We start from the raw sequence: 72,089 nt of genomic DNA, 5'->3' as shown, positions 1-72,089 counted from the left end.
GTTACAATTTTTTATTAATTAATAATAAATATAATTAATAATCCTAGCCTTTGGGGCCTGTTGTGTCATTTGATCAGATAGCCTACCCATAACTACCTACCAACGATCGCTCACGTGGCGGTTGCATTAGCGTCATCTCGTGGAGGCAAAAAGTCAGTTGATTGAAAACACACAGCACGAATAATTGTTAGTCCGCACCACCTGCCTTCGGTTTTCGACGTATTACACACTGTGGGATAAGAAGTAGAGTGCTTTATAATGACAAAGGTGGTAATTTCCCATACACGAAACTTATGTTCTATTCAGAGTTCAAAATGAGAAAAATAATCGAAATGTGTCCGATTTCGTATATCAAAAAGGAGCTTTTTCACTTCCAATCAGTGTGTCCGTCTATTCACAAACGTCCAATCTGTTCAAGAAACAATGAGAAACACGCACGATTAGTCTTGCAGCGTTCGTGTTTTTATTGTCAAATGGCATATATGAATATACGTATATTGTCATGTGTAAATAAAATAACAAAGAATAAATGGTCATTGCACAATAAATGTCAGTCATTTATTTTTCAAACGGTTGTTATGTAGTAAATATCAACCATGTAATAAATTATCCAATTCGAATATTTATAATTCTGAAACGGATCAAACAGCGGGTGGTGCGTAATTTAAAATAGTTATATGTCGGTGACTTAAAGTTGATCCATATGTACAGAAATGATGTGAAAGGGATTGGACGTATACGTTAACCTTGAAGTACACCACGGATCAGGTCGGACGCCTGATATACTATAGCACCTCGGGAATCGGTCTATATTCCCACTGATAATCAACTAAGAATATTGACTGAAATCATAAATATGTCCCATTATTTATTACTTTGTCCACTTTGCTTTTTGGCTATCCAAAAATTCATTCATTCAGATGTATATATGATTAATAAATGTTAAATGCTTTCAAACGATCGTTTCAACTCTATAAACTTAAGAGTCTTAATATCTTGATTTTGAAATTAACTTGTAAAATTATTTGTTTTACATACATTTTTGGCATGCGTGCAGTTACCGTAAACACATACATATTACACCTCTGCTGAATATAGATCTTACCGATATTTTCGGCCTTACTTATTTATGGACTTGCCCGCCATGTTCTGATAGGGGAATTTCACATGTAAGTAGACATGCAGACAAAGGGATCGTTCCCATAGGAAGTGCCCCCAATAACACACTGTAATATTCAAGCATTGTGTAAGATCCCTCAGATCAAATCAACCGATCATTCTGAAATTTCTTAAGAGGACAATTCATAAAGCACTACATCATTCCGGCTCGACAAATAATGAATAAATTTGCATTTAAATGGGGAATTAGCCGGGAGGTCGACGGGGCGTAGAAGATATTAGTCAGGTAATGGTCGGATAATACAGCGGGATCCCTAATGCTCGCTAACGACCTTTGGGTGATCAGAATGGGCAGGGGACCCCTAACGGATGAGAAGAGAACAATAAGCTGGGAAATTTGACCAATCACTCGATGAATTGGAGAAGACAATGGATTAAAACGATAATAACTCAAGCGAAAAAAGGCACAAAATTAGCCGTTCTGGAAACCCATTCTCATACACCAGAGTCGGTTTGCACGGATGTGTTGTCAAATGAGTCTACGCTGAGAAATTAACTATATATATATATATATAATTAACCCGATGACGGCCATGTATGTTTAAGTGGTGTGATTTTGGGGACAGGTGGAAATGACAAATTTAAAAAAAAAATAAATAAATGTATTAAAAGTGAAACGTCGCAGACGACATTTAACAATATATATATATATATATATATATATATATATATATATATATATATATATATATATATATATATATATATATATATATATATATATATAAATATATATATATATAACTTTTAATAACTTTTAATACATTTATTTTTTTTTTTTAATTTGTCATTTCCTCCTGTCGCCAAAATCACACCACTTAAACATACATGGCCGTCGTCGGGTTAATTTATGGGTTACTTTTTGACCATTGGTCTCTTGCAATTTATGGGTCATACGTCACCAGTTTGTCCACAAAACGTCATGACAAAGGCGGAAATGAGCATTAGTTGTACACACATGAGACCAGAATTCAGTTTGGCTGTGGACGTAAATAAAACAAACAAGCCAAACTTGAGGTGACATTTTGAAGTGGCGTTGACCATACTCAGTCATTGTAAAATGATTTAGTGGAATGACTGAGCCATCGACGGTCCAAAACCATGAGCGGGTTGCTTTTGTAGAAACGCTCGTGGCGTTATGTACAAACACAAATGTACATGTAGCCATAAACCATAGGGACATATGTCTTACTGTAGGCCTGTTCCGTGATATAACTTTGTGCGCTTAACACTGCGGGTGCCTTACGAAACTGTGCCCTCGGGGGTGAAATGCGTGCTAATCGGCGGGGTTAATGGTCAGAAGACGGCTTTCCGGCACACCAAAAACAATACTTTTACAGAAAACACACCAATAAGATGAAAAATATTAAATTACGTAAGAAGAGCCTCCAGTCCAAAATCAATATAACTGATATTTTGCTGGCACTCACTTATATCCCAGTCGATGAAGAAATCGATGAGAATGTTTGGGAAAACATCTGCATGCAGAGAATTTAAAAAAAGCCCAATATATCGTGACACTCTATCATTTTCAGTTTATATATATATATATATATATATATATATATATATATATATATATATATATATATATATATATATATATATATATATATATATATATATATATATATATATATATATATGTGTGTGTGTGTGTGTGTGTGTGTGTGTGTGTGTGTGTGTATATATATGTATGTATTGGGAAAAAAATAAAAAAACGCCTTCTTAACTTTCTACATTCTGTTATATTCCAATATTCCAAATGTTTCAAACTTCATGTTATTTTCAAGATATATATATATATATATATATATATATATATATATATATATATATATATATATATATATATATATATATATATATATATAGCCGAGCCTATCTTTAGGCTTTCAGGCACAGGATCTATCCAACAAATCCCCGGTTGTTTGACAGAAATTAATGTCTCAAAGGAATTCGAAAAAGAAACGATATCTCTTTTCTTCTTTGAGCTAATCCATAAAATGAGACACAAACAGATTGAAAAATGTGTTTTAAATGTATTTACAGACAGTTTGACTTAAATGCTGAAGGTTCTGTTTTCCCGCTTATTTTCCATGTATTATACTGTATTTGATTTGATTGATTTATGTTTAACATCACACTTGCTTACACGACAAAGGCGAGTATGCATGATAGGTCGGTTTACCCCTACATGGTTTACTCTTACATGGTTTACCCGACATGGTTTACTCTTACATGGTTTACTCTTACATGGTTTACTCTTACATGGTTTACTCCGACATGGTTTACTCTTACATGGTTTACTCCGACATGGTTTACTCTTACATCGTCTACATGTAGGAGTAAACCACCGTCCATATATAAGTACTTGACGACCTCCGCTTCACCATGAGTGACGCACAGATTCCTGACCATGTGATTGCCGTATTGGTGGAAGGTAACTGAATACCATATTGATGGAAGATAACTGAGTACCATATTGGTGGAAGGTAACTGAGTACCATATTGATGGAAGGTAACTGAGTACCATATTGGTGGAAGGTAACTGAGTGCAACATTGGTGGAAGGTAACTGAGTACCATACTGATGGAGGGTAACTGAGTGCAACATTGGTGGAAGGTAACTGAGTACCATATTGGTGGAGGGTAACTGAGTGCAACATTGGTGGAAGGTAACTGAGTACCATATTGGTGGAGGGTAACTGAGTACCACATTGGTGGAAGATAACTGAGTACCATATTGATGGAAGGTAACTGAGTACCATATTGGTGGAAGGTAACTGAGTGCAACATTGGCGGAAGGTAACTGAGTACCATATTGGTGGAAGGTAACTGAGTACCATATTGGTGGAAGGTAACTGAGTACCATATTGGTGGAAGGTAACTGAATACCATATTGATGGAAGATAACTGAGTACCATATTGGTGGAAGGTAACTGAGTACCATATTGATGGAAGGTGACTGGGTACCATATTGATGGAGGGTAACTGAGTGCAACATTGGTGGAAGGTAACTGAGTGCAACATTGGTGGAAGGTAACTGAGTGCAACATTGGTGGAAGGTAACTGAGTACCATATTAATGGAAGGTAACTGAGTACCATATTGGTGGAAGGTAACTGAGTGCAACACTGGTGGAAGGTAACTGAGTGCAACATTGGTGGAAGGTAACTGAGTACCATACTGATGGAGGGTAACTGAGTGCAACATTGGTGGAAGGTAACTGAGTACCATATTGGTGGAGGGTAACTGAGTGCAACATTGGTGGAAGGTAACTGAGTACCATATTGGTGGAGGGTAACTGAGTGCAACATTGGTGGAAGGTAACTGAGTACCATATTGGTGGAAGGTAACTGAGTACAACATTGGTGGAAGGTAACTCATCGTCAAAGAATTTAATGTAAGGCCACCTATACAGCCTTTAAAGCTTATTGTCCCCGTGCAAAGCTCTAGAAACTGCTCTATCAAGGCTGGGATTGAACAAGCGTTCCATGTGTCCTATATGGCGGCTGAAAGGCAAGCATCGTCAGTAATATAACTTAGTATACGATAATGTTATAAGCAGATCCGACAACACAATAACCTACATTCGATAGAAGGTTTAAAACTGATTGCTAAACACTGTTCTTTATAGCTATAACGCATGAAAGTTTCTTTATTTGTTCCGCTGCACTGAGGTCTCAGAAATTATCACCTACGATTATCAATGGCTTTAACCTATTATTTTCTTTCATTCTGTTATTTTACACTATATATATATATATATATATATATATATATATATATAGGCCTATATATATATATATATAGGCCTATATATATATATATATATATATATATATATATATATATATATATATATATATATATATATATATATATATATATATATATAATTAAACACATCCATATACCAGATGTACATATAGCTCACCATCTTCAGTTGATTCAGAATTTGAATTCAACCATGCATTCATCTTGTCGTTTTCTCATCTTCCTAATCACAGTTCAAATCTACTGTTTAGATTTTCCGGAGTTCCAGCCGATGAGTGATGAAAGACCGATCAACATAGATATCAGATAAAATGTCTTACTCAAAGACTGTCTAATATTTCTGACACCTGTCTCACTCATGTCATACAATTAGGTGAGCCTTTATGCATATAAACATAAATCATCGCTTCACTGTGGGACGCTCAGTTGTGTATGAGGCTATATGTTAACTTGTAACAAAACGCAAAAGGTCATTTGGACACTTCCGCTGAAACAGGTTGGAGTCTCGGGTCATTTATCACGATCGCGCATGCGTAACAGGCCACTGAGAGCCAAAAGCTTAACATGTTCCTTGCTGAGTGGTTCCCTTGAAGCTAAGTGACTAGTAGCAACCATTATCATCATAAATAAGCTTTTCAATGTCGCTGGTTTTGCTACCGTTATTCTTCCAAAAACAGCAAGGACATTTTTTTTTCTTTCATAGTTGTATTTGTCGCTTCAAAGGATTTGAGAAAAGTCCTTGAGAAAAAAGAAACGCTTCATTTAAACCTGAAGTAGGCTAATTAACCCAGCCCGAGGACCTCTCTACATACACGCAGCACGTGGAGGTGAGGCGAGGTGTAGTAGTTTTAATAAGGACACGTGTTGAAAACATTTCACGTGCAATATGCTCTTTAATTATGCAAGACATAGTCTTGTACTGTACAAGAGCCGGTGGTAGTTTTTGAAGCTCTACAAGAGGGCGGGAACGAGTTGGGGGCTGATTGGGGATCGCCCCAGACTCAGCTCGGGACTGGCGAGATCTGTTATCAACTCCCGGGACAGACTCCACTCTAACTTGCCACGATCGTCCCCGAGCCCCTCTCGTGTGTTAGCAAAACCAGAGAGGGCGGCGGTTAAGACAGGCGTTAGAGCGGAAAGCGACGTGAAACAGGGAGAAAATTAAATCACAGCAATTGTAGAGGGCAAATTGTCGCGTCTGGCAGCTTTTGGATCGGAAGCAGTTGTCCGCAATAAACCGGGGAAAATTAGCGTCAGAGCAGAGAGAAGGTGGCCTTGTCATGAAAGTTCGGGGCTAGCATCGATCAGCAAAGCCAAGGAAGACAATGCAGCTCAAGAAAACGGCCCTCTGTTGAGTTGCCAATAATCCATCTAATGCGGATACCGTGTGAAACACTACAAAAAAAAAAATGAAAACACAGCCGTCATATGTTATAGACAAATGCGTAAAACCAAGATCTGTTTTGTTTTAAATCGTGGCTTAGACCAAGGGATCTATTAGGTGATGTAATAAACAAGGTTCAGGTATCACAGGAGGTGGTTAATTTAGGGAATGAGCTAGCGTTTTAACAGGTGCGAACTGTTAACCTCAGTAGAGGTCAACCAGACGCCGGGCGGAGTGTCAACTGGTATTCCCCCATTGTTCGCTGACCTGATGGATCATGTGCATGCAGACTTTCCTTGGTTATTCCATCAATCTGAGATACGGGCTAAAATGCGATTTTCTTGTACGTATGCGCTACTATGTTTTTTGTTTGAATTAATTGTTATTTTATTGTGTTGAGAGCTTTAGAATATGTCCTTATACGAGGGCGGTCCGGGTCAGGGGTTACTTTAGTTTGGTCAAAAGGCTGATAACACTAAATTCTTTCAAAACAGTTTTGTTGAATTTATATATTGTTATCTTTACAAACACAATTGTTAAAATATGCATCATGATACATGGATGTTACCTTCATTCCGAGTGACAATTCACAGAGTTTACCGAGAATTATATTTACGGCACGTTCTTCCATGTAAGAATTTGCATGGAACAGCCAGCTGAATCAGGGGAATTCTCACAAAGCCCATCATTCTGTGACCAGAAATTATTTATTTATTTATTTGATTGGTGTTTTACGCCGTACTCAAGAATATTTCACTTACACGACGGCGGGAGGAAACCGGGCAAAGCCCGTGGGAAACCCACGACCATCCGCAGGTTGCTGCAAGACCTTCCCACGTACGGCCGGAGAGGAAGCCAGCAGGGACTTGAACTCACAGCGACCGCATTGGTGAGAGACTCCTGGGTCATTACGCTGCGCTAACGCGCTAACCGACTGAGCCACGGAGGCCCCGATGTGACCAGAAAGATAATATACGAAAAATATATTAGGATGACACTCGCGTTTCGACGGAGTCTTAAAAAAGATGTGACAGCACTGGTGGTAATGAAGTAGGGTCGCCATTCCGGTGCGACAGGTCAAATTCCCCAGCCTATATTAAGGGTGATTTGAAAGTTTGTCTGGAAGAAATCGACCCAGTGGATTATTTCTTAAACGCTCCATGGTGTGCCGTCGGCGGTGCGGGTTACGGAGGCCGCAGAGGAAGGAGCGAGGAACGGCACGGGTGATCAATACAGATTGAGAATCGCTAACATTCGGGATATTTAACACTGCTAAGAGCACGCCGATTCAATAATGGTCTACGATCGTAAAAGCTTGTTAATAAATGTGTACACGACACAAATAGTTATTCATCTTTCCTTGGCACTACCCACCCTATACACTAAGTCCATTAGCTGGTGCTCTGTTAGGAAATTGATTGAGTCGCACCATTCAAGTAGAGCCATGTTTAACTGGATCTGTAGAAACTCTGCTACACTTAGAAGCCGGAATCGACTTAGGACAATATCAATGACTTTCATATTTCACCAATTTTCGATTAAGACTTTATCTAACACAGTCTTGGATTACTTAACTAACACCACTTCCGGTTTGCCGGCACACTTCCGGTACAGAACGAATCAACGAACAAAACCAGCCTTGCTATATCAGTCCAAATACCATTTACACAGGAAAGCAGAAAATTCAAACCAAAACCCATAGAGCTGACATAATTTAATAATGCTCAATGTAATTTGAAAAAGTACAGATATCGGGACTATGTTGCAAGCCTGCTTGGTTTGTGCCCGCGCACGGGGACGTTTGAACTAGCCTCCAGCTTTTCATATGTAGACTACATAATATCACATACTCAAGTCTGACCTGTCATCTACATACGTCGATCACCGGTAATGTTTCACCGCGCGCTAGTAAAACTACGAGGCGGCCTACACATACATATTACAAAAGTGACGACAATGTTTCGGAATTTTACCAGTAAGTCACGTCGTCGAATGGGGAGCTTATCTGGACACCTCGTATGAAAAGGTTTAGGAAGAAATGTATCAGACATTTTGGGAATGTGAAGCCACATGGCCTAAGGATTATGTCGTTTTGGTTGTTACGTATATCGTTTATGTAGTACTATGTGAAAATGGCTCTCGACCACTGCACGTTAACTCATGCCAGTGTTGCGTAATGCCCCACAAAACAGGCCCCAAGCGGGTTACCGTTGTAACAGGTGCCTTGAAACGCAATATGTAGTGAAACTGTCCTTTACTTATTCAGTAAGTGCGCCAACACTGCGTGAAATGTACGACTCGTGATATCACTATAGACATGTGCAGGTAAGGCAAGGACTGTACCATGCACTACACTACATATAAGGCATTCCTCAATCACCTTGTCTTTCTATATAGCGTCATCAGGCTTCGTCGTCAGATTTAATCTAACAGTTAACTCCGAAGCGCTTAGACACATTAACCTTGTTGGGCCAAAGGTGTCCAATTATATAGTGCAAAAATCGATCACCTCCCACCCCACAATCAACAAGAACGCTGTAATCTGAACGTACCAATTAGGTGTGGAAAAACAACGGCCTATCAACTCTGATGCATAAAGCAATTGTGAGGGAGATTAACTGTGTAACAACGCACACCATCTTTGAAGTCGCCTCAAGTATTCACTGAAGCGCGTTCGATCAGGTTTCGGTGGTAACCTTGCTGCTTTTATCGATTTAGAAATTTCATAAAAACGCGGAGGAAAAGAAAAAAACGCGCCAAGCTCCTGTTAAGGCGAGGGTCTGGTTGGTGTTTTTCGCACCATGGCTATCAGATAACCTTAGACAAAGGCAATCAAACTAGTCACCACCTTCACTGTCCAGTGGTCGCCCGTTAAAAGGGTTCACATCGGAATGGTCGCCCTCTTAGACGTCTTGTGAGTTGAGGCATTACAGGGCGATGTCGCTATGTCTATTGTCCTTCTGTGCAAGTTCTCTCTCGGAATTGGGTTAAAATACAGAATTGGGCGATAAAGGAAGACTTGTCCAGAAAATACAGACGACTGATAAATTAGGATAACCATTAGTACTGGTGGGTAACGTGCTGTGCGGCCAATTGTCCAGTGCAGTGAGGGAACTGCTGGGTATGTCCAGACAGGCCCTCATAACGCACGGATAAATCTTAACAGCTCAGCTTTAATTGGTGAACCGCACGCGCTATCACTCCCTCTGGCTGACTCATCAAGCCATTGGCAATCAGCGGAAAGTAAACGTCAAAACTGTGAGATTATACTTCTGTCCATTACAATTTCTTTTGAGTCGACATCAACTGGCACTTAACGCCCAGTGCTTGTCACACCGAGGGTTTTTTGCAGGGAGCGACTGCGTTGTCAGCACACTGCTGTACCCAGCAATCCATTCAGATAACAATCCCCTGTTCTCACACCCTGAACTGCCCACCCTAATTGCTCCAACGACTTCCTTACATAACGCCAGTGTTAAATAGATAGCTTGACAGATCGACCCAAAGATGACAAGTGACAGACAAAAAAAATTTTTTTTCGTTTAAATAAAATTTGTATACAGCTCTGTGAAGGAAGTAGTAACAAAAAAACTGAAACACATTTTTCAGCAATTCTGTAGGTCCCAGTTTCACAAAGCAGCGTACATTTTATACGTCACTGTTAACGTCCCATTGTCCTATATGTGGTATATCGTACAAGTACGACATCTTTGAGAAAGTGGCTCCTGCTTCGTTTCAGCCAGGCAAACAACACACACCATAAAAGCAACTAATGGGGCAAAAGAATTTCTTGTGTCTTTCATGGTTTACATTGGGGCAATATTTACTTTGAAGAACACTGGCATTTCTTATGAATATCGATTCCTGCATTTATTAACTGGTGACATTTCGGTGTCGATCCTAACACCATTGCTATATAATATCTTTTTGTCACTTTATTTAACAAAGGTGCCAGTTAAGACATGCCTCTATTCTTCTATAGGAATCCAATTCCCAAACGCCTTTGACAGGAGCAATATCCATGAAGACTATATGTACATGTATTAGAGAAAAGGGTACACACTCTTGCTTTACCCCCCAAGGGTTAGCGATTGCCAATGGCTGGTGGACGCTGGAAAGATTTCTTTGGTAAACAGAGCTGAGTTACTTTCTGGGTGCGACCCCCTGACCAGGCAGACGGGGTCATACTATTCCAACATCAGTCACGCCAAAGGCAGCCGTCCGATCGTGACCAAGTGTCCAAGACTCAAGTCTCCAAACCAATTCAACAGCTTGCTAACAAGCTAATGCACAGTTCCAATGGATTCGACACTTCTGGCAAATTGATTGCTACTCTGTTTACTCAGTTGTACTTCAAAGAATCCATGGCAACGGGGCGTACAGAGCTGTGTGGTGTACAAACTCAGAGCTTTTTGTGGCTCATCCTGAACAGTGTGTATGTCCCCCGGGGGAAGACTGGGAGCTGAACACAAGACCAAGCACAAGACGGTGAAGACAGATCCAGTCAAGAAGTAAAGAGAAGAATGTGCTTCAGCAGAACCGACAGTCACGTCAGGTAGTAGTAGATGGACACCATCAGATCTCGACTTGTCCGACGCAGTGGCTCATTGCTTGGTAACCGGAAGCACTCAACCAGCTGAGCGAGTGATGGATTCAGCCAGCCATGAACTCCGGGCACATTACAACAGGGGCCAATCTGTAAGCATTCTGTGACAGTTCCACCAGAATGTTCATTTTATTTCAAAACTTAGTCCCTGTAAATGTTTTGACTGGTCTCTAGGCAACACGGTAAAGAATAACTTCATGAAATGAAGTTAAACCATATGAAACCAATGCTTTAAAATTGGAATTGCGTTTTTTTTTGTTTTTGTTTTTTCTTACACTTATTACAACCAAAACGTCCCTTCGAACACCAATTTCCTTCAAAACAGAAGCAGACCCCCACCCTCGCTTAAGGTTAACAATTCACCTGCATTGACCTTCCGCGCACGGAGTAACTAAGAATGGTATAATGGACATACCTGTGAGAGTGATTCACTTCCAGGCTATCACCAATGACTACAAACGCGTCTGAAGCAATGTAGAAACAGGCTCACTCTGTTACATATCATCTATTTATTTGATTGGTATTTGACGCTGTTCACATGAATTTTTCACTCATACAATAGGAGTCAATTTTAGGAAGCCATTGCTACAGGATTAAAGCAAGAGCCATCGCCAGGTAACAGTACATAAACATGATTATAGCCAATCAAGTCCGAGTATGTTGAAACCTCGTCAACAAAGTACACGCCTTTCCCTTCACGGTCACAGACAAACAAGATGTGTTTGCGTCCAGTTTGTAAATTTTAATCATAGGTTTTGAGCTGACTCAGTAAGGAAGCTGCTTTTCTTGCTTAGAAGTTGGACATTCCTTATGCATGGATTCTGCCTTTATCATATCGAAAAGCTGTGTGTACGATGATACTGCTAAAGAGCAACTATAATCAACGCCAACAAAGTTTATCTTCATTCCTTTGACATTACATAAAAACATTTATTTACTTCCATGGAATAAGATGACATCAGAATTGGACACATATACTTCAATGACAAAATGGCATGATAATCATTAAGACAGTAAACTCAGACAACAAACGTTAGGCTCAACAAATGATAGGTACATATACGTGCAGCTTATCAAAGTAATAACCAGGCGGTTTTCCACATGAGCTTCCACACCCTTTACCTTTAATTTTCTGACAAAGAACGCTTTTAAGAAATATACACACATTTTGAAAGTTATTTTTCTTTAAATATTCTGAACAACGAATCAATTGATCCTTTTGCTTCAATAAAAAAGAAGTTTTCCACAGATGTCATCAAAACTGATTGCATAAAGCATAGTATGCTGTGAATATGTTGAGTTTTCTCACACCAGACTAAGAATGTTGCTTGGAATCAGTCTTCACCTTTCGCAAAACAACTGGAGGTGAACAATGAACACTGGGCGGTCATCAAGAGTATGAGGTGAGCTTGGAGATGTCTTCAATTGTACTGGAAACTAAACCTGAAAGAAATGAAGACAAAACTAAATACATACATATATACATAAATGTTACTAAAATGTAACCAAGTGACAAACTGATGGAACAACAGCATCTCTACAACATGCACAAGTACTTGTTTTACTATTTTGATTGTTTGTTTATTTAGGTTTTAAAGTAGCCTTAATGATTACTTTGGTGATAGCATGTGAGCCTGCATTTCAGAATAGCTGGTTATGAATGTATGAAACCTTTATTTAAAGAGGGTAGCTCTGTCAAATTGAACAATTTGCTCTCCCCAGAGGCCCTCTATAACAATACATGAAGATTAAACAAGTACTAACAGTATATACAAGTCCATTTTTTTTTAAATATGAAAACTGTCAATAATACATCAGTACACTATATGCACAACGTCTCTGTATTTATTGTGCTGCCTGAGTGGAACACCAAGCTGATGACATCAGACATGACACTCAAGCCACTTGTAGTTGCTGACACAGGGTTAATCTGTAACTGGACTATTGCTTTATGCTGAGTGCAGAGGGAGGATATATCTTAAATGCCTATTTTAAAGTTCAACACCTGACTTTAATAACATGGGAATGAGCCCTGGTCTCTGGCTCCTACCTCTCAGTTAAAACCGTGTTATTAATATAATTAATAATTTAGGAATATATCATTTTGATGTTAGCCAAATGTAGAATAGGACCCATGTTCATAAATTCCTGATGTTCTCAAGACTGGGTTTATCCCCAGCAGTATTGTCATAAGCCCAGGTGTGCAGCCAGCCTGTGGATTGTATAGAGTAATACTGAGTACACCTGGTTAATTTTGCCTCTCCACTTCCTCCCAATCACCTTACACCCTGGGGAATCAGGCAAACAAGTGTTGCAGACAAACAACTGATTATGGTACAGGGAGGGAAGGAGTGGAGGGGGCTGGAGGTTGGAGAGAGCTGGGTGATGGTCTGAGAACTCTGATTATCTACAATTACAGGCATTGGTCGAGGCAGAAATAGCAGAGGAAACCTCGGCCTTTCTCAACCAATAATGATTCTTGGAAAGATCAACATGTTCCAGGTAGACTCCTAATGAATCCGGCGTCAGCCACATCAAAGGGGATTAGCAGTGGAGGCTGTAAATCTGACGATCATGCCCGGCAACTGGTAATTAGGGAACGTAATGGAATCAGACTGGAAATATCAGCACATGGGTATCAAGTGGAACTACAGTTTAACTACAAAGCCCGGAAAGAAATCAATAAGCGTAAAAGACGCAGGGTCTGCGGTTTTCTATGGCCTCTCAGGACCTCCAGTAAACCACCCACTCCAATATCACTTTCCGGAAGACCAGACAGAATAGACCATACCTGTAATTAAGGAACAGGTAACAGACAGCTGATGATTGCAGACCTTATCAAATTACGCTTACAGCGCGTTCCTGTTGTAAATACAATCCTCCAATCAAATGTATTTGGATTATTATTATTATTATTACTTGTTTTGTTTTTTTACCATTTCACGTATAAATAGGAAATGATTCTACGTGGACTGGTTCCAGACACCAATGGCCTCTTGTTTGACAACGAGGGATGAGTAGCAGTTATTACCCTCTAAGGGACTGATGAATCTCTGATTACACATTGCTGTTTTCGCTGTCATGTCGCATGGACTGCTTTACTATGGGACAGCGCCATGGCTCATGCACAAACCAAATTAATAACTTCATAAATGTTTCTCTGGCCAATTCCCTTGATGAGGCTAACAGTTTCTAACACACCCCAGTCCCCATGTTGGTGGACAGTGAGACTGACATGCCAACTCCCTACCTGAGGCATGCTGACAGTCGTAAAAAGGCACTTCACAAGCTCCCCTGACAGCATCCCATAACTTAATAGCCAGTAGACAAATGTCATCTGGACAGAAACAAAAGCCTGTTCCCATGGCAACTACCAGCAGACAAAATCGGGACAAAGAGGAGTTTTCCCCAAAATCTGAATTTGGAATGGTTCAATGTCTCTGAGCACATTCATTGCAAATCCGGAACACTGAATGACACCTAATGAAGTACTGGGAGAGAGCTCTCGTCTGATTAGATTAAGCGAGTGAATCGGCATGTGCCACTATTTAGACAAAAGCCGAGACATTAACAGACAGGGGACATAATCAAATCTAAGGCGTGTGCCCATAGTGTCATCCCGCACAGTCATCACCTATTTAGCTGGGAATATTGAGGCTGGCAGAAAACCAAAGAGCTTTTAGAGGAATGCCAAGATATAAAGCTTGGCACAGATGTCCCCCTAAATCTCCCATGCCTCAACGCAGGCCCGACAAAGGAATGAAATCAAATTTTTCGGCTGTTTATTAATTGAGTGGGCCATTGTCCCTGACTGGTGTCTGGGTAACAGCACATCAGTATGGGGATCACCCCGCGGATCACACGAGGGATGGCTAGGGGGCAGAGACTGTGATCTTGATACATACAGGCAGTTTCTGCTTCCAAGGCCACCCTACCCCACACCCCCAGGGATGGCCTGAGCTGAGGGATGCTCTGGAGGCAATGTACTTCCTCCGGTCCCATGTACTGCTGATGTCCCGTTGTTCAGCCCACGGCAGAGCGGTCAGCCTTATAGGAGCTGACAGCGATTAAATAAAGAGCCTATAGGAATAGAGTGTTATTGTAGTGCGTCATGCTCTGTCAATCCCCACCCCACCAAAAGACACCAGATGGAATTTCAGACCACAAAGAAGAAAAAAAAAATTGGGAGAAATTCTCCTCTTGACAATGTTTGGCTTGTCGGATGCAGGTCTTCTCCTCACATCAACTAATATTTGGGCAGACTCTCAAATATTCAATATGAAATTATATCTGAACCATATTGATTCAAGGTTAAGATGGGTCAACTGAGCAAAAATGGATTGGGAAGGCCTTCTTTTGTCCAGCAGTGAACCTCTACAGGAGAAAGTCAGAGGAATTCTGCTCCAGAAAACTAGTGATCATTAACATTATTCTGGGGGGCGGGCAGTGGGGGCTTATGGGGGGTGATGGGGAGTAATGAAATACAGCAGGAATCTTTGTCATTTGTCATTCTACTTTGCGGCATCAGATTTATATATATGTCTCAGAAAAAAAAAAAAGAAAACCAAAATCTTTTTCTTTTTGATTTCTTATAAAAAAAATGCACATATGCAAGTCCAGAAATCCAAAAGCTGAACTAAAAGTCAATGGTCACAATGTAAACAATGCAATGCTACATGTTCCTAATCTTATTCCTGCACTATTTTGGAGAACCTCAGAGAAATTCTATCGAGTTACTATCTTCAAATATATACATTCCAATCCAATATCACAGGAAAGATCAGACATACTGCATTTTACTGGTAAGTATAGCAACTGCAAGTGCAACTGTTGACAACCTATTAAAATGTTCAACACTTACCAGATTCATGATGCCTATATTACATTCAACTGTTGACAACCTATTAAAATGTTCAACACTTACCAGATTCATGATGCCTATATTACATTCAACTGTTGACAACGTATTAAAATGTTCAACACTTACCAGATTCATGATGCCTATATTACATTCAACTGTTGACAACCTATTAAAATGTTCAACACTTACCAGATTCATGATGCCTATATTACATTCACCCTTCATTTAACTAGTAATCTACTTTTTCAAAGAATGGAAATGTCCTCTGTCCATGGTATCACCATGTGCCACTCCAACCCAGATCACCTGACATGTACACACACATACACAATTTAGCTTAAGTGACTCCACGGTCTTCAGTCAACCCAGCAGGACAATCTGAAAAATCTGCTGTTTATAATAAAAAAATGACAAAGGTTCCATGAAGCTGCTTTTCAGGAATATGATCTCAGAAGCAAGCCTAGAAACACCATAAATCAAGTTTTAGCGTGGTTATTCAGCAGTTACGTAATCAGGGATTACAACTCTGCTCGACTGGCAAAGTGAGAGACTAATGCCCGCCAGCTTCCTGCCATGAAACCTAGTTTGATCCTGTTTCCATTTCCTAATGCCATCCGACAGTCTCTCCAAATCCTTCCTCCACTCACATTATTCAAATTTATTTTGACACATCGGTAATTCAGACTCAAAAGATTGACTTTTTTTTATTCCACATCTGGGGCCATTTTTTAATGAAATAACTGAAAGTGCCTTTGTCTTGTGCTGTTACTATAGATTTCCCAATGAACACTCAATTTTCTCCCCTGTCGTAGAAAATCAAGGAAAAAACGAAACTGGTCCACGAGGATTGTGAAGAAAATAACAATCAAAAGGCCCTAGGATTATACGAATGTGAACAGAAGACATTAATAGCCACGCTGAGAAGTTTTATGAATTACAAACGGCAGGGTGATAATGGCTGAATGTTGTGAAGATTCAATCACAAGTGTGCAGCCACAGTATTTCCTCCACAGTCTCAACCATATGCTCCCTCATTAAGAGGTATGAAACACTTGATAGCTTCTTAATAGGGAAACACATTTAAACATTTGACCTACATAATGCAAACTGTCAATCATTATTACACTAAATCAAACTAATCCCCCAAAAAATTTAAAAAATAATACATGTCATAATAATAAAACACAATAATAATATTAAAGCAGCTTTTATGTTTTACGTGCTACCAGAGATTAATTATTCATTCAGAAATATTATACCCAGGTAATCTCTCCTGGTAGCTCTTTTTTTTCTAACATTACACATATGCACATACCTGTTAGTCTTTAATCTTTTGAAGTATTATTTTCAGTGGAATTTATGCATACAATTATTATAAAAATGATGCTGAAATGATTTTATTTTGTCACTGAAGATGCAAATCATTTCTCCACACCCCACAGTTCTCCCAGAAAGTTTCAAACCACTGACTGCAGAGGTGGATGAAAAGTCCAAGAAGTAGGGTAATATGACTAGGTTGGTCTCAATGTGAGCTTGATAGGTGGATTGGCTAAATAGGCTGGCTCAGCATTTTCACTAAGAATTTATTTATTTGATTATTTGATTACTGTTCTACATTGTACTCAAGGATATTTCACTTATACGACGGTGGCCAGAATTATGGCGGGAGGAAACTGGGGAGAACCCAAGAGAAACCCATAATCATCCCCAAGTTGCTGACAGACCTTTTCTGTTAGGACAAAATGTTAACTGGAGTAAAAACTGTATCTTTAGTTTGAAATTATTTTAAATGTTAAAAAAAAAGAGTACAAACATTAAAACATAATTTATTTAAATGTTTAAAAAAAATCAAAGAAGATAATGAGACTATTGAGCATGTCTAATAATCCTAACAAGTCTTTTTAGTTAAGGAAAGAAATAAACACCTTTTGTTTTTGTTGGAGAGCTGTGTGAACATGAATTTACTTTCACTAAAGAAATTAAATTGATTATTTCACGATCACCTATGCAAGAAAGTAGCCTCGGATAAGAGTAAGGTAAAGAGAGCTACAAAAGAACTGACTAGCCATTCACTGTGTTCTTCAAAACTGTACACATTGTCATGGTACCGGATACTAGACATAATCACCTACATGAAGGACTACCTGTACATCCACCTGTATATATAACACGTATAAAGTGCCATGAACACATCCTGACACAGTGTGGTGCTGGATGACAAAGTGTGGTGTTGGACGACACAGTGTGGTGCTGGATGACAAAGTGTGGTGCTGGATGACAAAGTGTGGTGCTGGTGCTGGATGACAGTGTGGTGCTGGACGACACAGTGTGGTGGTGGATGACAAACTGTGGTGGTGGTGGTGGATGACAAAGTGTGGTGCTGGATGACAAAGTGTGGTGCTGGTGCTGGACGACACAGTGTGGTGCTGGATGACAAAGTGTGAGGCTGGATGACAGTGTGGTGCTGGATGACAAAGTGTGGTGCTGGATGACAGTGTGGAGCTGGATGACAGTGTGGTGCTGGACGACAAAGTGTGGTGTTGGTGCTGGATGACAGTGTGGTGTTGGACGACACAGTGTGGTGTTGGACGACACAGTGTGGTGCTGGTGCTGGATGACAGTGTGGTGTTGGACGCCACAGCGTGGTGCTGTGCTGGACGACACAGTGTGGTGCTGGATGACACAGTGTGGTGTTGGATGACACAGTGTGGTGCTGGTGATGGATGACAGTGTGGTGTTGGACAACACAGTGTGGTGCTGGTGATCAATGACAGTGTGGTGCTGTGCTGGATGACACAGTGTGGTGTTGGTGCTGGATGACAGTGTGGTGTTGGATGACACAGTGTGGTGCTGGTGATCGATGACAGTGTGGTGCTGGACGACACAGTGTGGTGCTGGTGCTGGATGACACAGTGATTGAATAATCATGTATGTTTTATAGGAGTAATGCAGTGGATGTTGTGAAATGTGCTGAACTAAACTTTGACACTTTAAGTATTCGAGCAGTAATTATCTTATAAGCACAATTAGGAATATATATTCTCCATATAGAGAACATGTCTAATCACGTCCCATCATACATACATATACAGGCAGTCAAATGATGCCTGCTTCACGCAAGCCACCTGTAAACACGATAAATGCGTCATTTCCACCTGATGGCTAGCAACCCCTCGGCTTCCGCTCACATCAATATCCCATTAATTGTCAACATATTACAGGGAAGCCTTTTTAATTCTAACACAACGCCAATCAATGACTGCAACCTACACGATCAATTTTCCAATATTTTCCCCTTTTCTCCCTGGGCTATTACTGTTTTAATTGTGCTCATTCCAGCAAGCTCTGTCAACAGTTCGTTCAACGATGATCTGGCTCCACACCTGCATAATCAATCTACAGGTGACAGGTACAACTCCATACTGGCATGGTCTGGTCTAGGTACAGCCCGAGAGCTTCATACAGGGATGGTCTGATCTAGGTACATCCCGAGAGCTTCATACAGATATGATCTGATCTAGGAACACCCTGAGAGCTTCGTACAGGGATGGTCTGATCTAGGTACAGCCTAAGAGCTTCGTACAGGCATGGTCTGATCTTGGAACATCTTGAGAGCTTCATAAAGGGATGGTCTGATTTAGGTACAGCTTCATACAGAATGACCTGGTCTAGGTACAGCCCAAGAGCTCCGTACAGGGAAGATCTGATCTAAATATAGCCTGAGAGCTTATCTGGTCTAGGAATACCCAAAGAGCTTCATACAGGCATGGTCTGGTCTAGGTACATCCCGAGAGCTTCATACAGGGATGACCTGGTCTAGGAACACCCAAAGAGCTTCATACAGGCATGGTCTGATCTAGGAACACCCTGATAGCTTCGTACAGGGATGGTCTGATCTAGGTACAGCCTAAGAGCTTCGTACAGGCATGGTCTGTTCTTGGAACATCTTGAGAGCTTCATACAGGGATGGTCTGATTTAGGTACAGCTTCATACAGAATGACCTGGTCTAGGTACAGCCCAAGAGCTTTGTACAGGGAAGATCTGATCTAAATACAGCCTGAGAGCTTCATACAGGGATTATCTGGTCTAGGAATACCCTGAGAGCTTCATACAGGGATGATCTGGTCTAGGAACACCCTGAGAGCTTCACACGGGCACGGTCTGATCTAGGTACAGCCTTAGAGTTTGACACAGGCATGGTCTGATCTAGGTGCAGTCTGAGAGTTTGATACAGGCATGGTCTGATCTAGGTACAGCCTGAAAGCTTCATACAGGCATATATGAAAAATATCTTGCACTTTCCTTGTTACGCCAACACTATGACTGTAAGCATGAAACCATAGAAACTCACTATCTTTAAAATTCATACAGAAGCTGATTTGGCCTGCCTATAATTAAGGATAAGTGTGCTAAGCATTGTTTACAATTACCAGGATCCAAATTAAGCCTGGGGCTAACAAATGTTTACGGTTAAATAAGTGAGTGTTCATCTATTTGCAATTTCAAAATGTAAAATTTCAAGAATTCAAACCTTTGGTTGGTACATAAATACTTTTATGATGAAATCAATCCAAGATTTTAAGATTTCCTTCAAGCACAGGTTGAAGAAGTAGGGTAAGAAGGGGTTTACGGTTCAGTTTCAGACAAACTTTGTTTGAGACTTAAATCCCTCCAAGAGAATAGTACAAAGAGACATTAACCAACTTTTGTTCTTGGACAGGAAAAAACAAAGGATGGCTCAAGTGAAAGTCTCTGAGAAAATGTTCTCCTGGGATGCAATGTTATGAGTGTGATCTTACATTTACACAGCTAATTAAATCTGCCACTTTCGCCAACTCTTAAGCAGATTACAAAGCTAATACTGACGATATAACATGAAAGAATCTATTATCTGGGTATCACAGCAACCCCAAACATAAAAGTTTGTCAACTGTGGCAGGGGCCAAATCCCACTAATTTTCCCAAGGAACAAATACTCGAAATGCAATTCATTTGCTACGAAAGAAAGAAGCCATTTTTCATGCGTTTAATTGTGAGCGCAGTTTGAGCCAAACTCAGAACCAAATTAGCATATTGATGTAGGCCTCGCATCCTGATCTAAACCATTTCCTTTGTCTGGAGAAGCCCTGACCTGATGATAAAGCGAAGCCCCTGTGCAGGACTGTCCCCAAATGTCCACCAGCTAAGCCCTTCATGAAAACTTTGAGGTTATCACTTCTCCAGTGACAAACGAAAAATTGGGAAGATCATCGTAGTTACGGAAGGCAGATAGCCCCTAATACCCCCGATGACAAAATCTAATCTGACTGACGGAGCCAGGACTGCGCTGGTATTTGACTCGGCAACCTGACTCATTATTTCTAAATATTGACTGGTTAAAGACAATGGCTATTAGCATTTCCCCCATGCCCCAGTGACTGGTCATACGTCATTGCCAGGTAGTTTCTCAATGACATGACAATTTCAATCCAGGCCAACTGTCTCCTACTTTATCGGGCATATTTATACAGAAAAGACTGATGTCCCCTTGGTTCAGCCCAGCACAGTCTTGCAATGACAGCCAACATAAATTTAAATGCGGCACTTGGAAATCGTGCAGTATTTGGGGTAATAAAAAGAGAATTATGCGGATTGGAGCGTGGGTCGTCTTGCGACACGAAAACCGTCTCTGTGGATAACTGAATGACTTTAATGTCGTTGATCAATGGTGACGAATCGCAGGACCTCATTTGGAAAACTTCTCACAGACATTTGCTGCGGGATGAAAGCAATTTCTTTTTCTTAATCACTCAGCCTTAGATCAATTATAGTCTCCAACTCCGAGGGGGAAAAGCATCGGCCATATCGCTGTTGTCTGCCCTTTGTTAGAAGCTCTTTTCTGCATTGTTCACCGCAAAGGAATTCTGTGTCACCCAAGCCGAGGGAAATAACGCGGAGCCGCCAGTTCCAGCAGCCAAACTGACGCTGTAAGGTGATTGGGTCATTCCTCAGGAGGGACGCGGGTCAAATTTATACTGGTTAATATCATAACAAACTCGGAGGATGACCTCATCTATATAACCTTCCTCCACATTACTCAACACACACGTGCATTAAGACAAATTATCCAGCAGTCTCCACTGAGCACACACGTGCTCCATTTCATCAGGACTCTGCTACCCAATCTCAGTGCCACAATTGCCTGTCGCCTGCGAGAGGCCGCCACAGTCGACAGTTAAATTAAGTTAACAAAGACAAAACTTTCTCTCAGGACACAGGAGATTTGATCTTGCCTGCGTCTAAGTTCACGAGGAATGCAAACCAGCCAATCGTAGCACAATCAACATCCTCATAAGGCTTATCTAACTCAGGACATCCCTACAGTCCATCAACATGCACACGATCACTTCACCAACAACAGCATTTCATGTGCACTTACTTCAAAACAGAACTTGAGAAACAAGAGCAGATATCATGCTTAGCTTGTGGTTTTACAACATCGTTAGCTTTGAATACATTCATCGGTGGTTTCCTTTCACATACTTTCTCTCCCTGCACTACACATGTATATATAAGTGCGTGGACAGAAATATGACAATAAACTAAGTTACAAAACAAATGTTCACATCACTACTTTTCCCAACTTTTCCACAAGTGCTTGTTAAAAATTAACTTAAATGAAGGGGAAACACATCAATGCTGACAGCCGGATATAGCAAAGACAACAGGTTGTGGGTCATAACACACACTATCTACATAACGCTTTATAAATGTGTAAATATTTATCAGTGTACGGTTATCATTATTTCCATTTTATAGCTTACAATTGTACGAATTCTATATCCCACACACCTTTACAGCACACACCTTGTCTTTACAGCACACACCTTGTCTTTACAGCACACACATAATACAGACCTGACCTGTCTATCATTTTGTCACCTGCAGCCAATCAATTCACATCATTAATTACAGCTCGGGTCAATTTTAAGTGAACTTAATAATACTAATGGATGTTAAGACTTGGCAGCTAATAGACCAAACACAGACTGATGACTTAATGTGGTATTATGTAGCAAAACGTATTTGGTGCATGAATGCGCTAAACATATAGACGCAAATGTGTACACAAGGATACTACAGTAGATAGAGCGTTTGGATAGCGAGCAAATACATACATGTGTCCATGTATAGAAAGGTAAAATAGGTACATGTGTCTGTGAACTTGGCATATTCAATGTGAACAAAAAATACAAAAATATTTCTTCAAAAAAAAAAAAAAACAACAACACAAGAAACAGGTATAGAAAAAATTATGTCGGAGAAGAAAGCTCAGTATTCATCAAGGAAAACAAATAACCACTCAACCATGATTAAAGTGCAGAATCCAAGATTTTTAATTTTAGTCGTTATTTTAATTTTCAACATTTATCTTATTATTAATCATCAGCATTTTATGTCATTCAAACCCCGCTGGACTAGTGCTTTAGGGATATACATGCTTATAGAAGTACCCTTTAACTGCTTGATTCAGCTATAACTTGTGATCTGTCATATGCCCTGATTTCACAGTGACCATGGTAACTTGTGATCTGTCATATCACAGGTTTAGCTTATGTCATTAGGCCTTCATGCGTCAATCAAATCCATCTATTAGAAAAAATATGATTTTTATTTAACGAATACCTTTCAGCTTTCACCATTTAACTAAAGGAACTATATTCCCATTTTCTTTTTCTGTTCAATGAAATTAATAGCAATGAACCAGAAACAAAAACAGTTATATCTGAAAATCACACAGAAGTTACTTGCAAAAGAAACTTCGCTGTAAGCCTGTTGCTGTTTTGCACACTAAAAGAAACAATGGTTTCTGGAGAAGAAGTCTTTCATAAACTTGGACAGCATCAAAATCTCAAACAAAGAAACTGCACATGTTGCTGCTGAACCACTTTACTCAAAAACGAATGTCGGAAAATCAAATTCCCACGCCTTGGGCTAAACTCACAAATGTTTTGGACTGCGTAACTGGATTTGATTGTCAATGTCCTGGGGAGTTGCTATGTGCCCGTCCGGCGACATCAAAGCTTGGAGCAGAATGGACAACTTCAGTCCTTCACTTCAATCAGCAATCTCACATACTTGGGGGCTCTATGGTTTTTAATTTCCTTGCACTCACAATAGCCCTCCAAATGAAGACGGCACCTTCCCAGCACTCAATATCACTGGAAACACCACTAATTACTTTTATTACCACTTTTTTCTTTCAGTAGAAATTCCCTTCTTCAAACTTTACTAATATGGGCTATTGGAAAGCGCTTATGGTATCATAGCAATTGCTTTCAACACAATTGCTTTTTTTTTTTCATAGAATTGGGAGTCTGTGGACGAAAATTGTCTTTGAACCCAAAAATTGGATATTGGAGTGCTGGCTTCTGAGATTTTGGGTGGAAAATTGGTGATTTAGTTAAACATTTAACAACTATGTGCCAAGTGGCTGGGTAAAGAAACAAGGAAGGCCACGCAAAAGTGAAAGAGCTTTGTTTGACGAACCAAATAACTCTGGAGCAATATCACAAACAACAGGCAATTTATGGCATATTGTTAGAAGCACCAGTTGTATCAGTGTGTGCGCCTTAAACTAGAGCCTGCCCCAGTGAAGGCAAGGAACAAAGCTTGATAAAGAAAAGGGACCAGAGATCAAGTCAACACTGAAAATGCAGGGACAGAGCAAACATCTTTTGTTCTCATCAACTTGGCCGAAAATGATCTCGCATTCGTCATCCTCCCAATCCTTGCTTTTGTGGGGTGAATCATAAGATAACGGTAAACTTGACAGTATCTGTTTGAGACAGTGCTGGGCAAGCTGTCGCTATCTTTCCAGCGACGCTGAATCCTTCAGAAACAGTCCGGTGATGACATTATCGGACACTGTGCAAGGAATTGTGGAGTTGACGAAGTCAGCGGTGTCTCCCCAACAAACCAACTGACCTCATTATTCTCTGCTTTAATCTATTTACTTCATTATGAAGTGATCCATCATCAAACAAAATTAGTTCATTCCCAAACTATGGAAATCATTGTTTTTTTCTACAACACAAAGTTTTTAACAAATGCCATGGTTACCTTTTAAATATCTACCTGTTCCAATCAGTTTTTATTCAATAACAAAATTGTTATAAATACTATTATCTGAGAAAACAAATACATGGGGGAGAAAAAAAAATGAGAAAAGAAAATTTATCACAAAAGTGTCTTTAAATAAAGAAACCTTAAAGTTAGGACTGGGCTAATTCCATGAATATGAAACATAACTGAAATCAAAAAGAAAAATTACAAAACACCAAATTTTTATTCTAATGAAGAGGTTTTCATTAAGACTGAGTCAGAAAGTCTTACTATAACCCTCAAAACATAGAAGACTTTTCATAAAAATCATTTTTCTGAAAAATAAACACTTGTAGACATACTACATGCCTATGATTTGAAGCAGAATTTGCATTTCCACTCAAGTCCTGCAAACATACAAATTGTGTTACACAAAATGAATTCATTTTTCAAAAGTGTGGCTCTTAAACACAAATTTCATATGACAAGAAAACCCTGTGCATTATGTATCCAACATGTATAAGTAAGTTGGCAGGTTGTTGCATTAGGTTTAATTTGTGTGTTAATGGCTGAGATTTGACAGCCAACTCTTCTCATATATATCAAACAGATGGGCCTTCAATGCTGCCAGTCTTAGTCAGAGCTCTACTGTGCCGAGGTTTGAAAGGACCACTTGAAACTGCTCTCCCTAACTCCTGTTCACCCATCTGCCCTCTCTTTCTTCCTGGCTTTGTTCTCTGCACACAACTCTTATCTTAAAAACTCAGATAACAAATGGTTTGGTAATTCCAAAGCTGATTCACAAGACCCTTCAATGGGGGGTTTGTTCTTCAACTGTTGCATGGATATAAACATCTGACAAAGAACCGTGAAGCAACAAATACAGTGTAACTCCAAGCTATCAGCCAGGGAAAACCAGGATAGAGTTGTTTAGTTTATATATATATATATATATATATATATATATATATATATATCGCTTCAGCGTTCAATTAACTAACGCTTCAGCGTTCAATTAACTAATAATCAGTGAATGCTAAAACAACAGGAATATATATATACACACATATATATATATGTGTGTGTGTACATGTGTGTGTGTGTGTGTGTATATATACATACATACATACATAGATGCATATCGATATCTATATATATATATATATATACACACACACATACATACATACATATTAATGGATTTAAAATTCTTTTTCCGTTTGTTTTAAGGTTCACTAATTATTATCTATATAAATATATATGCAGATTAATTGAGCCACCTGAGCTCAGTGCCCCGGAACCCACCATCCTGCAACTCATCCACCCACAACAACGGCACAATCAGGATCATCCATCACACATGGATTTCACACACAAAACCCCAACAAAGCACCCAATTAAAAAAATTGGATAATTTCTACTGGCCAATAACAGCTTTTATTGTGCTGTACACGTTTCACATTACTCTCAGCTCTTCGTTTCACTGGGTAACAAAGCATATGATGTTGATCAATCATGGCTAGCCTGGAATATGAAGTGTTGATATGTACTCGGACAACAGAGGTGACAAAGAACTGTTGAATGTCCCTGTCATTTTATGACACAATGCAGCGCACGTTAAATGACTGACCCGGTACTCATTAGAGATGCATGAATGACGTATTCAAATTGTTCAAGAAATGGTCTCATCATAAAATCAAACAAGGATGAATATCCAGATTTTCAAGTGTGTCATTCATTACAAACATAAATTTCCCCTCAAAACTTGTATGAGGCAAAAAAATCATAACGCAGAAATCTTTCTTTTTACACTGGCGATGCGAGCAGGAGACAGTTACACAAAGGGAGGTAAATCAGGCTAATGACAGTAATTAGAATAAAATAACCAGTCGGTCCTGTCATTAGGGCTATTAATGGAGTACACTGATACACATTAATTAGGTGCACTTGTTCCCATTACACCACAGCCCATCATTACATCTGCATTGTACAATAGCTACACACCACACCATTACGGACTCTCTCTGAATCAGAAATGTCTGAAATTTAATGTCAGCGAGTTCACAAATGTAATGCCACATGCACAATTATTGATGTCACTCTCCTCAGGTCACGTCAGAAAAATCAAATAACATGATTTATATTTCCACAGATTTCATTTAGTGTTATCGTTATGATTTAAAGACATCCTTGTATGACCCTTTCAACCTGTGATGTACAAGACCACTTATTATACACCTCATGCAACAAGTACATTTACTTTTGTGATGTACAAGAGCACTTGTTATATCCCTCATGCTACAGGCACAGTTACTTTTGTGATGTACAAGAGCACTTATTATATCCCTCATGCTACAGGCACATTTACTTTTGTGATGTACAAGAGCACTTGTTATATCCCTCATGCTACAGGCACAGTTACTTTTGTGATGTACAAGAGCACTTATTATATCCCTCATGCTACAGGTACATTTACTTTTCTATTACAAATATCTTGAAAATGAAGCATTGAGAGGAAATTTCTTAAAATTAAAAAAAAAATTGTAATTATTTTACAACTGTGTGTAGATCTGGATGAAAAATGTATATCAACCTTTTTAAGTTTTTATTTCAACCCTTATTTTGTCAGATTAGGGTGACCGCTTTACAATGATGAATTAACCTCCAATCTGTGTTTTAGACATCTAGGATAATGGAGAAAGTCGAGTGTGTTGATTTTAACATCAACAATCCTTAACAGCTCCAGTGTTCTCCTCACCTTTACAGAGAGGTAACAATACAAATGCTGTTACTGACCTCACACCATCCAGCTGAACAGAACACTGGTACCTGGCCTGGAGGCTCACAGATATACATTGTAAATAGCCAATCACATAACAATGCAAAGGCTGTGGAGAGTGTGAACCCCAAAGTGGACATCACTTTACACACACGTAACAATGACATGACTCCATGTTATCAGATTCGTTATGTAACATGGCCCATGAATCCTCCATGGAGACCCCAGCCAAACCCGCCTAATGACTTAATTGTCCAATTAAATCTGAGGATTGTTGTTGCTGTAATTCCCCCTTGGTGCTAGGGAATTAATACCTTCCAAGCACCTGAGTGCTTGCTACGCTCCAGACAATGTCCCAGCGGGTTACAGCAGGGCAACAGCAACAAAAGGATTAGCGGTAAGAGTTTTTAATGCTCTTAGCAACAGCGTGTAGACAAAGATGTCAACTTCCTACGATAGCCTAAATGAGACGGGACGTCATTCCTCCACGGACGAAACACCAGGGATAACCTGACCACAAGTTCGTAATGTCATGTCACAATTCAGACACTTCTGAAGATGGAACAGTTGGTCAAAAGAAGCTTAGTTGGTTCTTATGGATTTTCTTAACAAGCGTGTGAAGATGGCTCTTCTCCACTGTGTCCATAATCTGTCTATCTCAGTCTGAGTCCAATTTCTACTCCTGCTTCATTCATCCCCAATTACCAGATGCAGCCTCTGAAATTCTCTGGGCTTTAAGCCCCTTAATTTGAGAGAATCATCCCTGAACAAACAAATATGGCTATGGATGAGTATTGAACAAAGAAATGGCTGGTGATTCAGAGAAGCAATAGCTCAGGTTAAAATCTTAAACTTGCTTGTCTGTTCTGCACATTTCAGCCCGACAAATGAAAGAGAAACAATTCAAGTCAGTACTGTATTTGACCTTAAACTTCATCCATGACTATGTTCATTAACTTTGCATGGTTCTGACATTTGTTACAATGGTGTTTTTAAGGTTTGTTTGAAAGGTAGGGTAATATCCAACTTGAAAAAATGTAACTTTGAGGACCACATTTTTCTGGACAATTCTTGGGACAAATACAATGTTTACTGGAATAAATTAACATTTGCCCTTGGCACTTCACTGCCAACTTTCATAATAATCTTTAAACATAATCCATAATCACAAATCTGACCTCATACAAGGTCATAAAAAATTGAACCAGCTAATTGTTTTTTTTTTATCTTTACTTTATAACTCCTGTAAAACTGTTTTATTGCATCTTAAGCATCACCTGAACGTGCATTCTGAGTAAAAACGTCTCCTGAAGATGCATCTCCATTATTTCTTCCATTTGGTGAAATCCTAATTAATTAATTTCCTTTTTTTCCTTTAGTGTATTCTGTATGAAGTAATAGTTTGTGTTTTTCGTTCTTTCCGGTCTAGTGATTCATCACATGTTGAGAAACTGTTTACCATTGTCGCTGAAGGAAGTAATCCTTTGTTAGGATATCAGCAGTTTGTGGGCAATTGTCCTTCTGTCAATATATCAAATTAAGCCCTGAGCGAGCAGGTCTCCCTGCCTAATGCCCACATACTGCAGACAAGGCTTTATGTGAAATTCCTTTTAATCAACAGATTACCTATTATACAATCCATCATACATTGTTATGATAATGAAGAGCCTGAGTCACTGGCTCAGCTGCTAACAAGATGGCATTGGACTCCTTAACGAACTGAATTGCCCTCCTACTACAAAGCCGCTTCACCCACATGGCTTTTGTATCCGAAGGCCTGTATCTCAGCTTGTTGTGGCTGGCCAGAGAGAGGCCTTGATTGACTGACACATAAAGGTCTGGTAATAACAATGTCCTGTCAGTCTCTGTCCTCTTATCTCAGCAGCCTCTCCCCCAATATCGGCACGGCTCCCTCCTAAATCAGCCTTCTCTTTGACATGATCGATTCCCTGAAGGCCATGGATCACCCAACACAACGTTGACAAAAACTCAGCAGAAAATATAATTGTATTCTTCAGCTTCTTCATTTTGGTTAGTATGAAAGTCTCGGCCAATTGTGGGCACCCATTACCTCAAACATGGCAATGTATGACAAGGGACATATCATCTTGGAAATTCTTCTACCCCCCATCCCCTGCCCCCATAACCCCCTTGTTCTCGACTGTTTAAAGATTTCCCTCCCAATCGATAGTTTTCAAAATCAAAGCTAAATTCACGTTCTGACTGAACATGAAGTCGTGGTTATAAGGTACTTATAAACCTATGTGAAGGTCAAGGATTAAATATCTATATATGTAGTCATCAAATATATGTCTACATTCTCTTCTTTTTTATGAACCATTCAACACGGACAATTACCAAGGGATACCACTTCCCTTATAAACAAAATAAAGATAAAATTAGAGGTTGTGACGACAAGTGGCACCAAACTTTCCCAGACTAGTGTGCAGGCACTTATTTAACATTTTTCAGTACTGTCTGTTCTTTAGTTCCTTTTGTATAGCTCATTATGTGGCCAATACCTCATATACTGGAATGTGATGAGGTACTAGGTGCAAAGTTAAACATTTTTTCACACGTAAAAAGCTCAGTAGTTGACAGGAGCCAGTCACTGTGTTATTATGAGACAAAATGTAATTCCTGGCATGTGCTAATCTCTTTACAAAAGAGAGAAGTGTGAAACCAGTTAGGATATCCAAGATGACCAACAACAACCTGATTATGTAGAGTAACAAGGAGCAATTCCAACCTTCCCTTCAATGAGATCAAGCCTCTGTGTATTTCTTAGAGAATGAACTTTACTGGTTAAAAACTGTTCAAAACATCTTCTTCACAGGACATTTTCATGTCTCCTCACCATTCTTGTGTCTTGAGACAATAACAAACTGGTTAACAAGCACTGCTGTGACCCAATCTCTTCCACTTATACTCAATAATTATACAAACTGATCTGGCCCATGTATTTATTCATACATTTGCTTTCTCTCTTTTTTCTCTTTTTGTGTGTGTGTGTTTCCTTTGTCATAGTTAACATGTTCTCACCTGCATCAATCTTTATTAACAACTACTACCCATGCTTGCTGAGCCTATAAGAATGGGCAAGAGACCCTTTAAACCTAGGATGAAGTAGTGTTTTAGTAAACATCAGTCAACATCACTCATTCCTCAACTTTAATAGTTCTGTACTGCATTTCATAAGTGTGTCCTCAGATACAAGCATACTCTCTTACAATTACTTCTTTCACAAACCCATAAACACTGATCCCAACCTAGGCTATGGCTGCACACTCCTGCCCGTGTTAATGAAGGTATCTAATAGTTGTGGCATTTAATTCATCTTGGGAGTAGACATGGCGGGCATAATGAAGATGTACAGCTTCTTTAAGACATACGCTTATTACATTTGGCTTTCACAGTGCCTGGTTTATTACATGTGGTAGTCACTAATGTACAAGTGTATGTAACTATCCTGGAGGCTTGTCAATTGAGCCTGCTTCCAGACATAAGAACATGATAGATCGCCGCTTCCCGAGGGTCCACAAATATCTCCTGTAAGGTAATAGCTGCTTCTGATACAAACACTGTCTCAAACCTTCTCCCAATAACACTACCTTGCATTCTATAATCTATGATCAATAATGTCACAGAACAAATGAACATATAGATCTTAACTTTAGACTGTTTGGTGTATTGGCAAAACATTTTCGAGGATAAGTCAGTTTGTTGGGGTTTTTTTTTCTGACATGTCAGAAGGTACATATAAACAAAATGTGAAAGAAGGATGTACAAATACACTCATCGAGTTGCCACTATAACAACAATATTAATACATTATCTTCAATAAATGGTTAATAACTAACTTCTTCCTTTGAACCAAATTTATTATGTACCACACATATATTCTAGCCAACATAAAGCTGATTCGCTGCTTTTGAAGAGATGAAAGATGTCATGCAAACTAATAAATATAAATGTATATATAGTATATCAATTGGTAAATTCGAAAACTATCCAACAGTTCTGTATTTAAAAGTATTTTTGGGCTGTTCTTTACCAGCAATGCGGGTCCATCAACTAACTGACAGCTCAAAGAGTCATAAATATTGACACTAGAACTACAGATATACATGTATAATATGTTGTGATCTAATTATTTGCTGCCAACTGTTCAAAGCTTTATGATAATGTATGACAGCATACTACTTTATGAATTGTCGAAACATGGGTGATCACAAACGTGCATTACCAAATGCTGAACTGTGCAACTTCTCCAAGAAGCTGATATTCTGTCCACCTGTCCCATGAGGCAGACAGCAGTAAAACATGTATTATATATTGATTTGATTTTGCAAAAAAAATATTTTGGACTGATTTTTTTATTGAGTGACTGGCAACCAAAATCACTCCAAAACATGAAAGTACTTCATTGTCTGCTTCCCATGAATAAAACTAATCCAATCTACTAATACATGCTTTATGGCTATCAATTAAAAATCTATATTTATAATATTATTATAAATATATATGTAATAAATAATTCAATATAAAAGAAATTACCAGTTCATTATAAGTGCAATGATTAACTGCTCACTTGTGGACTTGTGGAAATAAAGGAGTTATGTTGTGTAATATTTCCCTGAAAAATTATCATCACATGTACACTGAGGCCAAGCATTGAATTTTCCTTTCTTTTTGGGGTCTCAGACTAAAGGGACATAACTCTTGTCAAAGTCTGAGGAGAATGACTGTTGTGACTTCAAAGGATCAATAATTCTTTAATAAAGACTCCTACAACGTGTGAGAATGTAATTTTAGGTGCTTTGAACGACCATTTCCTTTCAAAGACAAAATATTGTTATAAAAAAACATTGAATGTTAGTGGGAGCTGAAAGCAAGTGACATTCCAAAGAAGCTGGTTAACAAACAGATGTTGTTTTTATGACTCACGATGTCCCCTGTCTCTAACCCCCATCAGGACGGGGAAATTAGATTATGGGGTGGTTGGAGGGCCTGGGCCCAGGGGACAGAGGACAGGGCCTGTCAGTAATGTGCTCTGATAGACATGCTAGTCCCTGGAAGATCGGTTGACAGTTCCACCCCAGCCACTTTAATCCTTGCCAGTTCTGAACACCTGAGCAGTGATACATCACACGGACCATCGGTATTGTCTCAGTACAACAGACGCTCAACACACCAGCTCTGACAATACCTCAGCAACATATAACTGTTACTACATCACTATTTGCTGATGAGAACTTTGTTTGGTGGCAAAATTATGACTTCATTATTTCAACATTCGGTACCAAATCACAAAGTCATTTGATTGTTGTTTAAAATCACCTTAAAGAATTTTTTACATACACAATGGCAGTGAGTTTTATGGGTGGATGAAACAACATTGTCTGGAGCACACTACAAAGTGGTGACTCAGTATCCATTGTCTGGGGCACACTACCATGTGGTGACTCAGTATCCATTTCCTAGAGTACAGTACCATGTGGTGACTCAGTAACCGTTGTCTAGAGTACACTACAATGTGGTGACTCAGTATCCATTTCCTAGAGTACAGTACCATGTGGTGACTCAGTAACTATTGTCTAGAGTACACTGCAATGGGGTGACTCAGTATCCATTGTCTAGGGCACACTACAACATGGTGATTCAGTAACTATTGTCTAGAGTACACTACAATGGGGTGACTCAGTATCCATTTGCTAGGGCACACTACAACGTGGTGACTCAGTAACTATTGTCTAGGGTACACTACAATGGGGTGACGCAGTATCCATTGTCTAGGGCACACTACAACATGGTGACTTAGTAACTATTGTCTAGAGTACACTACAATGGGGTGACTCAGTATCCAGTGTGTCTAGGGCACACTACAACGTGGTGACTCAGTAACCGTTGTCTAGAGTACACTACAATGGGGTGACTCAGTATCCATTGTCTAGGGCACACTGCAACGTGGTGACTCAGTAACCGTTGTCTAGAGTACACTACAATGGGGTGACTCAGTATCCATTGTCTAGGGCACACTACAACGTGGTGACTCAGTAAACGTTGTCTAGAGTACACTACAATGGGGTGACTCAGTATCCATTGTCTAGGGCACACTACAACGTGGTGACTCAGTAAACGTTGTCTAGAGTACACTACAATGGGGTGACTCAGTATCCATTGTCTAGGGCACACTACAACGTGGTGACTCAGTAACCGTTGTCTAGAGTACACTACAATGGGATGACTCAGTATCCATTGTCTAGGGCACACTACAACGTGGTGACTCAGTAACCGTTGTCTAGGTACACTACCATCTCGTGACTCAGTAATACATTTGACTTTATGAGCCTCTGAGCCTCTGAAATTATGGACACTGCACAAGTGGAAAACATAAAGGCCATTGAAAACCATAAAGTGCACACCAAGTTCACTACCAGGATAGGATGACTTTACTATCAACGGCAACACGACCTGACTAGTGGGTGATACAGTACAGTGCCACAAACGCTCAGAATCCATCAAACGTTATCTCAGATTTCCAGCTCACATTATCACAAAAGAAAAGAGACATATCACCTTATCAACATCTTCACCAATGGAAACTAAACGGACTACAATGCAGCTAACCCAGTAATGAGATTGCTGACTAGCTTTGTATTAGTATATGACCTTGTGCTTGTTGAATGATTCAGGTGAGCCAGTATCATAATCAACGGTCACGCAGGAATTGGCTGCTGCAGACTGCAGTGCATACCAGAAACTGTTGACAGGATTAACCTGAAGGCTCGCTAGAACTGGTAACCTCTTTACTATGCGAGTGACTTGCATTTGAGGACAAGCCAGATGTTCTCATTTCAAAACTGGTAAAGGACACGGAGTGATTGCCTATTAATAAAAGGTTGCCTCTTCGGCCACTGCTTTCATACTGTGATACTGGAAATAAGTATGAAGTTCTGTGTAAAATTCACAGAATAATACAAAGAGCGCTGTATCCCAATAACTAGTGGGCAAAGAAACAAGAAGAATAAATTGAATGACTTCAGATTAGTGTATTTAACCCAGTTTAATTTCATTTGGTTATTATTTGTAGAAAACCCCACAAAATGGCTAACTTTCAGGCTTAAATGGCTGAAGAGGTTTAAACCTTCTTTAAACATTGAGCACGCATTGAGTTAAAAGAAAAGTCAAAAGTTTATCTGTTATAATTAAGTAGCTATCAGAGCCGAGACTTTAAGATCACATCATCACCCACTACAAGTACTACAGTACATGAACAATCAATATCAATTCTCTTCTGCAACACTTGGCTGCAAAAGTAGGCAACTTTGGAATTCTACAGCTCTTCAAAACACAGAAGTTTATTTAACAGCCATGGAAGTGTGCCAGGCGGAAGAGGGATTCATAGCAAGAGGTGAAAGGTCAGTAGCAATTCACAAAGGCCAGACACAAGGATACCCTTGCCATCCATCGCCCCTGACAGCTCTGCTAACCTCACAGCCTCTCCCTATTGTCAAACGACCCATTGTTACCCGCCTAAAACCCCCGGCTTCATTGTCAAGAGGCGTTCAACTACATAAATATGCGTATGTCGTTTTTCTCACAAGTCGTCCTCCATATCATTTGCCAACATTCCCACCGCCGGACAACAGTGTCTTTCTCGGGGTCAGTTTACTCCTTGACTGCACCCTGTCTTACAGCCAATCAGAACCGTTCCATCACGTCAACTGGTGCAACTGAGCAGAGCCACCCACATTTGATTCCAAATTAGATTTTCCCCCAAGAAAATTTCCTCATTGATGATATGGACGAAATTGGGATACCAGCTGTGACAAGGCATCAACAAAAACATTGTCCGTCCCCAGAACGTAGCCAGCACATCTTCTGCCGAAATTAAAGATTCTCTTCTCGCCCTGACAATAGCCCGTCCTCCCAAACTCCACAACTCGCAATAAGTTTTCCATCGGACCTGATTAATTTCAGTTGTCATTAACCTTGGGGTCAGCAGGCGCTTCATACCACAATGCAATGTCAATAGCAATCAGTGGCTTTGTTTACCCGAGCTGACGTCAGTTTAAAAACCTCCTTAATAAGCACAAGCCACGGATACGATCAAAACGGATACAGACCCAGGCCCAGACAAAAAACCTCCTACTTTCTCCCACTGATCATCACGGATCTGCAGGGGTAATAGATATCAATACAGCTAATCCCCAACACGAATTAACAGTTTAATCAAAACCATTTGGGTTAGAAAAAACATTCAAGAAAATGGGCAAAAATAAATAGCTTGGGCTCTTTTCAGAAAAGCAATACCATCATCTTCGTCAACTACTTATAATAAATGGAGGAAGAAATTCACGTGACTCCCACAGGATTATCCAAGCTCTTTATCATTGCTGCCTCACAGCATAATAACTAGTAAAGAAACAGTTATCACCTAAATTAAAATGTTTATGATCTCATCCTGATGAAGCCAATATTTACTTCAAGTCTTCATTGAAATAAACTTTTACAGTCTCACTCTGTGGTCCAGAGCTTTCCACTTGTATAATACTGAAGTCATTTGAGCAGTGGAGGTACATGAGTATCTCACAATCACATCACAATTATACTTTTCTCAAAAAAAAAGGGTAAAGGTCAGCTAGTTGGCACTGAAGTTCTAGACTATTTCGATTTACCACATAAACATAAGAGCATTTAACTTGAGGAAATCCTTTGGTAAGTGCCAATCAAAAACATGGCATCATAACTTCACCAATACTTTACCCCAGAAGAACTATACCCTGATTAACATATCTAAAAAATCCCTCACTCTTATCACTAAATTTGAGGAGAAATCACCAATAAGTGGTCAGTATATGTCTCTCCTTCTTCAACAATGAAATTTTCCATAACAACAATATAGCTTTTTGAGGTATGACTTTTGCCTGTTGAAAACGGACTTTGGGGCAAACAGACTAATGAAATATATCAAACAGGAATCTCCCACAACAGCTATATTATGAGGACTTGTAACACTGGTTCAATGCTGTTAATCACACGCATAACAATACAAATCAAAATTAACAATAATTTGTAAAACTTGTTCAGCACTTAAAAAAGTGACATCAGAGATCATTTATAAATTGTGCTTTAACACTCCTTCAAGGTCATTTCACTATAACAATTCTTTTATATTTATGCTTCCTTATTCATGCACTTTTATGTCAAAGACACTACTTTAGGAAGGCCATTGGAATAATTCTGATACTGAAAACTCTTACCATCAAATATTCACTATTTATCAGAACTTATGGCAATGTTTGAACCAACATTACACAGAGCACCTTCACAGCCCGCCCTCCACTCTTTCCCATCAACTGAGGAGATTTACATTAACTTAATTTGTTGAAGATGTAGACATGACCAAACTTAAAACACGTTCTGAAAGTCCTGTTTACAAAGCAGATGCCAAATGTTGGTGTACCAAGAACATATTTGAGATTTTACAAAGGAAATATGGTATATGCAACTGGGGATATTAAAGAAAAGACATCTATTTCTAAACTGATCTGTTTTTCTACAGCATTGCTGAAAAATAACTGCCTTAAATGATACATTTGTTGTGTTATATTTATGTGTGTATTAATTTTTTACAAACTCCTGATATGGTCTGTTGTATACATGTACAAGTAGGTGTGATACACATCACTTTTCCACCCACACACTATTAACTGCAGGAAAAGACAAAGTTCATCTTTTTCTTCTGAAGTCAAATTTTTGAAGTCTTTTTTACCTCTCTCCCCTGGTAAGAGGTCTTAATACCAGCTCTGTCACTATCAGTTCAGAATATGTATTAACATGCCATACACAATGAAGTGGAGTACTTCCACTAAAAGCCTATAAATCCAGTTGTCAATTTAAAGTAATTCATTAATTTCATTTCCCACATGATATTTGCAAACTAAAACAGCTCAATATTTGTTCATTCATAAGGCAAATATTCTTTTTAATAATTTCTTCTCAGTTCCTTTTTTGTACTGCAGAACTTATGAAACCCTCAATAAGTCAGAAAGTTCTACCTTCAGTGTTTGAATATACCAATCATATATTCTGCTACATAATCTGAGTTCTAAAGAATAAGTTTTCTGACACTGCCCTTAAAGGGGGCTACCTCCATGTGAAGATAAGCTGGCTATTGGCAGAGACAGCCATCATATTTCAGGATTTATGTCTGCAAGACCAAACACGCTGAACTACAAGGAAGGGGAGACAACTTTTCGTGCACATCAAGGGAGACAGCTTTGTATACTGACTGCTCCATGTCTGATCTCTATGTGAAACTGACGACGAAGTGAAAGCAAGGTTAGGAAAAAAAACACCAAATATATTCTATGTATTCCTGGAAACTCCCAAAAAAGATAGCCTCAAGTCTGGAAGTCATGTGCAGGGATCCGTGCTATACTATAGGGTCAACCCCTTTAAATCTGATAACAAATACATTCTGATGAAAACCATAATAAGGAACTTACCTGCTGAGAGCTTGTGGCAGACTGGAGATAATAGGGCCATAGCCTGCTGAGTTATCATACAGCTCAAACAAGGGGGCAGCCACTAGCTTGTAGTTACGTGGGACAGCAAACAAGGCTACAACCCAGAGAAAACAGCGTGTAGAGAAATATACAACTACATCATGTATAAGGGAAGTCATTTCTTTTCTTCAGTGGATCTGCACAACAGATGGTTTTCGAATTCATGAAAACATGAATGACTGAATGAATATTTGAAGTTTTAAGTCATGTTTACCAATTGACGAGGCGTCATCACGTGTGCGTACATATACTGTATCTTCTTGTGACATGGCGAATCCATGCCGCAAAAGTGCTGCTGCCACTGAAGCATCATGCTGAAGACACCAGACCAACCAGACCAACCAGTCGTGTTTCCTTGCCGTAACTTCGCAGTGCTGAGCGCCAAGCGAAGTAGCAACAAGTTCTATTTTCAAAGTCTTTCATATGACCCGACCCGTGTTTGATCCTGGGCCTCCCGACTTTGAGGTGGGCGCTCTAACCATTTGGCCACTGAAGCAGTCCATGAAAACATGTACTTCACAAATTCGTGGTTCTCAGTAAGGCTGGGGGGATGAATGAGTTAATGTTATTGGACTAATGCTACTACTGCAGTAGTAAAAGATTTATAGCAATTTGAACCAAATCATTTGGCAAAGTTATTGACTGCGAAGTGTGTTTACCAAGTCAACTTTGGATGTGGTTGTACACTAATCATGAATTTTCTACAATCTAACTTCATACTTTTGTCCAATTCGGGCCGAGGCTACTACCTTACCTTTTTCTGGCAGTTGTACCAGAAATAGACGTCTGTGTTCCTTAGGTTTGGTAATGTGTGCTGGAATATATGGATACTGAAAAAAAGAGCAAAGAAAAAGTTTGAAAAATAGTTTTTTGAAATATATAACTTCCCTTGGCCAAAATCAAAATATTGTTTGTTTGATGTTACAAGCCATTCATAACAAAAGAGGGTCGGTAGGTCGGCTTTTCATTTTTTTTATCTTTGTTTTTCCGCAGAAGTGAAGAACAATCGTAGAATCCTGTCCAAATGATTGATCAGAATTAAACTTCACAATACTAACAGAATACAGCACTAAATAATATCACTCAATATTTGGCCATTCTCAAAATAAATATTTTAAGATCTTTACAATTAAACTAACAGGTAAACATTTATTAACACTTTTATGAGTACTACGGCATAATTTAAGCCAACAGTTTGCCACTAGCATTTTCAGGTCCTGTACAGAGGGTGTGAGCATGTGAAAATATAACCAAACTCCTGTCCAGCTGATACTTCCGACAAAGAGAAGTGGAACCTCATGACCTAGTAAAATAAAATCTATACTGACAAATCTTTTCGATTATCCTAAATTTCTTAATTTTAATTAAACTTTGTGAGATTTAGGGAATGACAATTCCTTTAAGTGAAGGATCAAATATTTATTCTGTCTTAAATACATCATTCAATGTACGTGCTTGTTTAGGAATGCCTCTACCCTTTTTAGTGTCACTGCCATTGTTTCCAATTCACAACAATGTATTAGTAAAAAGATAGAGTTTATATCCACCAAAGCATCTGGCGGGGGTAATCTCAATGACAGTTCAGGAAATTAGACCAATATATTACCAGCTACATGCTCCCTAACATAGAGTTTTGACACGCAGAAAAGGTAACCACACACCTGACTAAACTTTTTTTGATTTTGGGATCTCCTGAACGGTATATTTCCATGCCAACAGAAGGGTTCATTTGGAGGCCTCTGATACATGTGAAACCAGAATAACACAATGGTGGATGCCAACATAAAAGGGGTGTGCTGGGGATTCTTTGATAATATAGGTTAGAACAAAAAATCTTCCGTTATTATCATGTTTCAGTGGATATTATGGTGTAAGGTCTCAATTTGTCACCATAATTATACCAATCCATGACTGAATTAATTTAATTCTTAAAAAGTAAAATAACTTATGTAAGTGGGCTATGCTTTGTACCTCAGCTATAGCTTCAGTGACTTGTTCTTGGAGGTATACGCCTGTGTCCAAGTTTCGTCAGTGTTTGTAAACATTTTGCGCCGGTTATAACCAGAGCCACACAATTCTCAGCAATTCGATTTCACGAGATGGCAGTGGCCTCTGCGTATCAGGAAATATAAGCCATTCTTAGACCGGACTTTCAGACAAAAGGAGTTGTATATCTCGAAAATGTGCCCATAACCTGTATAAACGATCGGTAAAAAAACAAAATACTAAATAAAATAATTTGGCATCTCCAAAAACACGAAAAAAGAATTCTGGTCGGGCCTTTTTGAAGTGTCGGTTGTGTAACATTAAACATATAACATCTTTGAGAGGCATTCAGAAGTTGAGTTGGATAACATAACAAGATATATGTATAACAAGTTCTGTTTATTTGGAAGTGACGTTTCGGTAGACATATAATATTTTTATTTTGGCCTTGTCAAGACAGAGCTGAAAACTAATCAGAAGATTCACATTATGTTGGCAATTTTCACTTTTGTAACTGTTACCCAAATCAAGACTACACCATACATGTAAGTAAGTACATGTTGAACCATAATATAACCATATCTGGTAACCATAATATAAAAATATCTGGTAACCATAATACAACCATATCTGGTAACCATAATATAACCATATATGGTAACCATAATATAACCATATATGGTAGCCATAATCTAACCATAGATGGTAACCATAATCTAACCATATATGGTAACCATAATATAACCATATATGGTGTATGCTGTTGCTCTCCTGAAACAAATCTACACAATTACACATAAAGGTCTGCAAGTAGCTCTGTCCATGCCTTCCAAGGGCTCAGCTCCACTAAGACAATCAGACTGGAGTCCTGAACCCATCAGCACATCAGTCTTTAAGAGATACAAATAAAATTCCTGAGCGCTTCGATATATGGCCATCAGGTATGGTTCACGTTGTTAGCACCATACATCTGGTTATTACAATATAAATCAAAACAGAGAAGGAAAATGTCAAAGTGTACAACTCTTGCTCTTTACCACCAGACAGGTTGACAAATGTTACACAGACAGCTCACCTGCGGAGGTTCAAAGTTTGGTCGCCACCAGTTACCAACTGTGTGACTATCATCTATGAGCCAGTCCATGGGAGCTCCATCTTGTCTGCCCAGGGTCTGCAATAACAAATGTATACACAATATCTCAATATTATAGTCCAGACTCTGATGTACACCATGGTGGTACATAGCTTGGACACTAAATAATGCAAATCTATTCATTAATTTAATTTGCTTTTTTTTTTACACCGTACTCAAGAATATTTCACTTATACGATGGCAGTCAGCATTGTGGTGGGAGGGAACCTTGCAGAGCTCAGCGGGAAACTCGCTACCATCCACGGGTTGCTGGCAGACCTTCACATGGGACCACAGATGAAGCCAGCATTGGTTAAACTTGAACGCACAGACCGCATTGGTGAGAGGCGGCTTCTTCCTGGCACCATGCTGGCATGCTAACCACTCAGCCCTTGCAGGCCATTAATACAATCCAAAAGAGGCCAAGATTGCATTACACTTCAAAGAAATATTACGAAAGCTTCAAATTTTAAAACAAACCCACTAAATGTTAAATCCAGGAAAAGGTAAAGATGTAAAATTTGAAGCATTACACCGGAAATTAGGATTTAACATCTGAAGTTCATACAGTTCAAGTTCATACAGTTCAAAAACCGACAGATTTTCTGCCACACCTAGCTGAATCCATGCAAAATAAAACCCTTGTGGAACACAAATTATGTGGTAATTGTAGAAAATGTCCATTAGCAATCTATACAAACACAAAACTTTTACCTCTGTTAGCAGCCTTTTTAGTCCCTCTACTTGGTCTTCAGAGGGATTTAGTTCACCACCAGGCCTGTGCAATTAACAACGCACAAAAAACAATAAAAATTCTTAAATTGACATCCAATTCAACATACATACACTCTATAATTGCATCTTGGGATATGCAGATTGATTTTATAAAGTCCATTGTAACAAATGCAGTCCATATTCATTTGTACACAAATATATTGTGACTCCCACAGTTAGCTGTCTGGTGTTTTAGCTCCATGTTCAAGATTTCATGACACCTGACATCTATTCTGAAGATCTGCTTTTTGGGGTGGAGGATACCACAGTAAACCATTGCCCATTTGTTCGCTAAGCTGTTAACTTGAAGCTGGACCCAAATTCATTATGGGCTGGAGGGTTAATGAGGTATCAGTTTACTAAACATGGCCAGCACTGATTTCTAGTATAAGCAATTTACATTAAATCTACCACAGCCTTATAACCAAAACAAATAATTGGAAAACAATGCTTACAGTTTAAAAAATGTTGTTCCTAGTTGGAGTAAGAGAACATGAGGAAGTCTGTGTTCATGTACAATGAGAACTCCCTCTACAGAGCGCCTCATTCCAATTTTCTCAAATTCTTCCTTCATCCGCTGGAAGCGAGCAGGTACTGAGTTATCCTTCTCATAGAGTGGCTCTTTGGTGCCAAATGTGTAGTTTGTTAGTGGATATCTGAAAAAAAAAATGATAAAGGGTAATAATGTCAAACGAAAGAAGATCTGCACATCTGTATAGGTCACATCTGCATAAACGGCTGAGCACTACCACACTCTCCACAACAGAGCAACTGAGACATGTGAAGTCTGAGGCTAATAAAATGGCAAAATTTTAAAATAACACTTTTCACTAGGTATCTTCAGTTTCTCTACTGTTTTTGCTACAGTTACTGAGATAGGGACAAACATAAAAATAAAATCAGCATGACACAGAAATACACAAAGCAAGCCATATTTGTGGCATATCTTGTGTTATTACATGCAAGAAGCATATCAGGTGATTTGAATGTTTGTTAAGGAGATTTGAATCTAGAGCTTGGGTGATTTTGGATTTACAGTTTTGGTGATGTTACTGAGTTACAACTTACATGTACCTGTATTTTACCAGTCACAGTAGCACAATTTTATTTTTCTAAAACAATATTCACACTGCTACCTCCTTGGTAATCCTTCTACATCAGGCCTGTTTTACTTGTTTTATTCAAAACATATATCTTCCCTAATCACTGAGAAAACCATAGCTGCATGCGAAAACTGAACCACGCATGGTTCACTTCAGCTGTTGTGGATAATGGCGACAACAACAACGCGTTGCGGTGATGTCGGCGTGCAAAAACTACAACATTTCACTAAGATACAACATATATTGCAAACTCACAACTTGATAGTTTTCTCCAAAGTCAACGATCCTGTTGGTGAATATTTGCTACTGTAACTTGATTTTGGCCAGCCGGCCGTGGACCGCTGCGGAACTGAAACCGACATTGTTTTCTTCTGGCAATTAATCCACGCTTTGTTCGGTGTCCTCAAAACTCGAATATGACTTTGATCCGAAATGCAAAAACTTTAAATACTTTTACATCAATACACCTTAGTTACGTTAGATATTTAGATTTAATGAAAATGTTTATATCATCACATTTTCATCTCGTTAACAGTTTAGCAAATTTAATCATTTTTAGATATAATGGTGACAATAATTTTTATTTGACCGTCGTATTTTTCGTAAATAGAATGTTGGAATTTAGTAATATCCGAATTTCAGTAATCAGGCAACAGTACTCGTCAGCCTACATCCACGAGGGGAACGGAAGTACACCCACCAGGAGAACGGACATCCATCAGGAGGACGGTGTAGTGCGCATGACCACACATATGGCGCGAAATGTAAAGTAGTGGGATATAGTTACACATTTGTGTTCACTAAAAAGACATACGGATTATATCACTGTATATCTCATACTATCAACTTAAATTTTATTTACTACAGGGCTTCTCCAAATGATCGAACTATAGACAACAGATGATGAATAAGACAAGGTATCTTATAAATTATCGGTATAAATTATCGAACTATCGAAGACAGATGATGAATAAGACAAGGTATTCTATATCATAATAACCCAAAAGACCACGGCCTCTCCAGACCCGTTGTCCCGACATGCGGTTCATAGGCCTGTAGGACTATACAATATACAGGTACTTGGCAAGACGGTTGTTTTCCCCCGGCATCTATATAAAATGTGCCTAATTTACCTTCATATAGATATAAAGTACAACATCCATACGGAGGACGGTGGCTAATTTAACTTCCTGCAGGTATACAGTACAACATCCACGAGGTGGACGGTGGCTAATTTACCTTCCTGCTGTTATAAGGTAGAACATCCACGAGGAGGACGGTGACTAATTTACCTTTCTGCAGGTGTGATGTACAACATCCATGAGGAGGACGGTGGCTAATTTACCTTTCTGCAGGTGTGAAGTACAACATCCATGAGGAGGAAGGTGACTAATTTAACTTCCTGCAGGTGTAAAGTACAACATCCACGAGGAGGACGGTGACTAATTTACCTTTCTGCAGGTGTAAAATACAACATCCACGAGAAGGACGGTGACTAATTTACCTTTCTGCAGGTGTAAAGTACAACATCCATGAGGAGGACGTTGGCTAGTTTACTTTCCTATAGGTATAAAGTACAACATCCACGAGGAGGACGGTGGCTAATTTACCTTCCTCCAGGTATCAGGAACAACATCCATGAGGAGGACGGTGGGTAATTTACCTTCCTGCAGGTATAAAGTACAACATCCACGAGGAGGACGGGGACTAATTTACCTTCCTCCAGGTATCAAGAACAAAATCCACGAGGAGGACGGTGGATGCTTTACCTTCATATAGTTATAAAGTACAACATCCACGAGGAAAACGGTGGCTAATTTACCTGCCTATAGGTATAAAGTACAACATCCACATGGAAGACGGTGGCTAGTTTACATCCCTATATGTATAAAGTACAACATCCACGAGGAGGACGGTGGATAATTTACCTTCCTGCAGGTATAAAGTACAATATCCACGAGGAGGACGGTGACTAATTTATGTTCCTATAGGCATAAAGTACAACAACCACGAAGCGGATGGTGACTAATTTAACTTCCTGCAGGTGTAAAGAACAACATCCACGAGGAGGACGGTGACTAATTTACCTTTCTGCAGGTGTAAAGTACAACATCCACGAGAAGGATGGTGACTAATTTACCTTTCTGCAGGTGTAGAGTACAACATCCATGAGGAGGACGGTGGCTAGTTTACTTTCCTATAGGTATAAAGTACAACATCCATGAGGAGGACGGTGACTAAATTACCTTTCTGCAGGTGTAAAGTACAACATCCATGAGGAGGACAGTGACTAATTTACCTTTCTGCAGGTGTAGAGTACAATATCCACAAGGAGGACGGTGGCTAATTTACCTTCTGCAGGTGTGAAGTACAACATCTATGAGGAGGACGGTGGCTAACTTAGACCTACCTTTCTGCAGGTGTGAAGTACAACATCCATGAGGAGGACGGTGGCTAATTTACCTTTCTGCAGGTATAAAGTACAACATCCACGAGGAGGACGGTGACTAATTTATGTTCATATAGACATAAGGTACAACAACCACGAAGCGGACGGTGACTGATTTATGTTCCTGCAGGTATAAAGTACAACATCCACGAGGCTATAGCTATAAAGTACAACATCCACGAGGAGGACCGTGGTTGATTTATCTTCCTACAGGTATAAAGTACAACATCCCCTAGGAGGACGGTGGCTAATTTACATCCATATAGGTATAAAGTACAACATCCACGAGGAGGACGTTGGCTACTTTACCTTCATATAGCTATAAAGTACAACATCCACGAGAAGGACGGTTGCTAGTTTACCTTCCTATAGGTATCAGGTAGAACATCCATGAGGAGGACGGTGGCTAATTTAAGTTCCTGCCGGTATAAGGTACAACATTCATGAGGAGGACGGTGGCTAATTTACCTTCTGCAGGTGTGAAGTACAACATCTATGAGGAGGACGGTGCCTAACTTACCTTTCTGCAGGTGTGAAGTACAACATCCACGAGGAGGACGGTGGCTAATTTACCTTTCTGCAGGTGTGAAGTACAACATCCATGAGGAGGACGGTGGCTAATTTACCTTTCTGCAGGTGTAAAGTACAACATCCACGAGGAGGACGGTGACTAATTTACCTTCCTGCAGGTGTAAGGTACAACATCCACGAGGAAGACGGTGACTAATTTACCTTTCTGCAGGTGTAAAGTACAACATCCACGAGAAGGACGGTGACTAATTTACCTTTCTGCAGGTGTAAAATACAACATCCATGAGGAGGACGTTGGCTAGTTTACTTTCCTATAGGTATAAAGTACAACATCCATGAGGAGGACGGTGGCTAATTTAACTTCCTGTAGGTATAAAGTACAACATCCACGAGGAGGGCGGTGGCTAATTTACCTTTCTTTAGCTATAATCCACGAGAAAGACAGTGGCTAATTTATCTTCCTATAGGTATAAAGTACAACATCCACGAGGAGGACGGTGGCTTATTTACATCCCTATAAGTATAAGGTACAACATCCACGAGGAGGACGGTGGCTAATTTACATCCCTATAGGGTTAAAGTACAATATCCATGAGGAGGATGGTGCCTAATTTATCTTCCTATAGGTATAAGATACAACATCCACGAGGAGGACGGTGACTAATTTAAGTTCCTATAAGTTTAAAGTACAAAATCCATGTGGAGGACGGTGGCTAATTTACATTCCTGCAGGTATAAAGTACAACATCCATAAGGAGGACGGTGGTTAATTGACGTTCCTACAGGTATCAGGTACAAAATCCACGAGGAGGACGGTGACTAATTTACCATCCTTTTTCTCCGCAGATGGGAAAAGCCCAACACGAACGAGGATAAACCGATTTTGCCTTTCTCTACATGTACGTAGATGAGAAAATTTTTACAGAGCCTTAGAATATAATCCTCGATTCACAGAATATGAGAAATCCAGTGACCACCAATTCCGGACAGTTGAATAAAAAAGTCAACAACCACATTCTAGTTTAAATATATGTATTTTAAGGAGCCCTCGCGCAGTGCCATAACCCATCCCCATGGAGAGTTTGCCAACAGAAACTCTAATTCAACAAGTTCCTTTCCCTAAAACTGGTTACAGCATTGTATTCATCCGGTTTGCAAAAACCTTTACAGAAAAAACTATTATAAACTGAAGAACGCTTTACTGAGATGTAAGGATAAAAGTTGTGTTTTAATACATATGCTGCAGTACCCTAGGCAAGTTTATTAGTGTATTAACTCTCTTGTACATTCTAAGATTCTATACATATGTAAGCGAAGCAATGAATGGTATGGCGGTGGAATGGAAAATACATTATAGGTGTAGGGTATATGTACAAGGCATATAGCCATGATACAATGATAACAATGATATAAAATACACATTTTCAACTCATCAGTCATCTATTATTTACATACACAGCATGCCAGTTACGATTCAGTACTGCTGATTAAGCGGTGTGCTCTTAATTGTTCACTTTTTTTAAGTGCCGTGTGAAACGATGCGAGACTACATCCCGAACCAAAGCTTCCTTACATCTCCTATTCCTGACTGTCCCATCGTACCTACAATGAAAAAATGTGAACAGAATGCAATCCTGTTAAAGGCTTCCTATTCATTTGTAAAAGACTGAAATCTGGAAATGTATATAGATTGCTACTAATTAAACATATATGCCTGCACACTTTTTAGCAAGCCATGCGCGGAACAAAATTATGAAATTATAATGATAAATAATTAAACACACATCTACATGTAAATGACTATTTGATGACTGCAATATTCTTAGTTACTTTCCTCCTTTTTTATGGCTTTAGTCTTGTCAAATGTTTATACACATTTGAACAGTCTGTATATAGATAACTTGAAAGCTGGAAAGCCATTCCGATACTACTCCATACATAACTGGAGCCAAAATAGCCATATCTAATTATACCAAAAAATAAAAACAAATAGATAAAATACAAGGTAAATACAAACCCATCCACATTTAAAATCTTCTGAATTCGCTCGGTTCCTGATAGCTGGACTAGCTTGTGTACAAGTGCTTTAACTCTGATAGAGTGGAGCCCAAAAGTATGTTCTCTTGGACTTTAGTATCCGTTAATCCACAGGCTGATGGTTCCCCACGTCCACTTTCAGAAGTATTGGCGATCTCTTCATTGGTCTCGCCATGTTCATACTCCCAGTCGACAACAATTTCAGATCGAACAGGCGTCTGGATGGTGTCATCCGTCAGTGTGGGTTGCACAACTTCGGTTAGATATTTCTGACAGACCTGTCCAAATTGATTGTAGAACAATCCCTGTCCAAATCTTGTCGTTTGTTTACGAAGGAGTTCTCGGTTTCATCTGACGTTTCTGAGCTATATAATGAGTCGAAAAAGAAAAATATGTTTGACCGGGGACATGTTATTTAAATAATAGATGTCCCGTTTCAGAGAGCTGAAGAGTTGCTCCACCGCTTGGGTGTCAATGATTCCACTAAGCTCAGGTAGCAGGGAACACCGTCGGAGTATCTCTTGCCTGCTCTTACAGTTTTCTTGGTGGAACCAGTCTAAGAGCGCATAGTGTACGTCAGATCCTGTGACGGGGTTTTTGTTCGATTTGACACAGTCGGGGGAAAAATGGGATTTGTCAGAAATTCGGCCCCGCAATCCAGCTCTCTTTTTTCGGCTCTTGCAATGTTTAAATCTGTATGAGGTGCCAGTCTTCCTTCGTTTGGGGAATAAAAATGTGGAATTATTTTGTTGGCCTGTCTTGCCAGTAGATACGCTATGTCGCAGATGGTGATATTAGGTCGATGTTTCATAGATCTTTCAATGTCGAGATAATCCCTTGAACTTTCAGATCACAGCAGGCTTTTACTGGCATAAACAACACCGTGATGGTAACAACCAACCGCCCATCCTCCTAGAAGAATAAAGAACGTATTTAAGGATAATAAACTTCTTGATGGCTGAGTGATTTTAAGCGTCACAGCCAAAGAGAACGATTTAATAAATACAATGATAGTTTAACTGATGTTGTATCACCTAAAAATGCTCATGTGAGGAAACCTGCCATGTTTATACTTGGCCATATCTAATTGAGTTTATGCGGTTCACTCCAGGTGTCCAGGTTAAGAAATAATTAGGCGGTATTGCGTCTTCTCACCATCCAAATAATTTCTCATAAGCCTTGTCCAATGCCCCACGTGAAATCGACATGTCTCTCAACCTCCTGATCATATCAACAGAGGACCCTTCTGCTTTAACACCCACTTCACGACACATTTTTCGGATTGTCGACACCTGTCAAAAGATATGAGAATTTTTTGGTTTGAGCTGTGTTGAAGCTTTTGTGTTCATCATTATTTCTTCACAGTCTTTATAAATATGGTCGTGGGTTTCCCCCGGGCTCTGCCCATAATGCTGGCCGCCGTCAGCATAAGTGAAATATTCTTGAGTACGGCGTAAAACACCAATCAAATAAATAACTAAATCTTCATAATACTATTCCACCCTAAATATCCGCGAAATTTAAATCCAGCGAATTTGTTTTCGAAGCAAATCACCGAAAATTAATGTCAGAGAAAAAAGGCATTTGCATTATACAGATAAACGTTGAGAGAATATAGGATAAAATATCCCCAGATAAGTACATGCACTTTGAAGTAAGTGCAAATACCCTGAACTCTTAAACGTTCTCTTTTCACTTGAGTGCATACAGTAAATTGTTATTACATCCTACACTGGAAATACCTTTTCATCCTTTAACATCTTGATGATGGTTTCTTCTGGCATCGGTTCGGACACGGGGTCTTCATTATCCTTGTTTATACTTTGAGAACATTTCTTTATTTCCGTGTTGTAAATCAAGTCACCACTGCGAGAGTTTTCGCCAATCCAAGGACTCCAAAACTCGTAGGACGGAGTTATGGTATTTTGTTCTAAAGCACGGGAGAACAACCTGTTAGTAGTTAACCTCATTTGCTAATCACCTGGCCCCTGTTCCACAAAGCAGTCGTAAACTAGGTTGATTGTAACTACCATGACAACTCATGTTAAAGAGATAGGTAGCTATGGTAGTTACAATCAGCTTAGCCTACGTTTGCTTTGGGCCCTGTTCCTCAAAGCAGCCTTATTCTAAGCTGATTATAACTACCTTGACAACCCATGTAAAAGAGATGGGCAGCCATGCTAGTTACAATAACCTTCGCCTACGATTGCTTTGTGGGACAGGGTCGAGATCAATCATTGCTTTCAGTTGAAAATACACACTGTCCTACATTTTCGGACTGGAAGATTGTATCGTGAAAGGTCTTTAAATTTAGACGTAGAGCTTCACTAGTTGTGCAGTAAATTTTGTAGTCAATTGCCAAAACAATAATTAAAATTTGACTACTTTTAGCATATTGATATCTTACCTGGTCGAGTGCCAGGGTTTCTTACGTTGTTCTCAACTGCAGACCAGAAAGCCTTAGCATCAACCGTGTCAGAAACTTCGCCAGACGGAATGGACAAATCAGACACGAAAGATAACAAAGTGACGTCGTTATTGACTTATAGTTGAGTGTGTAGCATTTTCATGTGACCACAAAACTTTCCCCATAACAGGTGTATATCATTGAATAACTTGTACTTCATTTGCGTGTTGGTACATATATTCATCTACCTCCACCTTCATGACGTGTAAAGTATCTGCCCTTACTTATGGCAAGCCATTTCGGCCTAATTCAGATATCTTGAATTTATTTCAAGATATCTTGAATTAATTTTCAGATATCTACAATTCATTTCTAGATTTCTTAAATAGCAGCCTTGTGTTAATATATAGATCATGTATTTCACATATCCGAAAATCCTTTCCAGACATCAAAAATTCTTTTGAACATATCTCGGAATAAAAAACAAGGATGCACATAACCGTAAAAGAGCCACAGAAATTGCGCCAAAATGTACAAAATGCAATAACTGCTCCCTGAGCGGAAACAGAATTAGTACAGATCTGCTCATGCGCACTGCAAGCCATCATGGATGATCGTGGTGATATAATTAAGGAGCATACATTTTGTTCACATAAATAACCAGACAAATGTAGGGCACCTATCACAAAGAGACTTCCAGATATATCAAATTGACGTCTATTTAAGAGATCTTGAATTCATTTTGTTATATCTGAAATGCTTTTTGTGATATATACAGCACGAAATTTATTTTAGATATCTTAAAATGAATTTCAGATGTCTGTAAATGATTTCCAGATATGTCCAAATGAATTCAAGATATCTGGAATGAATTCAAAATGTCTTAAATAAATGCTCTAAGGCCGGAACGGCTTGCCATAGTAAGTAACAGCAAGATATGTCGGAAATTTTGACTTTATACTTCCAGGATAAATAATTATTTAACACCATCAGAGTTTTAGAATTTATTAACAATCCAAATATGGCCTAGTCCGATGGCTTATGAAACTACTTTCAATTTTATGCTTTTGGCATGAAAGTTGACATGTATGGGCAGGTAATCGAATATGTATTTATGGTTTTGCTGTTGGGGTGTTAATGTTAATATTGCTGGATATCTAGAGCGCTTTTCAACCACGTTTATACATGTCATTGTGTAACATTAAATTTAATCTTCTGATTCAGAATATTCAGAAATGTATATCATCCAAATACATGTCTTGTCATATACGTTGCATGCCCACCTACCTGAATGGCGGAACGCTACTTTGCGACAGGTGTCGAAGATAAGTATGGAAGGGTGATACCCACAAAGGACACAATGGAAACTGTAATCGTGGTCAGTACATGCCTCGAAATGTAGGTATGCTTGATGTAAATTGTAAGTATCAACATTCTCTCCGATCATTTCTTGAAGCATGGCAACAGACCTCCCTATTGCAACGTGGTTCTGAAAACAATTAAACGTCAAAATTTTATCTTCAATATTGATAACTGAAGTTTTAGTAAGTATATCCTGACTTGAGATAACATTAAACTGGAAGGTTTGTTGATGTTAAATTTTCTGTTAAAATCTACATTATGCATGCTCAATAGAGTGAAATAAATAAAATAGAGTAAATCTGACATTTTATCATTAAGAAACATAAAACACTTCAGAGTACCTGTAGTCCAGCTCTGATGAAAAGACATACATCAAGCCCAAGGAAAATGACATCATTGAAGTTATGAATGCCCTCGTTCCATTCTTTATATTGATACAACAGTTGGCATCGTTTGCATACCTTGTTGTATACGGTTATATCTGAAAGAGAAGGCGTTTGATAATTCTAAAATTTTATACTTAATTATATTAACTATTATTAATTATATAACGACGAACCATTAGGTTATCCAGACATGGTCTAATTTCAGATAAATGTAACCAAATAGAAAATCAAGGAAATCAAGGAAAGAACTGCCATGCTAAACCATTCCATGCTGAATCATTAATACACTACATCATATTTACGTATATCACTCTCTCCAAAACCTTTTGTGTTTTTTTATGAGAACATTTCCACCGTGGGTGTATATTTGACAAAATATCCACATAATCTTTTCAGTTATATATAGGATCAGACATAAAGGCTTAATATAATTATTTAACAGTGAATATATTACAATGTCATGTTTAATATTAAGCCAAGCTGGTTTTTTCATTGTTCAGTTCTGCTTAGTGTCCTGAATTTGGACCTAGCTTGTGCCAGGATACCGTATGACAAGAATATTGTCGATATATCATGTCCATAACCATTCATTCCTTCAGTTGTTCTGAGCACAGTGACCAAAAGTTCTTGATAGTTGGAGACCTTACCTTTTACCACTAGTTGTAAATGTATTATTTTCGACTTGCTGGAAACAAGACGAACATCGAGTGGTCCTTGGCATCGAGCACATGATGTTTCTCTTGGAGTGATTTCGAGGATACCATCTCTTTTGTGATTTCTGATAATTTGCCTGACTTCCAGAGGGATATCCTTTGGTATACTCCGTGGTAATGATCGGAAATGTTGGCTGTTATTTCTCAGTGGAACTGGCCTTTGGCTCCCGTTTACCTGTTCGGTGTCAGATTCTTGTTGGTCAGTTTCTTGATCAGATAATGACTGCACGTCATCTGACGATATCAATTCTGGTAGTTCTTGTTTTAGATACCATTTGCAGATGAGTTTATGGAGGCATGTGCGAATGCTTTTTGTGCACCTGCATATTGTGGTGTTTCTTTGTTTATCGTACGTTACTATAGTCCGTTGTAGTTTGCACCAGAACCTTTTTTTCCCCGTGTACACAGACAGATGAATATGTCTAGGATAATAGGTCGACTGATGAGGTGGAATGAGTACTACAAATGGGCGTCCTGAGCTTTCAGCTGTTTCTTGGCACTGCTTTAGTTCATTGTATCTACTTTCAGTGATGAAATTTTCACTCCGCATGCATTCAAGCGTGTCTTGTCTAAGAATTGTTTCTCTTCCAGGAATGGCATAAGGAACGGAACGAACGTGATCACACTCAAAGGAACTGTTTCCACCTCTTCTTGCCGCCGATTTCAACTCAATACATGAATTGTTTTCACAAATGCTGATCGGAGTATTTGTGAGCGTATTTTTCTGCAGATGTATCGGGATTTGAGGACCACTTCTTGATTTGGACGAACAATACACTCCTTTGGCTGGATCGATTACAACAGTATGGTGATGATTGTAGACATTAACATCATGCTGTAGAGACTGGTGAGATTTCAAGTGCGATTTCATCCATTTCACTGTTATAATTTTACCACATAGTGTACAACTTGCTCGAAGGGATGACGTCTTTGTTGAAATCTGGGATTCCAATGATCTAGAACAAGTCGTCTTCAGATTAATACTCTGGGTGGCATAGCAATGGTCTTTATCACTTGTCACCGCGTCACTTTCCTGTGCCTCTACTGCATTATTCTGGTGGTTTTCTGATCTGTGTTTTGCACGCGACGAATAAGAATTTTTCGCTGTACGGGTAGAGGGGATTGATTTGGATGCAACAGGCGTGTTAAGACTATTAACACATGTTTGAACGTGGTGCTTCAAGTTCTCTTTGCGAATAATTATCCTTGAACACGACGTGCAGTGGAAATGCCGTGAAGAACTGTGTTCAGTTAGATGGCAAAGAACGGCACCTTTACCTACAAAAATAAACACGTCTTTTGAACATTGTGATAAGTTAGTTATTTATTTCAATGGTGTTTTAAGCCTCAAAAACAGCTCAATTTACAGCCCATGTGATGGCGGTCAGTTTTATGGGCATATGTGCATGGACTGTAGCATATAGCGCAGACTTAAAGCCTAATTAGATTGCTCGCACAGTGAAGCCTTTGAAAAGAAGTTTAAACCCGTGCAGAGCTGATCCAATTTCTTGTGTGAATATATACAGTGTAATTTGACAAATAGATTATGAATCTGGCTTTGTTTTTGTTCTAGCTTTGTTCTAGCTTAAGAAGTTTGACCACAATTTACCTACTGTTCATGCATTAGGCATAAAGAGCTAACCACGAATGTGGCTTTGTTTTGTTTCTTAAGAAGTTTTCGCTTTTAGGCACACTTTATTCTGATTTTTGAGACACGATGCGAAAAACAGTAATGGTGCAATGTTGAAAGTTGGTCAGCAGGACAAATCGTGCTCTTCTCTCGTATCAAATTATTTCAGATGAATAGTTTTCCAGTGATTGGCATTAAAATTTTTGCCACCGTTCATGCATTATGTAAGAAAAACATCTGTTGGCTTTCGAGTTACGGTTAGCGCAGCGGGAGCGTTCTTTACATTGTGTGGTATTAAAACATACTCGCCAAATGACTAATCTGTCTGGTCTAATAGAGAGAATATGTACACAAACACTACACAACTACTATTCACATGAGGCCATTGAGCAGAAGTTCTATTGCAGGCATAGATGATCTGATCTATTTGTGTTAGTTATTTTTTCCCTTGCAAATTAGACACTTGCATTTGCCCGACCGGAAGTTGATGGCATCTTTTTGTTTTACATCCATCTCCGGGGCCAATCACGAAAATAAGATCTCATTGACAGGGAATGTATCTATTTTTTTAACATGAAAAGTTAATCAAAAAGCTCGCCTATCATATAAAGCCGCAGACGATAACTATATATGTACACAGTATTTTAGATGAATGAAACGTATTGATGCTTAATTTTACGTACCGTTTTGTCCCTCAACGCATGCTTTCCAGTGTACAGCTCTCAAATGGTTCTCTACTTTCTTCTTCCTTGTTGGCTTGAACTTTGACGGTGGACATAACGGACAATGGAATGAAATATAGTCTCCTTTACAACAATCCTTGCAACTTTTTACACAACTTAACAATTCATTCACAGACTGAATCACGACAGGTTGGTGTGCTGTCATTGTTACATTGCAGAGTCCAGAAATAAACTCGTCGGAAAAGTGGAAAGCTTTTATAAAAGCTATGTACTACATTAGCCAAACTGCAAAGCTAACAAGTCACCCTGAGATAGTATTACTTCAGCAGACATGCGATGGGAAACTGTGTTTACAAACACACCGCCACCTCGGCTTTCCACGGTCCAGACACACGAAAGTTACCCATAAATTTGTTTTGTTTAGACATTGTGGCAAGTGATGCACGGAGGTATAAAAGTGTAGAAAGAGCAGGCCTATATACTGAATGTTCTTAGAAACTCCACGTTTTTAACTTTAACTGAAAATGTTTTATCTTATAATCGAATTAGAAAATCATTTATACCTCTATCAACATCGAGTTTTTCCAAATATTGTATTGCTCTGGCGTCCGAAAAACATAAACAAACTCGTACATGATAGAACTCGTTAATTTTTCTGGAAATAACTCTCCACCGTCGAATTCCAAGTAAATTGGGATTAGGAGACATGAAGATCATTCATGTGAGACAACATGTCCATATGAACAAAATAAAATAGTCCTACTTAATTTCTAAGCTGAAGATATTGGTCCGAAGTACATTTTAAATTCTTCAACCATAACAAAAGTTATCACGACACTGCAGATATGACTTTCAAGCACTATAGTAGGCCCAATGTTCTAGGTAGTACAAATGAAATGGTATTTGCTTGACATACTTCCTTTTCAGCCATTTCATGAAGATTTCATTCATTGTATGAATAAAATCAAAACGCTATTCAAAAAGCCCGACCCCAATTCATATTGTATTATACATGGATCTTCCGCTGCTTGGTTGTCGGGCAGGGAAAAGCAAATTTTAATGCGAATTGAGTTACATAATTACATTGGCGGTATATTTACATACACCTGTATTGTTGCATTCTTTTGCCTGTACACATATTTGTTAAGAAATATTTTGTGATGTGTGGATTTTTATGATTCTGATCATTTTATTTTTTAAAACTTAATAATAGTAGTAATAAATGCATCTTGCTTAGGTCAAAGAAAACAATTCTGGGTATGAGAAAGTTATAGCTGACAGATTTCCTTGACAAGGAGATAAGTCTGAATTCCTTTTTAAGTCTGAGGACTATAATGTGTTTCTAAAAATTCCACCGTGGTTTGCTGGGCTAGGATGTTATATACATTACGTTGTGAATAAACAAACCATGTGTCCTAAAGAGAGGATGGCGTTAAACAATAATCAAATAAATAAATACATAAATAAAGCAAGTAACTTTATGGTAGCGCGACATATGAAAACCCGATGAGATGGAGACGCCTAATTTAGTTTCAAGTTAAATGTTTTCACTTAGAGAATTCAGGAGCAATAAAGCGGGCGATCACTTGTCCACCAGTGAAATCTGATATATGTGGATGTAAGCTTCTGCGGTATAACAAAATAAACTCGGTCATGCATGAAAGTCAGAGGGCAGACACACAGAATTTAGACGCTTGAACCTTTCTCTGCCATAAGAGGAAATAATGTGTGGGGTGTGTTAAGAAGCAAACTCTGAAAAACTTGCTTGATATCTTTGGCAAAATAAGCTTTCTTAAATATTCAATGTTTCTCGCACTTTACAAATTATGGTCTCAAGCTACACATGTGTATTTTGGGGGTTATAAATAAGGCTATACAACAGCAGCAAAGACCTTGTTTGTCCTTATCAAGGAACTGAGCGTAACAATTCGCCAGGCTTTATATCTCTGCAAGTTTTTACATACTAATTAAATGGACATTGAACGTTAATTGACAACAAGAGCGCTGTGAACAGCTATGCACAGGCAGAGATCAAAAGGGATTACAACATTAAGCGTCAGAAGTTTACTGTACACAGAATAAAGCAATAATAATAAGCATGTAGGCCTACATAAAACATATAACATTTCTAAGTAACAATAAACAACCTATGGTTAATTACCACACAAGTGTGATCAGGCTGGCGAAGAGCTATTATATAACTTATAGGGCTTCCATTCAAATCGGGCTAATACTTAGTTTTAAAAAAGTTTCCTAAACATGTAACAAACCCTGGTATCCATCACCTTACATACATACTTATACATTATATGTTATATATATTTCTCAGAAATAAACAAGGCAACAGTCCTCCGCATATAGATTTTAGCTGTACCAAAACGACATATAACTTATCTATTGTCCTCATAAGTGTGTGTCAATCAATCAGTTAAATCTTTATTAGAAGTTAATTTGGTAATCATCAATGTTGTACTGCATACCTGAAGAATGGAAAACTTTATACCTATAAAGGTTGAACTTTATACCTATAGGAAGGTAAATCAGCCACCGTCCTTCTCATGGATGTTGTACTCTATAGCTATAGGAAGGTAAATTGGTCACCGTCCTCCTCGTGGATGTTGAATTTTATACATGTAGAAAGGTTAATTAGCCACTCTCCTTCTCGTGGATGTTGTACTTTATAACTATAGGAAGATAAATTTTCCACCTTCCTCCTCGTGGATGTGGTACCTTATACGTATGGGAAAGCAACTTAACCACCGTCTTCCTCATGGATGTTCTACTTTATACCAGTAGGAATGTAAATTAGCCACCGTCCTCCTCGTGGATGTTGTACCTCATGCTTACATGGAGGTAAGTTAGCCACCGTCCTCCTCGTGGATGTTGTACCTTATACCTACATGGAGGTAAATTAGCCACCGTCCTCCTTATGGATGTTATACTTTATACCAGTAGGAAGGTAAATCAGGCACCGTCCTCCTCGTGGATGTTGTACCTGACACCTCCAGAAAGGTAAACTAACCACCGTCCTCCTCGTGGATGTTGTACTTTATACCAGTAGGAAGATAAATCAGCCACCGTCCTCCTCGTGGATGTTGAACTTTATACCTATAGAAAGGTAAACTAGTCACCGTCCTCCTCGTGGATGTACTTTATGGCTATAGGAAGGTAAATTAGCCACCGTCCTCCTCGTGGATATTGTACTTTATACCTATATGAGGGTAAATTAGCCACCGTCCTCCTCATGGATGTTGTACCTTATACCTATATGAAGTTAAATTAGCCACCGTCCTCCTCGTGGATGTTGTACCTGATACCTGCAGTAAGGTAAAGTAGCCACCGTCCTCCTCGCGGAGGTTCTACCTGATACCTATAGGAAGGTAAACTAGCAACCGTCCTCCTCGTGGATGTTGTACTTTATGGCTATAGGAAGGTAAATCAGCCACCGTCCTCCTCGTGGATGTTGTACTTTATACCTATATGAGGGTAAATTAGCCACCGTCCTCCTCGTGGATGTTGTACCTTTTACCTGGAGGAAGGTAAATTAGCCACTGTCCTTCTCGTCGATGTTGTATCTTATGCCAGTAGGAAGTTAAATTAGCCACCGTCCTCCTCGTGGGTGTTATACTTTATACCTATGGGGAGGTGAACTAGGCAAGGTCCTCCTCGTGGATCTTTAATATTTTTTCTTCAAGTTAGTGATGGAGGACTATTAGGTTACTAATTAACAATGACACATTAGAGAAGGTCTTCAGGGTTACAGTAATGTCTGTGTTTTCGGATAATAAGGGGTTTAAAGTGTTGAGAATTTATCTGCTCGGCTATAGGCCTATATAAATATACAGGCCTATAGTCTCGTACCTTGCCCAATTATTCGTAAACGAACAAGTTACTTGTTCCGTTCTGCTCATGGATGTCCGTTCTCCTCGTGGACGTTCTCCTCATGGATGGCGACTGCCCAGTGCTACTCGACTGCCCAGTGCTACTCTAATCAGGCGCATGGTGGACAGAGTAAGTTGTCACACTGTATGGGGGAACGACTACTTTATCACTGTTCCAGTAGCTTTGTACACATGTTAGTGCCTTAGGTTAATCTGTGAAGTTAGCTGTGGTGCGGGTTTGTAAAGTTGTGGTTGCTGTTCGGCCAAGGAAGGCCCAAACTAACATCGTTCATACACCAATTTCGTACTCCATGAATGTCCACGCAAATAGTCTTTGTTGTCGCACAAGCCTCATGCAAATAAAATACCAATCTGAAGACCTGCTTTCCACAGTGACTGCAGCACCACCATATGTCCATGCACAGTTTAAGATAGATTTATTATAGCCATAAAGGCTTCCTTTGCCTTACTGTCCTCGGCCACAGGCGCAACCTTACCACTGCTCCAAGGAGAAGCAGGCCATGCGCATGGCTGCTTCAGAATGCTAGGCCAGTACAAGTTGGATAGGCTTTGTGATGAGCATGTGAAAGGCTGTCCTCGATCTTCAGTGAGGCGGGGCTGTTTTACACTGTACATTTAATGATAGTAATCAGACCAGGATGTGCATGACATCAGCATCACTCGCTTTCAGTTGAGCATACCATAGCTATCTCCACCAGCCAATTTCACAAAGCCATTGTTGACTTAAGTCAAAATTTAAAACCTCCCGATAATGTTTAGCATTTGGTATTGGAAGCTGAGATTTTAACACACTTGCTGCAAGATGACATTGAAATGATACACAAAATTTAACTTTTAGGGCTGAAAAAGTAGATTTAAAACTGTATTTGAAATTCTGACGTAGTCATATGTTGCTTTGTGGAATCTGCCCTATGCTTCACGGGATTCTGCAGTTTTGTAAAATTTTATTTACGTGCACATGTTTCATTGGGACATTTTGTATTCAGTGACCCACTGATGATCTGAGCTAGGTGCACTATCTGCTTTTCATGCATTACCACACAAGATTTTGAAATACTGGAGCATTACTATGAATAGGAATTTGCGAGTCACATGGTTTGTCTGGCGGAGAAAAGCCAGTGGTGCACCTTAAAGGACAATCTTGGCTCTTAAGGTAATCTTGACTTGACTTTTGTTAGAAAATCTTCAAGCACGTTTCAAAATAATCCTTAGATCACATAATTTGTATATTTAGAATGAATATATTTAGAGTGTACAAAAATGATCAAGTCTACACAGTAATTAAATCCTCCTTAATTGTGTGGTGTTACACTGTGTCCTGTAACACAGTGGATGGCATAGACTAGAACTGTCTAAATTTTCAACATAATAACTCAAACTGTGAAGCAAACAGTCCTTGTGCATGCATCAGGGTCCCTGACCCTAAGTCAAATTAAAGCTATTAGCTGGGGCCCACGCTACTAGTCATTAACACTTCTAGTAGTCTGGTTCATAGTTCAAAGCTCATAACAACGTGGGGAAAAAGCTAAGAAATATTCGCAGGAATTAACTGGATTTGAAGCACACACCGCTAGATACATTGTCCTTTGGGGCTTGTGTGAAGACCAGTGAAAAGAAAGTAAACATTGCTCTCAGAAAGCAGCGCTGGACTACCTGTATAGCTGTCGAGAAAGCAGTTCTGGGAGTCGGCTCTATAAGCTGTGCATTAATTGCATGCTGAATCGTAGAAATAAGAACAAAAAAAAAAAAAAAACGCTAAACTAACCCTAGACTGTCATCAATTACAATGGGCCCAGCACTGAAGACAAGCATAGAGAATAGTTATATTTGATCTGCTGATTGCCAAAAAAAAAAGACAGAAAGAAGATAATGTTGCAAAGTTGATGTCCTATTCCACAGTAAACTGTAGTGAGGGGCCTCCGTGGCTCATTTGGTTAGCGCACTAGTGCAGCGTGATTACCCAGGAGTCTCCCACCAATGTGGTCACAAGGGGCCTCCGTGGCTCAGTTGGTTAGTGCACTAGTGCAGCATGATTACCCAGGAGTCTCCCACCAATGTGGTCACAAGGGGCCTCCGTGGCTCAGTTTGTTAGCGCGCTAGTGCAGCGTAATGACCCAGGAATCTCCCACCAATGTGGTCACAAGGGGCCTCCGTGGCTCAGTCGGCTAGTGCAGCGTAATGACCCAGGAGTCTCCCACCAATGTGGTCACAAGGGGCCTCCGTGGCTCAGTTGGTTAGCGCACTAGTGCAGCGTAATGACCCAGGAGTCTCCCACCAATGTGGTCACAAGGGGCCTCCATGGCTCAGTCGGTTAGCGCACTAGTGCAGCGTAATGACCCAGGAGTCTCCCACCAGTGTGGTCACAAGGGGCCTCCGTGGCTCAGTCGGTTAGCGCACTAGTGCAGCGTAATGACCCAGGAGTCTCCCACCAATGTGGTCACAAGGGGCCTCTGTGGCTCAGTCAGTTAGCGCGCTAGTGCAGCGTAATGACCCAGGAGTCTCCCACCAATGTGGTCACAAGGGGCCTCCGTGGCTCAGTCGGTTAGCGCACTAGTGCAGCGTAATGACCCAGGAGTCTCCCACCAATGTGGTCGCTGTGAGTTCAAGTCCAACTCATGCCAGCTTCCTCTCCGGCCGTAATTGGAAAGGTCTGTCAGCAACCTGCGGATGGTCGTGGGTTTCCCCCGGGCTCTGCCCAGTATCCACCCACCATAACGCTGACCGTCGTCGTACAAGTGAAATATTCTTGAGTACGGCGTAAAACACCAATCAAAATAAATAAATAAATTAAACTGTACTGATAAATTTCATGCAGTCTTGCATAAAGCTTGCATGTTAAATTTTGGAGAGAAAGATTTTTCTGGAAATTTTTTGCATGTCAGACTCAAACTCAAGTATTTTTGGGGAATTTTTAGGGCCATCCACTAAGAAACTGCTAACTGCTAATTTTATGCTGATAGCTTTAGCCATTCTGGCGAAGATGATTTTTTAAGCTTATCAGTAAAATTCAAAGTGAACGCTAATTCATGTGACTACCCAAACAGCACAAAATGTCAAAAGTTGCTTCCTATGTTTGTTTTTAAAACTGCACAGTTCAGTTTTGCTACCTTTATCTGTTTTCAAGATGTTGTTTTATGAACTGATTAAGAATAATATTAATAATAATCAAAACAATTTCAATAGGTGTCCTGCTAGGATAGCGTGGACCCCTCATTTCAATAGGTGTCCTGCTAGGATAGCGTGGACCCCTCATTAATCATTCAGTGTTTATGGTTTATGTTTGTAACACTTATTTAGGTGTTATAAATCGAATTTAATTGATACTTTCTACATGGGTGCCCTACATGGGGTTCCCTACATGGAGTGCCCAACATGGGGTGCCTACATGGAGTGCCCTACATGGGAAGCCCTACATGGAGAGCCCTACATGGGGTGCCCTACATGGAGTGCTGTATATGGGGTGCGTACATGGAGTGCCCTACATGGGGAGCCCTGCATGCAGAACCCTACATGGGGTGCCCTACATGAGGATTGTTTTACATGATAGTTCAGACATGTACTGTATATGAGAAGTAGAGATATGCGTGCTTTAGTCCATACTTCAATTGTCTTTGAACATATTTGGATTAATCTTAATTACTGTACTGTTCATTTTATATGTGTTGTATGTATTCACTGTTTGATGCGAATTCTTTTTTGCCTTATCTTAAAAACAAATTAGCCGACCTATTTTTTCTAGTGTGCAGCCATTCCCCATTTTTCTTATTCTGGCCATTGCACACTTTCATGTACTTTAAGGTGATGCATGTATAAGGTGGCAAACTAACACAGATAAAGGACGTGGGTTTACAAGAGCTGCCACCTGTGCCATTAAGCTGACAGGCCAGACTATGCAACTATTCAATCTAGCAACTACAGTAGAAACGCACCCTTTAGCCGCATTCGTCTGGTCCAAACATGCTTGAACTGACGACACTCTGGAAATGTTGATATAACACTGCCAGCACTGATTAAATAAGGAAATAATTTATGTTTTAGGAGTATGGAGTGAACAACAAACTTAGCCGAGCTGCTTCCATATACAGACATTGGCCATGGGGGACACAAGCTCAGGAGATACTTCTAGCCCCAATAATGGCAGCACTAAATGGGTGGCCAGAGCTACAGGTGATGATGATGAAACTCTGTGTCACTCAGGAGCTTTGGTGGAATCAGACATTTCCTCTTTGGTTGGTAATGACCAAAAGAGATTTGAAACCAGTCAACCTGTTCCCTCCAAACCAGATGATTACAGCGAGTTCTGCCCTGTGTCAAGCTCAAATGAAACTGCCGGGATTGTTAGCCTTCCTGCCATATCTACTCAAAGCCCTTCTCGCAAGCGTCAAGATACAGCAGGAGATTTCCCTAGGTTATCCAAGTCAGCTATAAGAGCTTCTGTCTCCTCTACATGTGGCCAGTCCTCCGACACTGATGACAAGAAGGATGTCCGAGACAGGAACTCCACCATCTCTGTTTTAGACAAGGACTCTTCCCCGGATTCACATGTAAAACTGTCAAGCTCAGATGGTGAGGAGTTCTTCGTGAATGCCACCCTGCTCTCTTCCCAGTCTGGGTATTTTAATAGTTGTCTGAGAAGTGGCATGAAAGAATCATTAACAAAAACTGTTCAATTTGCCAATCTGACATCATCAGCCCTCAGTATGACTGTGAACTTTATCAAGACTTCAGCCTGTGACTTGTCTCTGTCCTGCGTTAGGGAGATGTTGTTTGCAGCCACCTATTTACAAATCCCAGACCTTCAGAATTACTGCTGTGCTTTTTTGACAGATGAAATAAACATTAACACATACACCACTATATATGGCATCGCAAAAAGCTTTGGTTTAACAGAAGTCCAATTGTCCTTGAAATCATTCCTGTGTAAATCACTGTCAAAGTTTTCTGAAACAGAACATTTCAAAGAGCTTCCGCTCGATCAGCTGATCGAAGTTTTGGGTAGTGATGATCTAAATGTGGTTTCAGAGAAAGAAGTGCTTGAGATGATTGTTTTATGGCTTCAAAACAACAAAGAAGCCATGGAACAGTCCAGTGAGCTTCCCGGTAAACTGCTCAACACTGTCAGAATACCCTGCCTATATACTAACTCTCATTCAGATATCAGCACAGTGTTAAACTCTGCTGTCAAGGACAATATTCAAGTTGAGGATTTTCTCTCTCGTCTCAAGCATTACCAAGATCATCCAGAACTATGCCACAAACTGCTCATAGAAAACAACTCAAAGGTACGTAAAGGTGTAGAGGTCATGATGACCTTGGGAGGTTTGGAACAAGGGATCTGGAAGAAGCAGCCGAGCAACAAGACAAAGTTTGCTCTGACATCTGCACTTCCTGATAGCACTGACACAGACCTGGACTGCCCTACGGAGCCGTTTGTTCTCTATGACAAACACACCTCTCGTTTACTGACCAAGGTGTATGAACACTGCACCTGTACCCTGGATAACTACGTCTACCTGCTGGGAGGGCAGACTGCAGAACATGACCGGGCCCAGCTTGCCACAAGTGCTGTCTACAGATTTGACCCTAGAGTCTTTGAGTGGACAGAGGTATAAATAAAGTCAGCGGTGTTTCATTCATCATATGTGATGAATTAAATGGGCAACATTTCTGTAGTAGATGCTGAAAACAAGATGAATTTTGATTTTTGATTTTTTTTTTTTACGAAAACCTGTGTACAAGTATAAGTCCTACTACGTTTAAAGTTAGAAGCCTTCAGTTTTACCTTGAAGTTAAAGGTCATGTAGCTGACATCATTAAACGTCAACAGAGTGTATATTGTACAGTACTCATGTATAAACATATATACTTGAGCTATTGGTATGCTTTTTTTTATTTTTATTAAATGACCTGAATAAGCCAAGTCTACACCTTAAGTATCATGCAAATCAGTGCTAAATCTCACATTCAAACTCAAACTTACATGAATACCGGTAATAATGCATAGTACATTTGGAAAGAATGTATTTATTTCATGTGCCAGTCAGTACATGATGATATGTGTGCGTGCTGGAATTTTGCCAGAATGTGGATGATTGTTAAAGGGATACAGAATCATTTTTGATTGGCTGGTGTGAGGGGTAGGCAGTTCCAGGCTATGACCAACGTAATCGGAATTGAAGGTGTGGCAGATTTATTCAAGCATGACCAAGGCTGCAGGATTTAACCTAAGAAATCCCATGTCCTCTATCAGCCAATCAGCTTCGATTCGGTATCCCTTTTAAATGCTCATTAAGGAATAGCAATTTATGGACAAGTACCCTGTTTTAAAATTTCCTTCTTTTATAGCATTCCTTAACTAATTTCTGAAAAGTTACATTATCCTTTCCTTCTCTTTTCATCCATCGTAAAAAAATTGTTAAAATTTAATACTCATCTATAATTACAAGCCTGGTGTTTTGTTACTGATACGTGCATTTCAGCTGTGTCCCATGAACACATGCAGAAGTCTGTTTTATGTTGGCTGTGTGAACGGGAGGCTCTATGCTGTTGGGGGTGCCAGCTGCTTGGGAATGGAGAACACAGTAGAGTGCTACTTGCCCTCAGCCAATCAGTGGACGTACACAAAACCCATGCACACCAAGCTACACGAACACGCAGGTATGTAGATATGTCCAATTTTCAGTTGTGTAATAACTTAGATCTCGGAATGCCATTTCTAACATTTTTTGTCTTTGTCAGGAAGAATCTCAGGAAGGTTTTGTGATTCATTAAAGGAAAAGTCAACAAACTGTACAACAGAAAGACTAAGTCTGGCTTATATGTGCTTCCTCTCCGGCTGTACATGGGAAACAACCTGCGGATGGTTGTGTGTTTCCCTGGGTTTCCTCATGCCATATGTGCTTCCTCTCCGGCTGTACATGGGAAACAACCTGCGGATGGTTGTGTGTTTCCCTGGGTTTCCTCATGACATGTGCTTCCTCTCCGGCTGTACATGGGAAACAACCTGCGGATGGTTGTGTGTTTCCCTGGGTTTCCTCCTGACATATGTGCTTCCTCTCCGGCTGTACATGGGAAACAACCTGCGGATGGTTGTGTGTTTCCCTGGGTTTCCTCATGACATATGTGCTTCCTCTCCGGCTGTACATGGGAAACAACCTGTGGATGGTTGTGTGTTTCCCTGGGTTTCCTCATGCCATATGTGCTTCCTCTCCGGCTGTACATGGGAAACAACCTGCGGATGGTTGTGTGTTTCCCTGGGTTTCCTCATGCCATATGTGCTTCCTCTCCGGCTGTACGTGGGAAACAACCTGCAGATGTTTGTGTGTTTCCCTGGGTTTCCTCCTGACATATGTGCTTCCTCTCCGGCTGTACATGGGAAACAACCTGCGGATGGTTGTGTGTTTCCCTGGGTTTCCTCATGCCATATATGCTTCCTCTCCGGCTGTACATGGGAAACAACCTGCGGATGGTTGTGTGTTTCGCTGGGTTTCCTCATGCCATATGTGCTTCCCCTCCGGCTGTACATGGGAAACAACCTGTGGATGGTTGTGTGTTTCCCTGGGTGTCCTCATGACATGTGCTTCCTCTCCGGCTGTACATGGGAAACAACCTGCGGATGGTTGTGTGTTTCCCTGGGTGTCCTCATGACGTATGTGCTTCCTCTCCGGCTGTACATGGGAAACAACCTGCGGATGGTTGTGCGTTTCCCTGGGTGTCCTCATGACATATGTGCTTCCTCTCCGGCTGTACATGGGAAACAACCTGCGGATGGTTGTGCGTTTCCCTGGGTTTCCTCATGACATATGTGCTTCCTCTCCGGCTGTACATGGGAAACAACCTGCGGATGGTTGTGCGTTTCCCTGGGTTTCCTCATGCCATATATGCTTCCTCTCCGGCTGTACATGGGAAACAACCTGCGGATGGTTGTGTGTTTCCCTGGGTTTCCTCATGACATATGTGCTTCCTCTCCGGCTGTACATGGGAAACAACCTGCGGTAGTTGTGTGTTTCCCTGGGTTTCCTCATGACATATGTGCATACTCTCCGGCTGTACATGGGAAACAACCTGCAGATGGTTGTGTGTTTCCCTGGGTGTCCTCATGACATATGTGCTTCCTCTCCGGCTGTACATGGGAAACAACCTGCGGATGGTTGTGTGTTTCCCTGGGTTTCCTCATGCCATATGTGCTTCCTCTCCGGCTGTACATGGGAAACAACCTGTGGATGGTTGTGTGTTTCCCTGGGTTTCCTCATGCCATATGTGCTTCCTCTCCAGCTGTACATGGGAAACAACCTGCGGATGGTTGTGTGTTTCCCTGGGTTTCCTCCTGACATATGTGCTTCCTCTCCGGCTGTACATGGGAAACAACCTGCGGATGGTTGTGTGTTTCCTTGGGTGTCCTCATGCCATATGTGCTTCCCCTCCGGCTGTACATGGGAAACAACCTGCGGATGGTTGTGTGTTTCCCTGGGTGTCCTCATGACATATGTGCTTCCTCTCCGGCTGTACGTGGGAAACAACCTACGGATGGTTGTGTGTTTCCCTGGGTTTCCTCATGACATGTGCTTCCTCTCCGGCTGTACATGGGAAACAACCTGCGGATGGTTGTGTGTTTCCCTGGGTGTCCTCATGACATAATACTGACTACCGTCAAAATTGTGAAGTCAAAATATTCTTGAGTATGGATTAAAACACCAATCAAATGCCAAAATAAAACAAGACAGAAAACATCAGATTCTCATCCAGAGGATGCACTGAAAATTGAGGCAATATGACTGACCAAAAATTAGACGTTAAGAGGGACATGGCCGTCTACGGTATGGCTCATGCATGGAAATGGGGTTGTCTCATATATATTAAAAATGATGTAGACTTTATTGCTGGTGGTACAAGAATTTTCATTAAAGAAAAATGAACAAAACGTTCGAGTAGATACATGTATGGATTGGTTTCAAAATATGTGTGATAAACAATATGACAAAAAGCACACTGTACAAAAGCTAAGTAAACTTGTGAATGAACAGTCATGTACAGTGTTTTTGGTCTTACCATTTATAAAAATTATGAGCAAAATGTTATTTCTTAATAATACATAAGCAAAATCAATAGTTATCTTTTAGAAAGTAGATGTCTTGAATTCACATGTACTTCAAAATGATGGTGCATTGAACATGTGACATGTCTGGAAGCTGAGATACATGTAGGAGTGAACTTACTGTGGCCAAAACCTGAATTGCTAACCAAAAGGAAAAAAAGTTATTGGTAAAGTTCTTGACATATGCTAATGTGATTGATTCACTTCAAAGCATGTACGCTCTCTGGTTGTTAGCATGCTAGCGCTGCACTGTGACATAGGAGCCTCAAGTCTGCCTCGTGCGGGCTCCCTCTCCGGTTGTACTTGGCAAGGTCTGCCAAGAGACCTGTGGATGGTGCTGGATTTCCCCCAGACTCAGCCGAGTTTCCTTCTCCATAATGATGGCTGCTGTTGTATAAGTGAAATATTCTAGAGTACATAGTAAAACACGAATCAGATAAATCAATCGACCGTAAGTGGGAAGGTCTGCCAGCAATCTGTGGATGGTCGTGGGTTTCCATCGGGCACTGCCCGGTTTCTTCCCGCCATAATGATGGTCGCCATCGTATTAGTGAAATATTCTTGACGTAAAACACCAATCAAATAAATAAATAAATAAAGGTAAATCAGTCAATCAAAGTATGGATGTCTTGCACGTTTCAGGCTGTGTACATGAAGATCACATTTACATCTCCGGAGGCCATGATGGCATGAATGGGACATGCTCTAGCCTGTGGTGTTTTCAGCCAAACGAAGATTCCTGGTCAGAGAGAGCACAAATGAGAAATGCTCGTGCCAACCACAAAATGGTTACCCTGGACGGGAAGTTGCTTGCCTTTGGAGGCTGTCAGTGCATAGACACCACAGTGGAAGACATCTGGGTATGGTTGTCAAGGAATATGCAAATGTATCAAATGTTAAAAATGACAAGGAGTTGCCATAAATCCATACTCACTTCAGCTCAACTGCAATGCTTGCACATACAATGATATATACTCCAGAATATTTAAAAACTTTGGCAGTTGATTTTGGGGTGGACGAAATCACCTAGAGCCCTCAGAAAACATCCTGTGTACTGATAAACACCTGATTTGATTGGTTATGGCTAAGTGGTTGGGGTTTCTGTTTGAATCTTCCAGCTGTTTTAACTTACTTTCCTACCTGTTACAAGCTATCCTTAAGGGCCAGTAAATCTATCAGCCTATTGTAAGAGACCATTATGTTTACCGTCACATGCATGTAAATGTGAATTCCAGTGTACTGCTCTAAGGTTCCTTAGTGTCCAGATTGTAAATTTGGTTAGAAGCTGGCTTTGGATTACACTTTAACGATGAAGGCTAACAGTTAATCTGTTTCATCTCATAACAGATAATACAGATATAGTGGTATTTTATGTCTTCTCGTCTTCTGTTCAACAGGAATGCGAGAGTTACGATATAGCCATGGACCAGTGGACAGTGATCACCTCTTTACCCAGACTCTCATCTTGCTTGTCGGCCATTACAGTGGGCAAGCTCATCCTGTGTTTTGGAGGCTACACTTTCTCCTTCTGTAAATATGTAGACATGGTTCAAGTGTACAACACAGAAGACAACTCCTGGAAAACATTTAAGCTACACATGAATGTCCCAAAGTGTTTGCTTTGTGAAAAAGTTGTTGTCAACGAAATGCTGTTGTATGCTGAGTGAAGTGTGGTAAACTAGTGATCTCATGTTAGACAGTGGTTACCAGAAGACACATGTTGTTTGCATCATGCTAACTATAAATAAGTTCATTGTTAATATGATATTAAACCTCAAGTCTCTGTAACTGAATAATTTTGACACAATATATTGTTTACTCTTATGATATTCATTTTTTCATGTGGCTGCAATGTTCTGCAACAAAGTTACCTGCATGTATTTTTTTGATGGCATTACTGAGCTCTTCCTGAAATGAAGCCTATGCATTAAAGGAAAAGACAATAGGTGTGAGACATGTCAGTAGATGTGAGACATCGCAAGAGATGTGAGACATGACAGTAGATGTGACATGTCAGTAGATGTGAGACATCGCAATAGATGTGAGACATGACAGTAGATGTGACATGACAGTAGATGTGAGAGATCGCAATAGATGTGGGACATGACAATAGGTTGAAAAACATTTGTAGCGTCAAAACAAAATTCTTTTATTTGGGGTCAACCAATAGTCAAATAAACAAGTAAATTTTGGATTATTCACAGAATAAAGGCAATAAAAACAAAGTCAAAAAGTTTCACATTACAACATTTTCAATGGGAAATTGTATGGAATATCTTCTGCCAACCTGTGTTTCGTGTACTTGGTCATTTTGAACAGTAGCCAATTTTTCTGACTTTATGTTTTTTTGTTAAAATAATTCTTGAATGTGCTATATAGATTTTTATTAAATAATTGGAATTATCATCTCTCTTCAAAGGTTTTTTGTGTGTGTGTGTGTGTTTTATTATCATACATGTCTGTTACTTTAGGGGATGTTTTTATGTATATTATCAAAATTGAAAGAAAAAACTTCATTTCTTACAGCTGACTTTTCTAACTTTTCCAACTTTCAATACATTATTATAAACCGTCCCAGTGTGTCAACTTGACGTGAGAATTTTTTCTCAGCTACACAATCGTGGGGTGGGATTGTTGTGTTGGGTGTTTTCCGCCGCGGCCAAGCAGGGTAGCACACCAGCTCGGCGCAATGACCCTGGAGCTTCCTACCAATCTCATGAATGTAGTCACAGAGTTCAATAACGTAGGAAGATCTGCCTACAACTTGCGGATGGTCGTAGGTATCCCTCAGGCTCTGCCTGCTTTCCTCTCACCATAATGCTGGCCATTGTCAAATCAAATTGAATAAAAACACAATCATGGGATGAATGTGTAAATGACTCTAGCCCATAACAAACGAGGTGACGTTTGCATATGCAATTCCCGTTGATCTGCCCATGGCTTGAAGTCAGAGGTTTGTCAGGCACCTGAAGGTTTCTTAGGGCTATGTTGAGTATCCGACGCCCAGACATTTCAGACTGATGGATTTCCTTTAGAAAGTGATTTGACAAAAAGTAGTATTATCTTTTATGCCGGCTCTTTTCCATAAACTTGCCTCCCGTGATTTTAGTGAAATTTTTTGAGATAAAAAAATATATTCTAACCAGGAGACGACTAATATCACTGAAATGCAGCACATGCAGTGTTAAATCCCAACCATTCGTTCATTTATTCCAAACAGAAATGTACCTTAGAACCTTCCTGTCAGTACAACTACGCTGCTCTTGCTGGGAGAGCCTTTCCTTCATCATGGCAAGCTGTCCAATTTAGAACCGGCCATGTCTGTACAGCTGCACTGCCCTAGCTGGGAGAGCCTTTCTTTCATGGTAGCAAACTGTCAAATTTAGAACTGACCCTGTCTGTACAGCTACACTGCCCTAGCTGGGAGAGCCTTTCCTTCATCATGGCAAACTGTAGAAGTTAGAACCGGCCCAATCTGTACAGCTACATTGCCCTAGTGGGGAGAACCTTTCCTTCATCATGGCAAACTGTAGAAGTTAGGACCGGCCCAGTCTGTACAGCTACATTGCCCTAGCTGGGAGAGCCTTTCCTTCGTGGTAGGAAACTGTAGAAGTTAGGACCGGCCCAGTCTGTACAGCTACATTGCCCTAGTTG

General features: G+C 39.8%; 2 protein-coding genes across 3 annotated transcripts; one reads left to right on the top strand and one right to left on the bottom strand.

Moving 5' to 3' along the window:
* Positions 1-11,440: 11,440 nt before the first annotated feature.
* Positions 11,441-43,632, bottom strand: LOC135475237 (cleavage and polyadenylation specificity factor subunit 5-like). The gene is made up of 7 exons (XM_064755053.1): positions 43,497-43,632; positions 42,594-42,794; positions 42,079-42,142; positions 41,308-41,403; positions 39,001-39,076; positions 38,187-38,301; positions 11,441-12,390 (listed from the first exon to the last, which is right to left on the bottom strand). Exons 1-7 carry the CDS (start codon positions 43,601-43,603, stop codon positions 12,369-12,371), a joined length of 681 nt encoding a protein of 226 aa, XP_064611123.1. The 5' UTR covers positions 43,604-43,632; the 3' UTR covers positions 11,441-12,368.
* Positions 43,633-59,424: 15,792 nt separating this feature from the next.
* Positions 59,425-70,839, top strand: LOC135475111 (kelch-like protein 26). 2 transcript variants are annotated; one of them, XM_064754853.1, is made up of 5 exons: positions 59,425-59,450; positions 63,380-64,947; positions 65,821-65,998; positions 69,078-69,295; positions 69,833-70,839. In XM_064754853.1, exons 2-5 carry the CDS (start codon positions 63,436-63,438, stop codon positions 70,100-70,102), a joined length of 2,178 nt encoding a protein of 725 aa, XP_064610923.1. In that variant the 5' UTR covers positions 59,425-59,450; positions 63,380-63,435; the 3' UTR covers positions 70,103-70,839. The 2 variants fall into 2 exon arrangements, with proteins under 2 accessions (XP_064610923.1, XP_064610924.1); XM_064754854.1 differs by lacking the exon at positions 59,425-59,450 and adding an exon at positions 60,260-60,494.
* Positions 70,840-72,089: the final 1,250 nt, after the last annotated feature.

Source organism: Liolophura sinensis, chromosome 9 (genome assembly GCF_032854445.1).
Source record: "Liolophura sinensis isolate JHLJ2023 chromosome 9, CUHK_Ljap_v2, whole genome shotgun sequence".
Classification (NCBI taxonomy): Eukaryota; Metazoa; Mollusca; class Polyplacophora; order Chitonida; family Chitonidae; genus Liolophura; species Liolophura sinensis.
Note: the sequence above shows the minus strand (reverse complement) of the source record. Positions and strands in the feature narration are given on the sequence as shown.

What these genes read in the sequence shown, in the direction of transcription:
- LOC135475237 (XM_064755053.1), bottom strand. Translation starts at nt 43,603, where the DNA reads ATGTCGGTTTCAGTTCCGCAGCGGTCCACGGCCGGCTGGCCAAAATCA. An exon ending in GGTACAACTGCCAGAAAAAG is followed by an intron (nt 38,302 to 39,000) that starts GTAAGGTAGTAG and finishes TCTGGGTTGTAG; the next exon opens with CCTTGTTTGCTGTCCCACGT. An exon ending in CTGCCACAAGCTCTCAGCAG is followed by an intron (nt 12,391 to 38,186) that starts GTAAGTTCCTTA and finishes CATTTCTTTCAG; the next exon opens with GTTTAGTTTCCAGTACAATT.
- LOC135475111 (XM_064754853.1), top strand. Translation starts at nt 63,436, where the DNA reads ATGGGGGACACAAGCTCAGGAGATACTTCTAGCCCCAATAATGGCAGC. An exon ending in GAGTCTTTGAGTGGACAGAG is followed by an intron (nt 64,948 to 65,820) that starts GTATAAATAAAG and finishes CGTGCATTTCAG; the next exon opens with CTGTGTCCCATGAACACATG. An exon ending in CCACAGTGGAAGACATCTGG is followed by an intron (nt 69,296 to 69,832) that starts GTATGGTTGTCA and finishes TCTGTTCAACAG; the next exon opens with GAATGCGAGAGTTACGATAT.